Source organism: Physcomitrium patens, chromosome 7, assembly GCF_059467195.1.
Source record: "Physcomitrium patens ecotype Gransden chromosome 7, ASM5946719v1, whole genome shotgun sequence".
NCBI lineage: Eukaryota > Viridiplantae > Streptophyta > Bryopsida > Funariales > Funariaceae > Physcomitrium > Physcomitrium patens.
The window spans coordinates 80,196-144,460 of NC_143416.1; the positions used below are offsets into that span (position 1 = coordinate 80,196).

At 37.1% G+C, this 64,265-nt stretch overlaps 9 protein-coding genes across 26 annotated transcripts; 4 read left to right on the plus strand and 5 right to left on the minus strand.

The window, feature by feature from the left end:
• Positions 1-11,194: 11,194 nt before the first annotated feature.
• LOC112284633 (uncharacterized) lies at positions 11,195-20,591 on the minus strand. The gene is made up of 14 exons (XM_073535086.2): positions 20,586-20,591; positions 20,011-20,136; positions 19,226-19,781; positions 18,987-19,052; positions 18,619-18,713; positions 18,280-18,424; positions 17,954-18,067; positions 17,525-17,617; positions 17,197-17,371; positions 16,544-16,698; positions 16,193-16,392; positions 15,370-15,723; positions 14,229-14,980; positions 11,195-14,018 (listed from the first exon to the last, which is right to left on the minus strand). Exons 2-14 carry the CDS (start codon positions 20,016-20,018, stop codon positions 11,926-11,928), a joined length of 4,806 nt encoding a protein of 1,601 aa, XP_073391187.1. The 5' UTR covers positions 20,019-20,136; positions 20,586-20,591; the 3' UTR covers positions 11,195-11,925.
• LOC141045575 (uncharacterized) lies at positions 20,204-23,276 on the minus strand. 3 transcript variants are annotated; one of them, XM_090251604.1, is made up of 5 exons: positions 22,961-23,276; positions 21,977-22,050; positions 21,364-21,607; positions 21,104-21,251; positions 20,204-20,920 (listed from the first exon to the last, which is right to left on the minus strand). In XM_090251604.1, exons 1-5 carry the CDS (start codon positions 23,012-23,014, stop codon positions 20,457-20,459), a joined length of 984 nt encoding a protein of 327 aa, XP_090107730.1. In that variant the 5' UTR covers positions 23,015-23,276; the 3' UTR covers positions 20,204-20,456. The 3 variants fall into 3 exon arrangements, with proteins under 3 accessions (XP_090107730.1, XP_090107731.1, XP_073391188.1); XM_090251605.1 differs by lacking the exon at positions 22,961-23,276 and adding an exon at positions 22,615-22,951 and having other exon boundaries at positions 21,977-22,042; XM_073535087.2 differs by lacking the exon at positions 22,961-23,276 and adding an exon at positions 22,615-22,951.
• Positions 23,277-24,386: 1,110 nt separating this feature from the next.
• LOC112284734 (putative protein phosphatase 2C 45) lies at positions 24,387-27,382 on the plus strand. Of its 3 annotated transcripts, none has more exons than XM_024524868.3 (13): positions 24,387-24,575; positions 24,719-24,813; positions 24,991-25,080; positions 25,209-25,343; positions 25,442-25,488; positions 25,661-25,719; positions 25,834-25,933; positions 26,076-26,170; positions 26,277-26,339; positions 26,448-26,527; positions 26,643-26,728; positions 26,830-26,911; positions 27,017-27,382. In XM_024524868.3, exons 1-13 carry the CDS (start codon positions 24,513-24,515, stop codon positions 27,114-27,116), a joined length of 1,095 nt encoding a protein of 364 aa, XP_024380636.1. In that variant the 5' UTR covers positions 24,387-24,512; the 3' UTR covers positions 27,117-27,382. The 3 variants fall into 3 exon arrangements, with proteins under 3 accessions (XP_024380636.1, XP_024380639.1, XP_024380638.1); XM_024524871.3 differs by having other exon boundaries at positions 24,719-24,809; XM_024524870.3 differs by having other exon boundaries at positions 24,719-24,809; positions 25,008-25,080.
• Positions 27,383-27,429: 47 nt separating this feature from the next.
• LOC112284737 (uncharacterized) lies at positions 27,430-29,636 on the minus strand. 6 transcript variants are annotated; one of them, XM_024524874.3, is made up of 4 exons: positions 29,414-29,636; positions 28,932-29,091; positions 28,027-28,628; positions 27,430-27,799 (listed from the first exon to the last, which is right to left on the minus strand). In XM_024524874.3, the coding sequence occupies exon 3, from the start codon at positions 28,581-28,583 to the stop codon at positions 28,035-28,037; it is 549 nt and encodes a 182-aa protein (XP_024380642.1). In that variant the 5' UTR covers positions 28,584-28,628; positions 28,932-29,091; positions 29,414-29,636; the 3' UTR covers positions 27,430-27,799; positions 28,027-28,034. The 6 variants fall into 6 exon arrangements, with proteins under 6 accessions (XP_024380642.1, XP_024380645.1, XP_090107735.1 ...); XM_024524877.3 differs by having other exon boundaries at positions 28,050-28,628; positions 29,414-29,632; XM_090251609.1 differs by having other exon boundaries at positions 28,050-28,628; positions 28,947-29,091; positions 29,414-29,619.
• A 1,061-nt stretch (positions 29,637-30,697) lies between these two features.
• LOC112284736 (plant UBX domain-containing protein 1) lies at positions 30,698-33,524 on the minus strand. The gene is made up of 7 exons (XM_024524872.3): positions 33,031-33,524; positions 32,579-32,687; positions 32,338-32,409; positions 31,989-32,065; positions 31,657-31,786; positions 31,364-31,468; positions 30,698-31,138 (listed from the first exon to the last, which is right to left on the minus strand). Exons 1-7 carry the CDS (start codon positions 33,064-33,066, stop codon positions 30,942-30,944), a joined length of 726 nt encoding a protein of 241 aa, XP_024380640.1. The 5' UTR covers positions 33,067-33,524; the 3' UTR covers positions 30,698-30,941.
• A 16,272-nt stretch (positions 33,525-49,796) lies between these two features.
• On the plus strand, positions 49,797-53,200 carry LOC112284286 (lipoamide acyltransferase component of branched-chain alpha-keto acid dehydrogenase complex, mitochondrial). Of its 2 annotated transcripts, none has more exons than XM_024523973.3 (9): positions 49,797-50,025; positions 50,234-50,702; positions 50,832-50,975; positions 51,082-51,510; positions 51,607-51,743; positions 51,888-52,138; positions 52,274-52,362; positions 52,488-52,724; positions 52,844-53,200. In XM_024523973.3, exons 2-9 carry the CDS (start codon positions 50,442-50,444, stop codon positions 52,955-52,957), a joined length of 1,662 nt encoding a protein of 553 aa, XP_024379741.1. In that variant the 5' UTR covers positions 49,797-50,025; positions 50,234-50,441; the 3' UTR covers positions 52,958-53,200. The 2 variants fall into 2 exon arrangements, with proteins under 2 accessions (XP_024379741.1, XP_024379740.1); XM_024523972.3 differs by having other exon boundaries at positions 49,797-49,960.
• Positions 53,201-53,292: 92 nt separating this feature from the next.
• LOC112284287 (uncharacterized) lies at positions 53,293-56,009 on the minus strand. Of its 2 annotated transcripts, XM_024523975.3 has the most exons (9): positions 55,492-56,009; positions 55,206-55,310; positions 54,903-55,096; positions 54,664-54,795; positions 54,478-54,547; positions 54,140-54,338; positions 53,930-54,021; positions 53,659-53,799; positions 53,293-53,539 (listed from the first exon to the last, which is right to left on the minus strand). In XM_024523975.3, the coding sequence occupies exons 1-9, from the start codon at positions 55,987-55,989 to the stop codon at positions 53,378-53,380; spliced, it is 1,593 nt and encodes a 530-aa protein (XP_024379743.1). In that variant the 5' UTR covers positions 55,990-56,009; the 3' UTR covers positions 53,293-53,377. The 2 variants fall into 2 exon arrangements, with proteins under 2 accessions (XP_024379743.1, XP_090107736.1); XM_090251610.1 differs by lacking the exon at positions 54,664-54,795.
• A 1,893-nt stretch (positions 56,010-57,902) lies between these two features.
• LOC112284289 (3-methyl-2-oxobutanoate hydroxymethyltransferase 1, mitochondrial) lies at positions 57,903-61,434 on the plus strand. 6 transcript variants are annotated; one of them, XM_090251611.1, is made up of 8 exons: positions 57,903-58,047; positions 58,358-58,489; positions 59,102-59,321; positions 59,470-59,669; positions 59,813-60,019; positions 60,185-60,331; positions 60,497-60,550; positions 60,736-61,434. In XM_090251611.1, the coding sequence occupies exons 3-8, from the start codon at positions 59,111-59,113 to the stop codon at positions 60,994-60,996; spliced, it is 1,080 nt and encodes a 359-aa protein (XP_090107737.1). In that variant the 5' UTR covers positions 57,903-58,047; positions 58,358-58,489; positions 59,102-59,110; the 3' UTR covers positions 60,997-61,434. The 6 variants fall into 6 exon arrangements, with proteins under 6 accessions (XP_090107737.1, XP_024379745.2, XP_073391516.1 ...); XM_024523977.3 differs by having other exon boundaries at positions 58,033-58,047; positions 58,358-58,522; XM_073535415.1 differs by lacking the exons at positions 57,903-58,047; positions 58,358-58,489 and adding an exon at positions 58,084-58,300.
• Positions 61,347-63,667, plus strand: LOC112284290 (uncharacterized). Of its 2 annotated transcripts, XM_024523982.3 has the most exons (5): positions 61,347-61,481; positions 61,762-61,888; positions 61,989-62,195; positions 62,462-62,639; positions 63,029-63,667. In XM_024523982.3, exons 2-5 carry the CDS (start codon positions 61,844-61,846, stop codon positions 63,208-63,210), a joined length of 612 nt encoding a protein of 203 aa, XP_024379750.2. In that variant the 5' UTR covers positions 61,347-61,481; positions 61,762-61,843; the 3' UTR covers positions 63,211-63,667. The 2 variants fall into 2 exon arrangements, with proteins under 2 accessions (XP_024379750.2, XP_073391517.1); XM_073535416.2 differs by lacking the exon at positions 61,347-61,481 and having other exon boundaries at positions 61,557-61,888; positions 62,462-62,632; positions 63,029-63,208.
• Positions 63,668-64,265: the final 598 nt, after the last annotated feature.

Sequence of the window (64,265 nt, forward strand, 5' to 3'; positions counted from 1 at the left end):
TTAGTTATACTTTCACAAAAGTCAAGACTACGAGAAGTCCAATCTATTTTAGGATTATATTTTTCTAGACTTGATAAACCTAAAATAATTAAATTAGAAGGAGATCTAATGATATTAAATATTACAAAGCCGTTATGACCATTAGTTGCTATTTCTATAGGAAGGATTTCATGAATAACATCTCCTGAAGACAACGGACGAGCATCTATGACTTCTACATGAACAGGTTTAGTTTTCTTCACTAAAAATATGTTATGTCTTTTAGCAAATTCTTCATCTAAGAAACATGCTAAGGCTCTTAAATCTAGTAAGGCAGAGGCTTTGTGATGTTTAGGTCCTAGAATAATATTTATTGTAAAACATGGAGAAGGTTCTAAGGAGAGGATAGGTCCTTCACTAGGCATTGTACAAGGTTCCAGCCGCACGATTCCTATTGTAGTTGGACAAATTCATTTTTTGACATGCTATCTTCTTTAATTGCCGTACTCCTCATTTTATGGTTGCATCGTTTCTTTGGACAATGTTGAGTAGTGTACTTAGATTCTCCACAATATAAGCACAATCCTTCCTGACGACAACGAGTCTTTTCTTACTCAGTAAGAGGTTTGAAATGTACTGCAGCAAATTGCATATTCTCTACTTTCAAATGTATGTGTTGAAGAGATGTTGGTGTTGCCATTGAATTAAAGTAACATTAAGGTCCACTTGTACGGTTCTCTGATTGAAATTCAAAAAGACGATTGTTGCACTTCACAGCAAAGTCAATTGCTTAACTCAATGTTTGAGGATTCAGTAATTTGAGCATTAATTTTTTTACTTCATATTGTAATCCATAGAGAAATTGACTAATAATTGCAGCATCATCTCACTTGATATTAGTTGCAAGTTGTCAAAATTGTGAAGCATAGAATAATATTGATTAATTACTTTGTCGTAAAATACAGATGTTATTGGTTGCAACATGAATTACATCATATTCTCCATACATAGATCAAAACTCCACCAAAAAAGCCTCTAGATTATCCAATATTGGATCTCGTTGTTCAAGAAAAGATAGAAATCATGATAATACTGAACCTGAAAGAAGCGTACTAATGAATATAACTTGCGATCCTGTAGTTGGATAGCTTTGGGATTGAAGTTCAATCACAAATTGTACTTGATTGATAAATCCTCTTAGCTTTGATTTAGTGCCATCAAACTTCTCGAATAGGACAATTCTTAGTTCTCTTACATTGGAAGGAGGTTCCTCTATAAGAGAAGGGACATGATTTGGTGCAGATGTTGAAGCAGCTCCAATCATTTCTATATCTTCACTTCCTGTCAATCTTGTTGCTCCTTGTAGTGGTAAATTGAGTTGATGCGTCGTAAGCATTAACTCTCTCAATTGTTCTTGCATTTGTGCCATTGCACTCTTCATTTTTACAATTTCTGCTATGATAACACTAAGAAAAGAAAAGATGTCTAATATCGCTCAAGACAAATAGAAGAAACGACTTGAGAACAAAAAAAATACTAAGGACAATATCAGTTTAGAAGAGGGTAATCCACAACTTCTAATATGCTTATGTCTTATTAAGAGAAAGGGATAATCTACTCTTCATTAAGATTAGACAAAGCTCTAATATTGTAAGTGCACTCTTGTCAATCTGTCAAGGATAAACACATTATAAAAACAAATAATCAAGTGAGACTTCTCTCAAAGAAAGATGACAAAGTAGAAATAATCTTGATATATATATTAAGAAAGAAACTGGAATGGCTATTGCCAAAAGTCAAGAAAACTAAAGATCCTTGAAACTAGACTAAAAAAAAGAAAAGAATTGACAAGAATGAGGAAGGCTTTACTCTTGTCTCTATTTAACTAAGGACTACGTGGCAAAGTTCTATAAAACATCCAATATGTGTTGACTTTGTAGGACACATGCCTTGACTTACAAGGTAAGTTTTTCTACGTGTGGGCCACATAGTAAGCTTGGTTTTCAAGCTAATAACATAAGTGGTACATGGCCAACTTGTTGACCACGTTTCTAATCCAAAAAGTCAATTAAAGACACCTATAAAGTCAAAGCAGTGTCTATAAAGCTTCTAAGAAGCTTTCCTAGCAAATACTATAGAATTAACTTAGTTTTACCTACTTTTACTTACTTCTACCTATTTATACATGCAAATACTAGCTTACTTGGATATGTCCATGACAAAATATTCAAAGAATATGTAAGAGTAATTACTATATGGCATATGATATCCTTGAAGTTAGTGAGTTTCCAAAAGGATCTTAGGACCATGTATACAAAATTCTAAGAGTAGAAGTTGTCTTTTTGAGCAACAACTACTAGCTATAAGTATTGGATGTTGGATGTGAGACATATCTTACTTCATATTCTCTTTGTATGCAACCTTGCTGATGCTAAGTGTTGTGACTTCAAAGTACTTGTTTTTCAATAGGTTATGAACTCACTCACCTTTAGTTGTAAGTTTTGAAGTTCTTTGAAGTCTTTATTGGTGTTAATAGTAGATCTTATAGTGGTTGCTGATGTTAAGATTTGATATCTTCTAAACCTACTTTTGTATCTAGTTGTTGATATTGTTATTGCTCTTACTTATTATTAAATGCATTCATGGTCGTGGAGGTTGTTAGACACCTTAGATTGATATTTTAGGATACTTGTATTATGTTTCATTGCTGAGTTTCATCATTGATGCTCTAATTTTGTGCTTTTATGTACTAATTTCCTTAAGAAATCCACTTATTGTAATAAGAGGTGCATTGTTAGATTAGAAGTGTTTTGTGAAAGAAGAGAGGTGATTAAAGAAAGACAAAGCTTATACAAGAGGTTATGATAGAATATCAGACTTCTGAGAAGTCTTATAAGTGAAGTTGAGAGTGATTGAAGAGTTTAAACAAGAGTTTACTCACTAAAACGACATTCTGGGTTTCTAAGGTAATAACATCTTCATACTAATTTTGACAATTCATTCTTATCTTTTCTTGATTTTTTTTATACACCCCTTCTTTAGATATGGTTTCAAGTGAGGGTGAGGGTTTGAGAGTGATTGAAAAGTTTAAGGGTGATAATTTCTACCATTGGAAGAAGAAAATGGAGCTCTTGTTGGCTTCATTAGATCTTTGGGACATTTTTGATGAAAGTGAAGACCCTTCAAGTAATGATGTGAAGGTGAAGAAGTAGTACAAATGACATGAAAAGAAAGCTTTTGGCATGAATGCAAGAAATCTTGATGATGCTAATTTTTCACATATAATAGCTTGTATTGGACCACTGGAAGCATGGAAGATTCTTTGTAACATCTGTGAGAGTAGAAACCTCGCCAATATCCTATAGACAAGAAGGAAGTTCTTAACAATAAAGATCGAAAAAAGAGATGATCTCATGGCTCACATCAATATGATAAAAGCACTTGCAAATCAAATAGTAATTATTGACATAGTAGTTGATGATAGAGAAATTGTGTTGGCATTGCTCATGAGTCTTCTCAAATCCTACAACTACTTCATTATGGTATTGGAGTCTATCAACATGAAGGAACTTATTATTAAGTATGTCACATCAAGAGTTGCTCATGAAGTATGCAAGAGGAAAGAAAAAGAGCATCAAAGATTCAGCTCTATTCTCAAAACAAGGCAAAGACACCTATTCTCACCAATGTGATAGTTCGAAGAGCAACATGAAAAATTGCTATATTTGTGGAAAATCAGATCACTTTACTAAAAATTCCTATAAAGCCAAAAAAAGAAATAGAGAGAATGCAAATAATGCTTGTGATAACTTTGGTAAAGATGACTATACTTTCATGGCAAGTGAAGGAGTTTCTATGGTTGCGATGCCTAAGTAGATTATAGATTCAGATGCTACTAAGTGCATGACACCATACAAGTATTTATTTGACACTTATGACGAAATTTCAGCAACCAAAGTTTGGTTGAGAGACAATGGTATGATATAAGCCATTCGAATTGGCTCAATTATTGTTGAGATTGTTGTAAAGGACCAAATGAAGAGGATCAGATTGAAGTAAATCTTACATGTGCCAAAGATAAAGAAAAATCTCCTTTCGGTGAGCAAATTTGTATTATATCATTGTAAGGTTCATTTTGACATGAATGGATACTTTGTAAAGACATTGAATGGAGAACATATTGCCAAAGGCCTTAAAAATGGAAATCTCTACTTCATCAATCGTAAGTAGATGAATAGAATTGAAGTAGCTGCATTTATTGATTTTTCACAAGATCAAGACATGTTTGGAATCTGGCATCAACTACTTGGTCATTTAAATGTCAAATACATAAAAGAGCTTCAATCCATGTTAAGTGGCTTGAATCTTGGTCATTTCAGCCAAAATGCCATGATACTTGCTTCTGAAGGTTGTATCTAAGGCAAACAACAAAAGGCTTCATTTTCCAATGGAGTTGCAACACATGCAATCAAATTATTAGAGATTGTGCATTTTGATGTTTGTGGATCAATAAAGACACCTTCAATTGGAGGAGCAAGGTACTTTATCATATTCATTGATGATTTTTCAAGAAAAGTGTGGATATATATCATTAAAGCTAAGAATGAATGTTTCTCAAGATTTAAGAAATTTAAGGCTCTTGTAGAGAAATAATGAGAGTGCAAGATCAAAGTATTGTGCATGGACAATGGAGGTGAATACATGTTAAAGCATTTTGATGAATTCTTGAAGATTCAAGGTGTTGGTAGACAAATCTCTACTTTTTATACTCCACAAAAAAATAGAATTGCTAAAAGAACAAATCACACTATTATGGAAATAGCAAGGAGTATGCTTCATGCACAATATCTTGGATATGAATATTGGACTAAAGTTGTGGTTACTTTAATGTACATAAGAAATAGGTGCTCTACAAATGCACTCACATCAATGACTCTACAAGAAGCTTGAAGTAACAAAAAATCTTATGTTTCATACATGAGGATCTTTGAATACATTGCTTATATAAAGGTACAAGATTGCATGAGATCCAAACTTGATGCAAAGAGTACAAAATATATATTTTTTGGATATTGTAAAGTTACCAAGGCATATAATCTAATATGTTTAGAAACAAAGAAGATCATCAAAAGTTGTGATGTTGAGTTTTTGGAGCATAAAAGTGTTTTTGAGCACTTAGAGATGTGTCCAAGTGGAAGTAATAGTATGTTTGTAGACACATCATCAATTTCAGCAAAGAAAGAAGAAGAAGATGATGGTCACAATGAAGATGGTAAAAATACAAATCAAGATGAAGTACCAAAGAAGATAGACCATAGTGTGTCTTCAATTATTAGAACCAACAATGAATACAATGAAGATATTGATGATAATGATGATGATGAAGAGTATCAACCTTGAAGTGAAAAAAGACAAGCTTTAAGAAAGAAGAAGATTAGAAAAGATGATGAAGTGTAAGAAGATGAATCTTCTCCAAATGAAAGGAGAATCCTTTGAGAGAAAGAAAACCACATGGTGAATGGTAGAAGGACCACATTTTTCTTCAAGTAAGTTAAGAACATACCAATATTATTCTTCTTATTGATCCATTGATTTTGTGTGATGCAATGAAGTCCACAAATGCTATGAAGTAGAAAAATATTATGAAAGAACAATAAAAATCACTTATAGACAATGGAACATGGGAATTGACTCAACTTCCACCAAATCGATCTTTAATTGATTGTAAACAGGTGTTTAAAATAAATAGAGATGCAATGGGTAATATTATGAGATACAAGTCTAGATTGGTTTTCAAAGGCTATTTATAAGTTTTTGGTGTTGATTTTAATGAGACATTTACTCATGTGGCCAAATTCACCACCATTAGAACCATTATGGCAATAGGGGCAGCAATAGACTTGGAGATGCATCAAATAGATGTGAAGATGGTATTCTTGAATAGAAGCTTGAAAGAAGACATTTATATGGATCAACCTCAAGGATTTGTACAAGAAGGCAATCAACATCTTGTTTTTAAGCTGAAGAACTCTTTGTATGGACTCAAGCAATCTCCAAAGGTATGGTACTAATGCATTGATACATTCTTTGTGAATGAAGGATTTATAAGGAGTGAGGCTGATCATTCCTTGTATGTGATGCAATCAAATGAATTCATATTGATTGTCATCTTATATGTTGATGATTTGATCATCTTAACCAATATAATGAAGATGATAGATTGATTGAAGACAAAGTTAGAAAAAGAGTATGAGATGAGTGAATTGAGAGATCTTTACTATTATTTAGGAGTGGAGTTTGTAAGAGATCGTGCTAAAAAGACCATTACAATGAGCCAAAGCAAGTATATTGAAGAGGTGTTGAAACAATTCAATATGGAGGAGTGTAAGCCTATTAGAATATCTTTGGAGGCCAATTTGAAGTCGATGAGGCTCACTGAAGAAGAATTTGCTAAAGTTAAAGGAAAAATACAAGGTGTTCCATACAATGCAATAGTAGGCTCATTAATGTATGTAATAGTTGGCAAAAGGATGGATCTTGCATATGCAGTGAATGTTGTGAGGTAATACATATCAAAGGCTAGACCAATCTATTAGGCAACCATCAAAAGGATCATGAGGTACTTAAAAGGTACTTTGAACTTCAAATTGTGCCTTGGAGATGATAACATTACTTTACATGATTATTGTGATGTAGATTGAGCTAGAGATGCAAATGATAGAAGTTCAACAATGAGGTATGTATTCTTTGTTGGAGTGGGAGCGATATCATAAAATTATAAGAGAAAAATAATAATTGCAAAGTCAACAATGAAAGCAGTATACATAGCAGCAAGCTATGGTACAATGGACGCAATATGACTAAGATAACTTTTGAAGGACATTGGAGATGTGCAAATGGAAGCAACTTTAATGGAGTCTGACAATCAAGAATGTCTTGCATTTGCAAAGAATTCTAAGCATCATTCAAGGACCAAGCACATTGACATTCAATATCACTTCATAAGAGAGAAGTTTGAAATAAGAGTAATTGATATGAAGTATTGTGCAACGGAAGACATGCTTGCTGATTTGTTGACAACAACATTAATAAAGGATAGATACCACATATTGACAAAGGTATTAGGATTGAAAGTCTTTTGACCAATAGCAAAGTGGGAGTGTTGAAATAAAAGTGAAAATAGAATAAGTTACCTTATAGAGGAAATTATCTTAGATAAGTTATTAATGGTCAAAAAATTTACTCTTCGTATATAGAAAAGAAATCCTATAGATATATGTCGAGGTCAAGGATCAAGAGTCAAAGTTAAGAGGATAAAGTATTAATTAGGTAAGAATAATTAGTGCATGGTATAGGATACCTTCGAGGTCAGTGAATTGTCAAAAGGATCTTAAGACCATGTGTACAAAAATTAAAGAGTGGAAGTTGTCTTTTTAGGCAGCAACCACTAATAATAAGTATTGGGTAGTAGAAGTGAGACATATCTTACTCCATACTCTCTTTGTATTCAACCTTCTTGATGCTAAGTGTTGTCACTTCAAAGTACTTGTTCTTCAGTAAAAATAAGTAAAAATATATTAAATAGATAATATATATATATATATATATATATATATATAAACCTAAAAGAATATTTTTTAATTATAAATTATATATTTAGACTTTTATGGTTATGTCATGTAATATGAAAAATCTTTCTAAATATTTTTACTTTGAAGAACCTATATTAAAAGTAACTTACAACTTAATAGTTGAGCCACAAGACTTGCAGTTCTTAAAAAGCTTCCATACAATCTTTTTGGTAGCTACAATATATATATATATATATATATCTATATTATTAATTATAATTTTAGTATTTTTAATATTTTATCATAATTTAATCTTAATTCATAACAATCTAATTTATTTATAAATTATATATCTATTTTAGTTTCTTTTTAATCTTATGTGATTTTAATTTATTCTTATTTTTTGTTTTAGTATCACAAGAGTATATTATATTTTTAAGGTTCTATATAGATTAAATGATTTAACAATTCAATTTGTTTTTTAGAATATTTTTATTTAAGAAGTGAATAGTTAACCTCACTTCTTAAAAGATAATTTTGTATATTAAAAATTGAAATCTATCTACTTTTCAATATAATATATTTATTATTATTATTATTTTCATTATTATTTTTCTTTAAAGATAGTAGACTACTATCTTTTATATAAGTTTTTATTTGGTAACAAAAGTTGCAAATAATCTTCTTTTGATTCTAGTTGTGATTTTTAGTATTATCTAATTTAAATCTAAATTAATTTAGATAGAAATAAAATAAATTATAGATGCTGAATTTTTTAAAATTAAAAATAAATTTATAATTACTACATATTTCTATAATTATATTAATATTTTTTGTTCAAAAACTTTAAATATTAAAAATCTTAATTATAGAAGTACGTATAAAATACTTATAAAAGAGATTATCATTGAGGTTTAATTTATATATTAAGAAGTTATATTATTGAAAAAAACAAATATAAGAAGACTATATTTACAAGAAAAATTTCAAAATTTTAATATCACAAGTTAAAATGAACCAAGGATTGTTATGCTAAAGAGTTTTGATGGAACAACATCAAAGTCTTAATAATTTCTATAGTTAACAATATTATTCATAAAATTACATCTTCCTTCATATCTTAATGCTATTACTTAAGTAGAATTTATACATACATTTATATCTAAAAGTATTCTCTCTTGATTTTTACTTTTGATAAACAAGTGACTTACAATTTTTTTATAATTTAAACTTATATTTAAAAATAAATAAATAGAGAAGCAATGATTAAACTCTATTTTCTACAATAAGTATCAATAGCTTCCATTCAAAGTTAGTAATAAGGCATAACAATTTTGTTGTATAACCAATATTAATTGAATTTTTCATAAGTTTGATTATTAAATATTTAAATTATTTTTATCTATAAATAGATCATTCTAATTACAATAGTTAATGAAGATTTATTATATATTTCATAAATTTATTTTTGAGCTTTATACTATAATTAATAAATTAATAAGAAAATAATTATCATAGCTTCCTATTAAAATAAACAATAATTAAAAATTTAAAGTAAAAGAAGTTTTGGATTCAAGGTGGAGCCAATATAAATTTAAAAATCTTTTATATTGATGGAGGCTTATAAGAGCCTTGTAATTGAATTCAAACTTGTTTCTTTTTAATAACAAGATCCATTAAAACTAATGACCGACTATTGATAATAACACAATTAAAAACCAAGTACAAAATCACTTTAAGATTCAATTTGTAGAACTTTTTGAAACATAAAAAACCAATAACTAACATTATTATCTTAAAAGTTGTTGTTTTTAAAAATATTGAATAAATCTCTTAGATTTTTTTAACCTTTGAAATATTAGAATCAAAATAAATAACTTCTAGAGAGATTTTTTATTTTTATTTTTTATAGATAGAGAGATAAAATTTTCACAATGTTTTATTAAAAGGTAGCTATGAAGGTCTTAATAATCACAAAATAACTTGGAGGTCTTTTTTTCATTACATAAATTAATATAGATAATTAAAGAGACTTATCAACTATATTCGTATACAACATATATCAAAATTTATGGCTAATATTATTTCACATATCTTTGGCTTCATCAACCTTTAAAAAAACTTATTTTTTCTTTGTAGAACTTATTTCCTTAAAAATGAGAGTCATGTAATAGATGTCAATTGAACCTAGGTACCTAAAAATAAGATAATTTAATAAAAAAATATATTAGTTATGTAATATTTTATTTAATAAATTTCCAGAAAGTTTCTTGGATATGAATTAGATATTTAAATTTTTATAAATATATCATGTGTTGCTTAAAACCTATCTTAAAAGTTTTTTACTTTATAGAAATTGTATATATATGCAATGTTTTTACTTTATACTTATATATAACATGTTGTATATATATATATATATATATATATATATATATAATGTCATAGCTATTTTTATTTTTAATTTTTTTCTAATTCTGACTTTTATTTTATATTACTTTTGATGAATATTAATAAACATTGGATTTTTTTAACAAGTGTCTTCAATCGTTTCTAATACACAATGTTTTAGAAAATTAATGTTGTTTTATTTTCTCTATTAGATGTTTAGTTGGTTACTCTGCAATAGAATTTGGTTGCATTCTAAGATGTTTTAATGTAACAATAATAAATGTAATAAATAAATCAAAGTAATATCATAATCAATGTTGAAGATTCAACATTTTTTATTTTTATGGATAAAATAATTAATACTTTTTAAAATATATTATTATATATAATTTAGAAATATTAGTTATTTTTAGAAATACACATTGATAAAATAAAAGCATTATGTATTTTTATATTTTCTTCTTGTCAATAAAGAAGCTATTACATCTTTAAAGAATTTGTAGCTTTTCAACAAGCAACAAACCATTAGAAGATATTTTAAATTACTTTAAAAATATGATTATTTCATCTATTATAATCACATATAATTTATTTTATAAAAATATTTAATAATTATTATTTTGTACAATATGCTAATTTTTTCATGATTTTATTTGAAAATGGTTTTTATTTTAAAATTAGACTGACATACATATATATATATATATATATATGTTTACTAACCATCCTAAGATGCTAAAAAAATACACAACATAGCAGATGATTAATATTCCAATAGTGAAAAAATATATGGAATTACTTCTAAATAATTAATAATAACTACAATAAACAAATAAATACTCATATTTCAATAGTAAAAATGTACAAGTATGAAACCATTTAATGTAAAGACATGCAAAATACCATCTAAGATGGTGTTGTCAATGTATAACATAAAATAGATCTTAAGCTTGCATGTTTCTTATTTCTACCCATCATGTGAAGGTTCATTCTAAAACCTGAGTTCAGATGTAGAAATAATATATAAGTTGTAAAAATTCCCTGTCATGAGTCTCCTGACACAAAAATTATTCTAAAATGCTTTCTAAACAAATGAATAACAATTTTACATGAGTGGATTTTAAATGATTTTGCAATGATGTTAAAATAAAGTAATTTACACAAGTAAGTATCCATCTTAATAAATACATGGTATGTTTGGAACTTAATATATATATATATATATATATACATATTCATCCTTCAAAAATCCATTATTTGATAAAATTGTTGATTAAAATTTATTTTATCCTGTCTTGGATTGAAGAAAGTGATGCATTAGCATAAATCATTTAAGGCTACAATAGAATCCTTTTTCTTCCAGTTGTAATTGACTTTTCTAATCTGTTAAAGCACAAATGCTACATGATCTCGTGCTAAAACTTTTGACCAAGAAATAAAATTTAAAAAATTGGTCAGCCTATTGATATGATCTTTTGTATTATCATTATTATGAAGACTATTATTAATTTTCATAACATTGTTGTCCAAAAAGAAACCAGCTAAAGAAAATTAGATATTTATACTTCAAGTGGTAGGATATGTTTCAAATATACAAGCACTTAAACAACCAGAAATTTCGAAATCAGTTGCATATTTTATCTTCCAGTCTTTGAAATCACAAAAATTCAAAAACATGAAAAAAAAAAAAAAAAAAAAAAAAAAAAAGGAAGAAGAAGAAGAAGAAGAAAACAGAGATGATGTGAGAGAATGCAAAATAATGTTGATTTGGGCGTGTTACTGAGCAAAGAAAGAAAAGTGAGAGAGAAGAAAGAAAGCAAAGTGTTGATGGTCCAAGCGTGGAAGTGCACATCATACATTTGTGTTGTACATGATTCTCCTGCTGCTGTGACTCTTTTATGTGGTAGAAGCAGTGCTTGTAAGAAGCTGATGCTGGCATCAGTTGTTAATATTGCTGCTGCTGATGTTGCTGTTGATGTTGTTGTTATTGTGGAAGAGGAGGAGGGGGAGGAGGGGAGTTGGGTGTTCGAGGAGTTTGATGGCTGGTTCTTCGACTTGGAACAACACTCAACAGTTGGGTGTATGAAGGAATGTCAATGCTGGAGTATAAACTGACGCGTGAATAAGGAGAGGGAATCGAAGCTGGTGAAGAAGCTGTGTTGGACGGAGATCGATATCTTCCGGTGCTCCTTCTCGGGGCTGCTGCCGTCGCCTCAACACCGTTCGAGGCAGACTCCTCCGCTCTACTGCCATCACCGCGTTGTTGCGGATTGCTCGCTCCCGACGTAATGTGCTGGTGGGGTGCAGCTGACGACGGCATGGAAGCATACACATGAGGAGCGAATTCAGCTTGGTCTGTATAAGAAACGGAATGACTGGGATCACCCGTGTTTGAGGCCCATGGCGATCTCTTCATGGAGCCGAAGACGGGAGGAGGGCGCGCAGCGGGATCCCCCACCAACAGATCAACACAGTCGCCACCGTTCGAATTTTCTCGGACAGGAGATTCATGCTTTAACACCTGGACTGCCGACGAGGAGGCCATGCTGTTTGCAACGACAGTAGGGATGGGTGTGAGGTTAGCATGCTCGATTCCTGTTCTTAATTCCTGCCCCTGCACCTCATCGGGTCTCACCGCGGCATCTGCCCCAATTCCCATCTGAGAGTTTGGCCCTTGTGAAGGAGAGTCTGCTTGTGGTAGTGATCTCCCACCGTGTGTCGCATGATCTGCGTCGTAAGAACTGTGTGTGTAAGATCCGTTTACCGATACTGTACCGCTGCTTGATTTCCTGCCGAGCTCTTTCAGCGCATGGGTCGTGTAGTCTGCGAACGGAGATTCGTGGGGAGGAGCTCCCAACGTATCGGATTGCGCGGACAAAGAAACGTGGCCTGACGCACTCACGCGCCTGTACATGTGTTGATCTCTTTGAGCAGCTGCAATTGGTCTTGTTTGATCAAGTGGGTCTTTCATGTCTGAAAATATTTGATCGGTAAAGACGGGCTTATTTTCGTAAGAGAAATCTCGAGTTTTGGAGGCCGACAATGCATGTGCAAGTTGTTTTACATTTCCTTTCAGCGCAATTTCTGAATACCTTGCATTAGAAAAAGCATAAAAATCCAGTTCTTCTTCACCATTGCGACTTGAATTCCAACCTTTGTTTGTTGCAACGTCACCATTACATTCAGCACCATAATCATCTTCATATGTTGTCAAACCTATGCTTTGTTTCATATCATCCCCTAGGTCATAGTCATCTCCTTTCCGTTCGACATATCTGCCATGTCCTTGTTGCCTAGAAATGCTCATATCATTGTCAACTTGCAAACCACCACCAGTTGAATGAAGAAAATCATCCGTAATGTCGTTTCGAGAGGTCTGCACGTTGACTTCAATAGAAGGTCGCAATAGCTGCGGAGGTAACTTGTTACTGGTATGCGTCCCTGGCTTCGAAGTCGAATGTCCTAAATGATTTACATTGCTTTGGATAATACCGTGGTGATATTTTGTTGGTAATTCACGATCATTGGATGTTGTAGCATTGGCAGGATCTGATGGACGAGGCCGAGCCGGAGGAATTCTGTTGGTTTGCAAAATAGGAGGAACAACTTTCAATTTGGGAATGTTTTGATTGACATGAGACCGATGAAGATTTTCAGTATCAGGAGCATAAGGTAATGGAGAAGGCATCTTAAGCTCCGAGTCATTGTTCAGTTGCGATCTGTGATTGGAGTCATTCTGTTCCTCTTGATCATCTAAAAACATATCCAAATCATACATATCAATCTTTGTGGATGCAAGCCGTGTGAGTTTAGACATAGCTGGATTTGCCCTCAGGACTTTCTTCTTTGGTTTCTTAGAGGTAGTTTTTGATTGAGGTTTTTTCTTGAGGTCTTTCGGAGGTTTTATTTGAATAGGTATCACTTGTTGTCGTGTTGGTGCTAAAGACAATCGCTTTGCCAAACTTTTCCAAAAAGAAACCAATTTTTCTTCTTCAGCAATGCCTAGGGCTTCAACTATCTCACATGGTTTTGCGAACTGGTTTGGAGCAGATAGCTTCACATCTTTTTGCTCATTTTCTTCAATGTCAATAGCTTTATTGAATTAATGAAAAATATGAATGTGAAACTTTTATGTACTTCAATGATGTTCAACAATAAAAATATGGACACAACTTAATCTTTCTTTATTGAAATTGTTGTTTAAGTGTACACATGTATAAATTATGCATGTATATTCATATATTAGTTGTGTATGTATGCAGTGTAGAATGGATTTAGAGACTTTACTTTCAATGTTTCCACGTGCAAGTTCACTTGGATGGAAAGTGAGATTGGTATTTGTTGCCTTACTATTCTCATTATCAGCAGAGGAACTGTTTGTGCCATAGTTGAATTCATTATCTGTTGCACCACCATTGTCTCTGTTATCTTCCCAATATGGTGAGCTGGTCAAAGCATTCAATGTAGGCAAAGAAATCTCATCGCTTAGTATGGTAACCACTTGCTCTTCTTTGGGAAGATCATTCATGCTGGTAGAATGGCTTGGAGTGAAGGTCTCAATGCTTTTAGTGAGGTCATCTTCTTCAGCAGTTTGTTCATTTGGGAGCAGCTCCCCCATGGGATCCACGGCAGACATTTGGTGGAGAGCCCCCACATTGGTGGTGTTGTCAATGAAGCTGTGCTCCATTTCTTGGACTATGCGGAAATCGGGAGGAGAGTTCCAATTTGCAAAGACTTGGAATGTGGTGTCTGGTAAGCATGCAGCAAGTGGGCCCAGCAGGAGGAACAACCACGAGCTTGGGGAGTGAAGAAGGAAGAGGACCTGGCCTTTGACGTTGGTCCAATCCACACTCAGTTGCTCGGAGATGGAGTTGAAGTACATGGTGGCCACAAAGATGGCCAGGGACAGGAACAAGCTGCTGAGGTGGTGCAACGTGTAGTGCGGGATGCTGATGGCCAACTTCACTGTGACAATCACCAATGCTGTTGTGTAGATTGATAATCCAAGAGACCCTATCCCACCTGTCTCACCCATCTCACTGTAGCCCCAAATTTCCCCACCACCACCCCTGCTTCATTACAGGGTTTCCACACAATTGAAAGTCATGGCTTCACCACCTTCTCCCCACTCTCTCTGCTTATTTCTTTTACTTGTTTCTGGGATTCTTCAACAATCCCATGTTGCTACAATTAAACAATTAAATGAAGATGGTATGAAGTTGTGTGACATTTGTGTTTATGGGTACTTGATAAACTTGTTTTGTTTGTTTTTGGTTTTGTTTTGTTTTGTTTTTTCACACAATGAAAATGGAGCACATTGTGCAGGGAGCGATTTGTAGCAATGGATGCAGTTGAGAATGTCAACACAAAGGGAGAGGAAGGAGAGAGAGAGAGAGAGAGAGGGTAGACAGGCAGGATTGACTGTTACCTTGTGGATAAGGCGGCCATGTATGGAAAAGCAAAAGCAACAAGGGAGTGCCACATTCCAGTGAGAATCCAACTGCTTGTGTGGAGAATGAAGCTGCCCATTTTCTCAGATTGCGTCTCCACATACAGTTGTGGATTATTCTCCAGCATAGGAGCACTCACATCCACATCAAGGATGGCACATAATAATATGGGATAGAATGTCCACACATAATTATATGAGTCTGCAAAGAAGTTTGTGTACAAATTCTGTGCAGAAAATGCTGACACAAAAGCAAACATGAAATGAGTCATTGATAAAACTATGTTTTTGTATATTGAGTACATCACCAAGTTTCTGCTTCTTTTGTATGACCTGCATTTCATAAGCAAGTGACTTTGGATTTCAAATACTTATATGTATTTGAATATAAAAATAGTACTATATAATGCAGATCCCATCAGCATATATATATATATATATATACACACACATATTCATTTAATTAATTATTCCTAAATGCATTTAGAAACTGCATGTTTTAAGTCCCAGAGTCACTTGTAAGAAATTCACCTAAGTTGGTAATTGCAATGCAATATTTCTATTTCTGAAATATCCTAACAACATCCACAATAGAAGGCAAGATCCAAAATCTATTAACTACATGAAACAACTTAAAAAGTCCTGGAAATTTGAATTCCAAAACTCCACATATGGACAAGTATTAATAACACAAGTGTATTTGCAATATGTTCAATATTATATATATATATATATATATATATATATATTATTAATTCTATTGTTATAATAATGATTAGAAAAGAGAATGCAGACAACTTGCCATCGGCCATGAACAAGGAGAAGCCGGCGGAGGAAGCAGAATTGGGCAATGGCATAATCACTTGCTACTTCTGCAGCATTTCCTTCACGTCCACTGATACCAACGCCAATGTGGGCAGCTTTGATCATGCCCACATCATTGGCACCATCTCCTATGGCCAATGTCACTGCTCCCCCTCCCTCCTTCACCATTTTTGTCACCTGCCCTCAAATCGCACACAACACAGCAGCCAAATGCACACATGCCAAAAGCATTAAAATAGAAGCCCTCTTGTTTTTGGACTCCCCAGGAGAGGAATAATCTTCACACATCCCACACAAGGAATTCTTCCAAAACATGCAAATCTCTAACCTGAGCCTTTTGAAGAGGAGATACTCGGCAGCAAACAACTGTTTGACAATATTGGCACAACTCCAAAAACACATGTCGATTGGATTCTTCCAATGCCACACCCACTGATGCACCTTCGATGACTGTGGCCATGTTTGATGACTCTGATCCTGCTTCTTTTTTTGCCAATTCATAAGCTATTAAAGAAATTTCTATTTTCTTACTTGTTTTGTTTTGTTTTTTTTTTTCATGGTAGAAATTTTCTAGAAAGTATTATTAATTTTATGTTATAAATTTCTTTTAAAAATAAAAGAAATAAAATAGAACAACATTTTTGAGTTGCATATGCCTTGACTTTTTACCTGTTCACTTCCTGATTACATAGTGAGGTGCATGTTCTAGCATGCATTGTGGTAATTTGTTGTGTATTGTAGCAAGTACAACCTAACTTAGTATTGGCAACTTATACAGGTAACTATACAAGTAACTATACAAGTAACTATATGAAGAGTTTTTACTTGGTAATAAACTGCCACCAGAAACCTATACTGGAATCTGCATTGTGAAAATTTGCTGTATAATATTGCAAAACATATGTATAGGTTCAGACAATGAGGATGAAGAAGAAGAAGAATAGAGAAAGAAAGGGGTTTGGTGTGGGTGGGATGGTGTACTTGATTTCAGTGATGTTTTGTAGTGGATTTGAGCTTCTTCAACCATAGTTCGAAGTAATTGAGGCACAGAAAGAGATGCAGACTCAGATAATAGAAACAAATGCATCGATTCCAATAATAAATTACATGACAATCCAATTGAAACAGCTGTCTCTAACTTATCACCTGTCAACACCTGGAAAAAGTGAAGAAAAGAAACACCAAAAAAATGTAGTCATGGGTCAGAATGATTTAATCAATGAAAATCATTAAAAACTTTACAATACTTGAGATTTAAAATGTGTGCATGGGTATTGACATTAACATATGAAGTAAGGATTGGTCGTACCCAAAGTTTGATCCCAGCAGCACCCAACAAAGTGATAGTCTCTGAAACACCCTCTTGCAGCTTGTCCTCCACTGCTGATACCCCCAAAAGAATCTTCACCCACCCCACCCATTCATTGCCACAGTGTTATTATTATCACAATACTAACCATATGTTCATTTTATCAATCTTTCCCAGAAATGTTTTAGTTTTCTTTATTTTAATTTGTGTGTAGCTAACAATGTGCATGTTTGGCTTTGAAAGAAATAGAGGTGTTTATATCATCACCATGATTGTTACTATCAGATTCAACTAACAGAGTGTTATTGATCCATTGATTGAGTGGTTTAGATTTTGAATTAATCATGGGGTATGTTGTACACAGCATAAAAAGAAAATGAATGAATAAACAAAAAAATATGAATGAAAATTGGATGGCCTAGTGAGCACCATGTCTTTCTCTATGCTTTCTGCAACAGCATTCAGTTTTTCATCACGGTCATCCAGAGCCAAGCTGGCTTGACGAAAATGAACTGCCCAATTTCGAAATTCTTCATGGCTAAGCTGTTTTTTGGGGTTAAAAAAATCAAAAAATCAAAAAATCTACAGATTCACTGGAAACTTCCAACTTCTGTTCACTATACTTCAATACATTACAATCCTTCAAATAAAACTACTTATAATAATAAAAAAAAAAAAGTTAACAGCGTTGTTTAATATATATTTTTGAGGAGAAACTGATAGATGGATGAAGGGTGGTGAGGAGGATGGTAAACCTCGCGTTCTGCCATGCAAAGGGTGCGGAGGCCGCTGCGAGCAAACTCTTCAATGTGGGTTTGGCTTGCTTTGGCCACAGCATGCTGTGAAGTAGCCAATCTCTTGAACACCACCACATCTGCCCCCTTGCAATACAACTTGATCCTGCCACCCCAACTCACATGCCATGCTCCCCTGGCTTACTCTCTCTCTCTCTCTCTCTCTCTCTCATACACAAATAATCAACCACCAAACCATAATCTCAAAAAAATGCAAACAATCAAACAAACAAAAACAACCACAACTGACCACAAAATGTACTAACAATATGTATGCTGCTGATGTTAGTAAAATTCTACCTTCCTTTCTGCTGTTGGCAAATGATACTCATTCTTTTCCGCTCTGGTGAAAATTCCAGTACAGCCAATATTTTAAAATGTTCTAAACCTTGACCCTGCAAAACCATCCATTCCAAAGTAATGATTTTTTATTTTTTATTTTTTAAAATTTTTATGGAAATGATTGGGTTTTGACAATTTTATGTAAATGCAAAAGAAGGAAAGAAAAGAAAGAAAAATTCAATCTATCCAGAAAAACATGACTTGAATAATGAACACATGAAAAACCACATGTTAGACTTGAAACATCTATTTCCCAACAGGGTTCAAAGAGGTTGGAACATGATGGTGTAGGATGGTGGACCAGAAGCAAAGACTTGCTATACAACCTCCATGAAAACAACAATCTCTTCAGGTGACCGCTTCTTCAAATGAAAACCACATTCTGATGCCCCCTGAATATAAGATAACAAACATTCAGAGATGATGATTAACACCCCCCCCCCCCCCCAACAAACAATAAGTGCATATATTTACACACAACACACACATATACACAAAGAAGCAAGAAAGAGGTATTGGTTGACACAAGCAACTAGGGTTTTAGGGTTTAGGGTATGAAGGTTACTTGGACAAGAGCAACTTCATCAGGTGAAGAGGACTTATAACTAAGTTCTTCACCTTCATCTGCAAACAGGTAATTGGGGATGACAGTGTGGCAGAGGGCCACATGTGTAAAGAATGCGCGGCACAGTTGTGTGTGTGGGTTGTTGGATGGGGAGCTGTTTAGGATGTCGGCCAGAAGAGGATCGTGCCCCACAGTATGCACTGAATGAGGTGAGTCCAGGCACTCCTTCACAGGCGATGGCTTTGCTGTGCCCCCTGGGAGGAAGGCTGGGGTCATGGACAACTCGGCCGATGACTTCCCATATGACACCCCTCCAATGGAACACTTCACAAAGGCCATCAGGTTCTGGGTCAGAGTGCCAGTTTTGTCAGACATTATGTACTTCACTTGGCCGAGCTCCTCCGTCAAGCCAGAAGCTCGAGCATGAGCTGGTGTGTTGGTGCCACAATAGAACATTTCAATGTCCCAATTCACATACATACATTGCACCATCTTCACTATTTCAAGTGTTACATACATGGAAATTGGCACAAGGTCATTCATCAACAACACAAACCTGCAAAAACAGAAAAAATAAAAAAACAAAAGCAAAAACAAAAACGCATTTTAAAATATTTTTACACTCATTTTTAATTGTAGGAGACTTACAATTAATAATTAAACTGCATACTTTTATCTCTCTTAGTTATATTTATTCATTTCTGAAAAAAATTAAGTTGTTTTTTTAATGGTATGTGGCCTTTGTTTTAAGGAATAGGAAGAAGAAAATGAAAGAAGAATGTTACCTAAGCATTTGAATAAAGACCAAAGGCAATCCAGCTTTTGGCTCTGGCCATAGACTGTGAGCTGGAATGTAAAAAGGCCATTTGTCTGTGTGTTGTACTATCCATATGGTTGCAGCTATGGCCAAACTTAAGGACAAAATACAAAGGATGATCAGCATAATTCCCACAGAATAATTACTATGTTTTTCCAAAGTTGAAACCTATATGAGGTCCAAAAACACAACAAAAAACAGAAAAAAAAACATGTATACATATCTATCATCAATCAAGTATGTCAACTTTCCCCTTTCATGATTTCTTAAGTTTTTAATTGTGTGACAGAGGAGATGTGTTTCTACTTCCATGTTTTTTGAAGCAAGGTTAATGAAAATCATACATAGGAAAAGATTTTTTTTTATCATGCCAAAGTGAAAACAGCAAACAAAAATTGCAGATGTAGGTGCAAACTAGTACATAGAAGTGGCAACAGCAAAACTAGTCAACAAGGGGAGGTGTGTGTGTAATGTTTGTAAACATGAGAGAAAGAATGAGAGTAAGAACAAGAGTGCAAGAGAGAGAGAGAGAGAAGTAAGCACTTTGTGGGAGCCAGGGATCATGTTGCGCATGAGTTTGGTGTCAGAGCCAGTGAAGACAACGGCCCCAAGGATCCACTCAGTGTGGCGGAGGGTGGTGCCGCGGAGGAGGATATGGGTGCCCTCCATGTCCTGCTTGCCTTCTCCTTGCAAGTTGATGGAGCCGTGGAAGTGCAACATTTGCATGTTGGGCTTGTCACATTTGAGAACCATGCCTGCCAAGATGGAGAGGGACACCCACCCTCCTTGGAACACCATCCTCCCCATCTTGTAGAATGACCTCCTAATCTTCAGGCTCGACTCCCCATCCAGGTTTGCTGTCTCCACATATGCCAATCCTACATTTTTATTTACATGCACTCCCTTCATTAACCCTGAAAGGAGTGGAAAAAAAAAAAAAAAAAAAAACAGAAAAAACGGAATGCACTCTTCACAGATTGACACAAGCACAAATGATACCATCTTTGCAATATGGATGCCACTGCTTGACTCATCAGGGGAGTGTTGAGTGGATCCTCTACCTTGTGGGTCAGATGAAGATATGAACACCAAATCAGCAGGGAACTCCTCCCCTGCATTCACCTTCAAAATGTCGCCAACCACAACATCCTTCCACTTTATGCAAACTATCTTGTCATCTGTCAAAACCTCAACTTCTTGTTTGTTTGTCTGCAATACGCAACCAATTTAATAAATCTGCAAATGATGGAGGTGAGGAATTGCACGAGGAGATGTTCAGCCATGAGACAGCACTAGGAAGAAGACAAAAATGACTGGGAACCTTTTGATCAGAGGTTCTGCGTCTCTGCTCGTCATATGCTTCCTTAAGTCCATTCAAAACCAATACAAAGAGAAGGGGAATGAGGGTTGTCCCCCAGTTGCTTGTAGTCAACTCAGATGTACACTGAAGTGCTGATATCACCAAAAAGTAAAGGTTTGCAGGGCGATGGAATTGTTGCATTAGGTTTCTTGGAATAAAGTTGTAGAAATTGTATTTTGTTGTGATGATTTCATTTGAGCAGAACCTGCATTTACCCTCTTAGTGGCATCCTTCAAAACTCACTTAAACACACCAATTAAAACATTGTAAAAAAGAAAACAAAATGCTTTCAAACATGTTTCAGCTTGTGTAGGTTAAGCAATCTTGTTTATCCTCACAAGACATGAGATTTGCATGGCCTTTTCCATAGGTAATTCATTAAACATATTTCTGCTCAATATTAGATTTAAACTGATTCATTACTTTTTGAAAGGAGAGCTTCCTCATCTTGTTGGTGGATGCTACAACCATCATCAATTATTGGAATCTTACTCAAATTTTCTTCACAATTTTATTAAACAAAGACATACTGTTCTATAATGATTGAGTAAATAAATGAATTGCAAACAATTACTGTTTGGTCTGAATAGCTGAAGCTCGAGCTGATTCTGTGACATGCACTCTGATCACACGCTGCATTCTGTGGGTCTAATACCAAAACAACAGTAAGAATAAGAGAAGGAGAAGGAGAAGGAGAAGTGGAGAAGGAGAAATAAGAATACTCAATTAACAATAATGACAGCAATAACAGCCAAACCATTTAAGTAATACCCAGCCATGTATTGACCTTCTCCACCCACCCATTGATTTTGTGCATAAACAGAGTGATCAGGAAGATAGATGTGTGTGCGTGTGTATATATATATATATATATATATGGTATTGCTATTTCTACCACAGTTTTTGTTACTATCACCCCAATTCTGTAAAAATTTCAGTCACATTTTAGTCACATTTCACCACAACCATTTCATCATGATTTAATATACACACATACATATTATTTTTTTTGTATTAATTTGTGCAGACATGTTTTTTCAATTTCTCATCCTTGTCAATTCATACTTGTCTGAAGGAGAGTGAAAATGGGTTGCGATTTGCAACAAGCTCAATAGGGAATGGGAGAGGGGTACACAAAAAATAAATGAAGGCAGGAATGAGGAAATGGAGAGGAAGATAGATAGACAGGAAGGAAGGAATTATGTATAAAACCTTGTATGAGGGCTGCAACCCCATTGCCCTTTGCTTCAATTCAATTTAATTAAAATCAAAGATGATGTAGAAGGATGAGGAAGATTCTTGCTTGAATTGATTTACATACAAGCATCTAATTGCAGGCACAACATATCATTACTAAAGCAAAGCAGAGAAGAAAGAAAGAAGAGGGTAAGAAGCAGAAATATGAGTGTGATTGTGCATTCTTCTCCAAAACTCTTCTTAGACAGACACCAACAACAAAGAAGAAGCGTTATCTCATGTGATTTCTTTAGGAGAAATATAATAAAAGAAAAGAAAGAGATAGGAAGAAAGAAAGTAGAGATAGAAAGAAGTGGCTTACATACAGTCCGGACATCACGGGTGCGATTTTATAACTCTTCTCTTCATCTTTCATGATACATTCTTCTTCTTCTTCTTCTTCTTCTTCGTCTTATTATTATTCTTTAAATGAAAATAATTTTCCTACGACATAAAAACAGGCATGAAACTGATCCTATGAGTATGGTAATTGATGTAGATTTAGAGAAATAATATGCAGAATTTACTTATTAAATTTTAGTTAAACATCCAAGATAATTTTGGATCATGATTTTGAATTATTTTACCAAGAATCTTAGTACGATGTTTTTAATAGACCTATCTTGTAATAGAATACTAGTAGCAATAAAAATATTTTATTATTAATTAAAAATATTTTTAATATCTTCAATTTTAAATTTAAAAATAATTTAATTAATTAAAAATAAATATTAATTTTTGAGTATTCTTTTATAAAAATTTCAAAAGATTGAAATGAAAATAAAATGAAGGTTTTAAATTTTACACTAAAAGAAAAATTTCAAAGGATAATTCTTATTATTACGTATATTATTTATTTTCTGTTAATTATTAATTTAACTTAATATTCTACTATTACACTAATAACATAATGATTTTCTTATTATTATTTAGATAGAAAAATAAATGTTTTTAATCTAGTTGTTTCAGAATCAGATTGTAATATTTATAGTTTTATTTTACATGTGTAAAATTATTATAAAATTTAATTTTTTTTTACAGTATTTTTATGTTGAAATAGTATTAAAATAGATCAAATAGATGTTCAAATTAAGTAGCTAAATAATTATTTTTTTTCTAATAACATGGTCAAGAAAATAAATTCAAATCCGTTAGACATGGGATTTCTTTGAATTCAAATCCTTTTTACAAGACTATAAATACAAAGCATTTATAAATAATAATAAAAGAAGAAGAAGAAAAAAAAAAAAACAAGCTAATTTTCGACCTCACATGGTTAGTACAAAGAAACTTTTTAAATATTGACAAAACTACTCACAAAAAAAAGACACAGAAAAGAAGATTACAAAAGCAAAATTTTTGTGGAGTATAATTTGTGATATTTGTTGCATCTACAAACATCTATTCCAAGCCTTCATATGAGGGGAGTGAGCAATACCACCCACCTCAAGCAACACAACACACACACGGAATGAAGAGAAAGTGGGTGGGCAAGGATGGATGAATGAAATGACGGATGAATGGATGTGGTGTAGGTTCTGACCCTCGCATAACGCCGTCACTAAGCACTGTAAAGATTTCATTTTCTCTTTTTTCTTTTTCTCAGGCACAGAATGCGAACCAGCCAAAGTGGGCATGCAACGCTGGGAGGAGGGGAGCGGAGGGAATGCCAGCCCCACCTTATCTCACTGCTCACAGCTTTCTCTCTTTCTCCCTTTCTCTCTCTCTCTCTCTTTGTCTCTCAATTCTGTTTGCAGTGCCCTGTTAGCTGAATTGGTTTCTTCCAGCTCCGCTTCTCCCTCTCCCTCTCCCTCTCTCTCTCTGCGTGTGTGTCTCTGTGTGTGTGTGTGTCCGTGTTGCTGCAATTCGGGGCCATGGACCTGGCGCTCACTAGTCCGCTCAACGTCTCCTCTGCTTGCCGGGCCACTGTGCCGTCTGTAAGTTCCATGCCGATCGTTTTGCACACTCCCTCCCTCCCTCTCTCTCCTACATTGCTATTTCTTTCTTCTGCTGTTAGATTACCGCGGCTGTTGTCCCCCTCTTGTAGACTGACTTGATTTGTTGCGATTTGCTTCCACAGGTAATGGACACTGTGCGGAGATTTCCTTCCACCGTGTTCCTCACCGGCTCCCCGCGCTCCCTTGAATCTTCCCGTCGTCTTCGTTGGTCAGGCAAGTGAGCTCCGAGTACATGTGGATTTGAGTCGTATCGAGTTGAATTGAGGCGGGCTTGAGCGTTGTGCTCTTATCTTGGATGAATCCTTCTTGCCAATCTTGAGTCACCATCTCGAGATGATTACAATTGGTTGGTAATGAAGAGCGCTGGTACATGGAATAAGGAATGGGAATGCAGGGGGTGGGAATGTGCAGAGAAAAGTGCGGATTTAGTGATGCGAAAGTCGAGTCTCTGCTCACCGTGCTGTGCGCTCGTCCTGAAAGAACGGTGAGTTTTATCCGATCATGTTTCTTAGGCCCTCACATGACAAACTCAGCTATGCCATGTCAGGTTAGTTTCTTTGAAAAGAATCCCTAATCCTTGAAATAAAGCTCATGTGGTGGAATGGATGGAAGATATGCCGGAGCCGGAATTCAGGGGACAGGCAGGGTGCAAATGGAGGACTCTTTTACTATCGAAGTGGATTCTACTGGGAAGGACCCCGCTTTTTTTGGAGTTTACGATGGCCATGGTGGAAACGCTGTCTCAGAGTGAGTAAGCCTCATAGTATTTTGTATTTGATGATTCATATTGATCAGTCGAGTTGACGAGAATCTTACTTTCACGTATTCCTGGTCGGTTGTTTCAGGATGCTGCAAAAAAGTGTGTGGCCAATATATAAGAGAAAACTCTCAGGTCAGTTTGAATTCAGTGACATTGTTTTTATTTTCTTCTTCTCTGCCACAAGTTGATTCTCAGTTTTAAAATGGTTTTTAAATTTTAAATTTTGTTGAATTAAATATTATTATTTTCCCCAGTATTTATAGGTGGCACTGAGTTATATTATTTTTTGCCGATGTGTGCGCAGGCCCTGATGTAGTGCGCGCCACACGAGAAACGTACTTGGAGCTTGATCAGCTCGCTTTGGTGCATAAATTACCAACTATTCTCTCAATTGCATTCTCAGGTCAATTTCTTGTCGGAGGCAGTTGTTCTTATGTTTAAATTGAGAAACGAGTTTTAAGCATCGCGAATGAACAGGCAGCGCCCAAGGGCCTGTTTGGAGCACTGCGCGAGCGGGGATTGGGAGGATCGAAGTGTGGCGCAACGGCAGCAACGGCCGTTCTTTTTTCTAAACCAGGTCAGATAATCTTTGAGTCGAATGGTTAATTGAATGTTTTCTTTCTGACTTTCCTATACACTGTCCATGGCTAGAACCTGGATTCTTGGTGTTTCAATGGAAGCATTGGAGGGCGTGAAGCTGATTGTGGTGCATGAATTAGATGGCAGTAAAGAGCTGGTGACTGCCAATGTGGGGGATGCGAGAGTGATTCTGGTTCGTGGTGGTCAGGCGATTCAGTTGACTGTTGATCACAAGGTGAGCCGTGCAATCTTTTCCTCAGTAGAAGTCGTTTCACCGTGGATGTAGCAGTGGTAAATAGTCCAGAGTCCGCTAGACGCTTATGTGATTACTCCTCTTGCAGCCAGACGTGAAGGAGGAGAGAGAGCGGATCGAGGCGAAGAACCCAACTCCAAAGAAACCCCTTGTAAGCTCATGTCTCAGATTATACAACCATCTCTTTGGGATCGTGACTGCCTTTCTTTGAATCGTGGTTTTCTATTTACTGAGTTTTACATTTTCATTTGCATGGCAGGTTGTGAACGTGGGAGGAACGTGGCGGGTTGGTGGCCTACTAGCTCTATCCCGCGCATTTGGAGATGCCTACCTTAAAGAGTAGGTATCTCTCGCATTTGTACTCTTTATATCAACTAGGCCTGTTAAGTTTCCGTGGATTCTATATACCCAGATCACTAATGTATGCATCGTGTGGCGTTGCTTGTTCTAATAGTTGGTCAGATAACCAAATTAATGGAGCAAGGGGAGGGTATGGGCTCACAGCCGAACCGAACATTTCCGTGGAAACATTAACTCCAGGTAGAGTATTTTGAGCTCCCAACTCATCATAGTCACTTGAAGCCTTTACATGATCCGGATTAATGGAACTTTAATGATTTTTTCTGTGTGTGTGTGGGCAGAGGACCAAATGATTATTCTGGGAACTGATGGGCTTTGGGAGCTGGGCAATCAGGAAGTGGTGGACATTTGTCTTGCTGCAGGGTAACTTTGCTTAACCAAGCTCCATGCATTAATTTCGTAAGAAGTGTAATATTTAGACTCTTGTGGTTTCTGATAAAACGCGTGTTCAATTGTTGCTGTACCTAGGGAGAGCACTTCTCCGGAGGAAATTTTGAAGGAGTTGTTCAAAGTGGCTGTGGAAAGAGGGGTCACAGACGACTTAGCTGGCATTATTATTCGGCTGTAATTGCAGTCGTGCCTAATGGCTATTTTCACACACAATGTGGGTACAGAATATTGGCCGATCGTCTGAGAAATAACCAGAATTTAGTTCATTTAGAATCATCCGCGAAGGGGGAGACTCCCGTGAAGGTACGTCGCAGTTAAAATGGGAATGTTCCCAGCTCAACTTTGGGCGAAGAAGGAATGTCTATTATCCGATCAACGGCCCACTGCAGTACCGTTGTTGACACCTTGATGATGATTAACAGAGTTTGGCACTTGGCAAACGTATTTCCTGCCTGATTATGTATGTGAATTTATGGAGTATGGGATATGTCTGCTAGGAATTTAGAAGCACCGGTTAGGTTTGGCACTAACTGATTCAATTTATCACGTCAAATGTGATACAACAATATTGGAATAGCAGCTTATAAAATTGTGAAAGAACTGAATATCTCTACGTTTTATTATCTCACGCTATTTGATTACGTCAAAAATGAAAACCAAAACTGATGCAAGAGATTCCGTGAAGAACAACGTTCCACAACTCTTGGTTTGGGCAATAAGCTTGCCAGACTAATCTGGACATGAATTCTTTGCCTTTTTCAGAAGACAAGACAGCTCTTGATGCCATGCCAATCATTTCGCAGCCGCGAAAAATGAATCTCAACCACAACGGCAGCTGCAACACGGGTGTCACACCAACCTCTATGCAAAAGCACACATTGAATTAGAGCACAGATGGCACGACATACATCCATTCCTACCCCTGGCAGTGTGAGTTTCATGAAGAAGTCTCCAATTTGGAAGAATATTTGCTTTGTCGTCACCCGGACTACCATCAAATGCACTCGTAAATGAATAGTTGGGTTTTAAGTTTATGAACATCCTGTACAAGTTAGTTACGAAGCATTCAGTCAGGCACATGCGCTCACAAGAGAGTTCAATTGGCTGCCACCTCCTGAATGCTGGAAAGGGCAGGACGCCATGGCATGGGTGCCTTCTTGAACCTGGTCTCTCTGCTCGCCCTCCTTCGCTTTGTCGACGTTTCATGGCTCCCATTCTTGATCCGCCCCTCCTTGATCGACCCCGACATGATCTTGGAGAACTGCTCTGTCGAGATGACGAATTTCATGCTCCCCGTCCGCTGCACCGCTCTGCGAGGGGGTTCAATTTGCAGTAATGACGAAGTGTCCGAGCAATTCTCCGACCTCTCATCGCTCTGATCGTCGGCTCCGCCGTGGCCGTGGCCAGGTTTGGGGAGTAGGAAGTACACTTCTCCGGGCTCCAGCAGGGTGTGCATTGGCAGAATCTTGCCATGTTGCATCATCACCAGCAAGCTGGAGTGGCATACGAAGTGGTTGGGATAGTCCAAGATGAGATCTACCACACGCACTCTAGAATACAACGACAGCACGTTGCCATCCGCCTGCAGCACCGTCACGGCGTCCCTGTAGCCCCTCCCCCCGCACACCATCACCGCGTTCCCCATATCCCAGCTCCTAAATCGACCTTTTTAACTGGCTTGGCTCGTCGTCTATATCCAATCATCCATTCACAACAGGCACAACGTCATCATGTCGCCTTGACACTATCTAATACACACCTTCTACATGAAAACAAATGACAACAAATGCTGAGAGAAAGTAACGAAACTCGAAAATCTACAGTGGTATACCCTATTTTTATCAAATTCGCATTTCAATAGCCACGTAATTCCATGACTTCATCCAGCACCTTCGTCATATCCAGTGCAGTCATGTATTACTCTGAGCCATCTATCTTGTAATAAATTCGCAGACTCACTAATAGTCTGGAGAAGGCTTTCGAAGATACTAACCTCAAGCTCAATTACCTTGAACTCTATCCGCCTTCGTATGCATACAACCTCTCAACCAGACTTGGAAAAGAGGATTCTGTAGCAATGTCTTCCTTTGACAAACCAAGCAACAAATTACATTGCAAAAGCTGATTTCACTAACTTCGATGACAATTCGAGTCTGCAAATCCCATCAGGAAAAATCAAGGATGTTTTAGGACATTTCTTGGATTTAAGGCCTACAACCTACAGACCTGGCGATTTGAAATCCATCTGTACAAACCGGATGCTGAAAGCCAATTGAAATCTTTAGACACACTGTTACTCGCCACGGACAGCAACCTCGAGTGACGAAGAGAGCGACCGACAGGATTTTTTTCTCGCACAGTATTGGACTATCGGTGAAGATGTACAGCACCAAAGAACCTCTCAGACACAATTAATGAACATGATCACCCACGTTTCAATGTGAATAGCGACAGTCTACCAAAGGGTACACTCACCTTCAGGAGCATGCTGCCAGCAGAGCGATTGCGCATTAGCCCATGGCCTTGCGGTGCGGATTGCCACTTGGGTAAAGTTGCTTGGAGCGCATCGATTTCGTACAGAGTTGCTATCGAAGTGCAGCTCAAGCATGCAGATGGGGCGCAGGGGATGGATCGGTGTTGCAATCACTGCAGCAGAATGGCGCTGAGGCTCTCGTCTCCACTCCTCTCCTCTCATGACCATACCAGCTTCATCTGCGGTGGATCTAAGAGTTTTAGAAATTGCGAACGCAATCCATGGAATGGTACAATTGCACTGTGACAGTGGGGTAGTGGGTGGCCAAGTCAGAGTGTCAGATGTTCATCCATATTCCATGGCTTTATCGTGTGACCCCACTTTCTTGTGTCTTCATTATTGGCGGCTCTATGGATGTGTACCCCCCCCCTTCTTGGTCATTTTGGTTCCCCAGATCCTGGAAGGCAATTCAACCGACATAACCATTGTATCAATGTAATCAGCAATGATGCGTATCGTCAACTGGTCATTGAGCCAGCGCTTAGGAATTTCTTGTCGATGATATCAATTCACTCCAAAACCCATGTGTTACATAACTGAGGGAAAAGTGACCGGAGAATCACACACATATGCAAGTAGCATTCCTAGCATCGCAAGGACCTTTAATTGAACAATAATATGCGTTGCGAGGTACCACTACTTGGGCAAAGCAAGGGTCATTTTGATAGGGCAGCTTTTCACTGGCTTGCTCAGTGCAAGTCCTCTTCTTTACACAGCTGGAATCCATCAGGGTGAACTGATATTGAATTTGTCAAACTTAATGCCACAAATTATTGATGAATTTGCAGCATTCCATGGTATCCACCTGAAATGAATGCTTCAACTAGATAGTAGACACTTTAGATACAGTTCCTCGTGTATTTACAGCGACTGTGCCTAAGCAATCAAAACAGCCAATTGATTCACACTACAAAATCCGTGACTCCAACAATATCAAGACAACGTGATGATGATGAATCCAGTAAAAAAATATTTGTGGAATACAACACAACTTCCAAGTTATAACTATTGTCAGTGTCGCAGCTCGAACCTTCTCTGACTACATGCTAGCAGCCTGCAATGACCTGTGGCATTATGCATGAGCATGTCAAGGGTACTCATCCAGAAATAGTACTGCCACCAAAAAAATTACATTCATTAAAACGATTCACCAACTATTCAATCGACACATGAAATTTCAACATTCTGCCAGGACCATACAATTTCTACGAGGGCTACAAAAGATGTGCTCATAAATGGAAACCAACCATGTTAGAAGAAAACGCAATTTCTGAGTCCGTAAATTTGGACTAAAATTCGGTAACTGTCGTAGCTTATAATCTCTATAAATCGAAAATGGGATTTTGCGCTAATGCAACAGTTGTTGAACTACAAAACAAATACGAGACCCAGCAATGCGAAGTAGGTAACCGTCTGCAGACGTGAATATAGGTGCAGAAAAAGTGAATCTGTAGGTTTCCTTATAGATGACTACATCTTCAACCACTTGGGTTTCGACTTAGCGCTTGCGGCGCGTTTGGCAGGTGCTTCTGGTGTTGGAGAGACATCATTGGGATTTTGAAGAGTTTGTAGACCATTATCACTCGGAGCCTCTTGCAATTTGTGCAGGTCACGTAACTCTTGAACTTCTGGTCGAAGGTACGGTCCCTCCAGAGGTATCTCAGCAGCTGCTTCAAAGGATCAGTTTGTCCATCAACATCAAATACATTGTAGACTGATTCACGTAACATTGCATTTCATGATGGCACATTTATGATGCGGGGTTTCGTCACAATACCGTGCAAATCTTAACAATGCACATGCGATTTTTTCTATGTAACCACTGCTCCTAAATTGGATATATTTCAGTCTGGTAGGAGTAGCATTAACTCAAGGAATGGGGAACTCGTTACCTTGAGAAGGAGAATACGAAAAATATACGTTTGCTCCTGGGGTGAAACTGGCATCAATCATATTCTGTTGTAGCACTTTAAGAGGTCGCTTTGGTGGCGTTGTGTCTGCTCAAACAACAGGTTTTGCAATTCAGCTGCCGCAAGGCAAAATGACCAGTCCATCTCATTTTACTCACATCAGAAAAACTGCATCACGTTAACGCATACATAATACTTTAAATTTCATGGCATATTTTCAGAAACCGAATGATATTTGCAATTCAACAAGAAAGGTAGAAGTTTCAGGTGCATACACAGATAAAATGACAAATCTGGTCGAGTAATTGTTTTTCGAACTAGCTCCATGATATCTGCAATTGTCTCCGTTGATTTGAATACAGCCTCCACCACAAAACCATCTGGAAAGTGTACACGAATAGTGGCCTACAAACACAAATCCGTTTATCCAGTTAAGTGTACATTGTCCAAGTTTATTAAAACTCAATCATCTGGTATCTTTATAATTCTGTTTATCTTTATCATCAGAATCTAAATGTTCGCGTACAGGGCTTGTGTATGGTTGAAATCAGACAAGGGTTCTCGAAACTTAAAACAGGAAATTGCACAGAGAGGAGAGGAATTCAACCTTACTTCTCTGAGCCCTCCTTGCTGCCTGCGCTGCCTGTTCCCTATCTCGTATTTTCTTAGTCTTCAAGTGTATCTCTGAAGATGAGGAAGAAATTGTGCATTAATAAAACGTGACAAAAAAAAGTTCCAATCCTTTAATTCTTACTTTATTTACGATCTTTAATTTATGTTTATATTTTTGGTTAAGTTAGAGGGAGGGGAGCCTAGAGAAGTCTAAATAACTTCATCTTGATTAATTATTGAAGAAAAACATAAAATTTGAAAGGGATTGAGTCGCAATGTAAGGGGTAGCTATCACATTACATGTTCATGCTTTAAGGGCTGAGAAGGGTTCGTAGAGCACTAACCTTCCTTCTTATTGGCCTGCAAAGCGGCATAGTCTGCTGCTGTAAACTCGTAAAAATCGTCAGGCAAATCATCTGCAGATAATTAGAAATTTCCCTGTCAATATCGTTTTGACCAGATGTGAGGTGAGCTCGACATGCTCCGTTTCAAGTTCAAAAATTGACAACTAGTATTACGACCCCATCCATGCTCCCCAAGGCATAAAAATAAAAAAATAAAGAAAAGTGTGCAGTCCGATGCCACCTTCAGGGCGACGAGAGTTGCCAGTAGGTTCTGCATCTCGGATGGCTGCAGGAGAAACGTAGACCTTCACCTCCCTCCCCAACACTTTGGCGACCGAATCGATCATCTCCTGAATTTGATTTTTTACGCCAGCGAATATCGATTTTCATGAGAATCGCTCATGAGATTCAAAAATAAGTGTACACAGTGGGCAAAACTTAACATAAAAAGGATCAGTAATCATGAGAGCCACATCACAGGTGACGAGCAACCACAAATTTGGAGAGGATATGTAACAAATGAGGTGAAATACCATTGTCGACAAGGAAAACGAAGACAATGGAGAAGTAAGGAGCAAAAGCAGAGGAAATTGGTAAAGTCTGGATGCGGAATGCAAAATGAAGAATATGATGGAACAGGTGAATCGGATTTAGTATCAGAAACGAAAGAAACACAAGGATGAGACCTATTACCCCAGTATGAGAGGTGTCCAACCTCGACTCCTCCATGGTAGGATTGGGATGGTAATTGATTGATGATGGTAGTGATATGGGTCGCTGCCCTTTAATATGAAAACAAGAAATAAAACAAAGATACCTTGCAAGAACTAAAATGGAGGAGGAGGAGGAGGAGGAGGAAGAGGAGGAAGTAGCAACAGTAACCCAATTTAAAAATCACGTGAAGAGCGGTTGCATTACACGGGTGAACGTGAACCAAACGAACAAAACCCAAATCGAATTCGAACAAGGTGCTTAGATTAGATTAGATTCAGAGGATGATGCCACCACAACCTTGAGGGGGAAACCCTAAAACCCCAGGAACAGCAAAGTGGAGGGAGGAAGGTGGAGGGATGATGATGATGATGATGATGAGTACTGAGTTACAGGAAGAATGAATTGCACTCTTCTACTACAACAATTCTACAACAACAATAACAATACTACAATAACAATACTACTCGATTCTCCTCCTCTCTCTCGCTCTCTTCCAGACTCATTGCTCCTCAAAACCCCTCCCCCCCCCCCCCCCCCCCCCCCTCCCTATCATACCCGGAAAGTAAAATGTATATCTGGTGTCCTATTATGCGGTTCTCAATCCTGTTCCTTCTCTTCCGAGTTTCTTCGTCACCATGCAGTGTTTTTTCTGTTGTTATCCTTGCATTGGAGGGCCTTCGCTTCTAGAGTACAATGTTAAAGCAAGTTATCCACATATAATCACAAGCAATACATTAATGAATCATACTGCAACCATTATAACTAAAAAAATTATAAGCTTTTTTAAATTAATACCACACAAGAACTAAATATAATAACTACAATAATTATTACTTGTACAAAAATAAATAAATTACATACATTAATACATTAAAGAAAATTTTAAAACGCACACATATACATTTGTGTTTCTTTGATAATACAAATTAAAGAATTAATAAATGCAACTACATGAAGACATGAAAAAACGTTTGCCTGCTATAAAAATTCAAATACAAAAATATAAAAAGTGAAAAATCATATATATATATATATATATATATATATATATTCATCTCTTTATATAGCAAACGTTTTTCATTTTTGAAATTTATTTTTCCATCAAAAACTATGTATCTTGTTATTACAAAACACCAAATGCAATATCATGTCATTTCATAGTCCCAAGAAATTATGTATATTATAATTATGAAAACAATATTAAAGAAATCCATAAATCTAAGTAATGTGATTTGGTATTAATGTTGTTATTTGGTCATTGCTATTAATGTTGTTGTTTTGGGCATGTTGTAACAAAAACAGTTATTACTTTTTAATAAATAATAAATTACTTCCACCAATATTAACCAAAGTGTCTTTTAGCACTTTTCAATGCATTTAATATCCTACTAATAAGGATGCGTTCACTAGTGCTCACAGATTGTAACAAGATGGTTACTATATATATATATATATATATATATATTTCGAGTTTGAAAAGAGAAAAAATACTAAATTATAAATGAAGATAATATGTGTAAAAATGGAAAGAAAACAAAAGACAAAACAACATCAAATGTGTATTTTTTTTCTTGGAGGTGTAAGTTAGTTAAAAGTTGTATGATTAAATGGTAATATCAATTGCAATGTTAATGGACATAAATGAAGACATTTCAAAGTGGTTGAAGGATTAGTAATTTATTAATTTTATATTATTTTTCTATAGTATAATTGTGAGAAACAAATTAGGGGCATTAGTATTTTAAACTCTAAGTTCTAATTACCAAACATACTTGTTTGTAGTACTTTAATTCCAAAGATGAATTTAAGTAATATTTTTTTATATTTTTTTAAAAAAATTTATTTATTTAATTATATGGATGTTAAAACAAATCACTATTAGTGTTTTTATACATGTGTTATTTAAAAATAAGCTTCTAACTCTAATAGTGATTTTTTAAAAAAATTAAAAATAATCCTCTTTGTTTTTGTATTATTTATTTTACAAAAGATCCATGTTTTTTATAATTTATGAAATCCATAATAATATTAAATTAAATATATAATAGAAGAAAAAAGCATGTAAAAGTATAATTATAAGGCTACATTTAATTTACCTTTTATTTTTACATGCTTAGATTTAGAGTAGAATATATTTTGTAATAAATATATATATATATATATATATATATATATAAAAATTATAACCTTTCAAATAAAAAAATCAAAATTATTGTTTAAAATTCAATTCATCTTCTTGAAAAAAATCTCTCATAATGTTATTATAAAAATATTTATATTAGATGAATATTTTTTTATATTTTATTATTTTAAAAATAAAGTTTTCAATAAAATTTTATATAAGGCATAAAAGTTAAGTTTATATTGATAGTTCTTGAAGATATGTATTATATTGATTCTTAGTAAAATGTGTGTCATTATTTTCTTGATATTATGTCTATATGAGAGTTCTCTTTTAATAAGTATTTACCAATATGGTATTATAGCTATAAGGTTAAGCCAAAGATTTGTAGTATGTTTGTATTTTGAAGCATTTTTGAAATAAAGTGCTTTGTTCCATTCATTTACAAGACTAGACATTAATTTTTCAAACTTGATCATTGCAGAGATACTTCTTACATTACTTATTACACCTTTTGTATGTTGCAATATAGAAACTCAGATCTTAGTAATATCAAAAGATGCCATTCTATAAGAAGATGTCAAATTGATTAGATCCAAAAATTTCTACTTATAGAAATATATTTTGATTCATGCTACCATATAAGAAAATTTATGGTTCTTACTTAAAGACATTTTTATTAGTTTTTTTAAAGAAAAAATGTGAGAAGATCTTAAGATAGACGACAAGAGAAAGAAATTGTTGTACATTATGACCATGTCAATTAAAGCAGGTGTCTTAAAAAATTTGACAATATTTCAGGATCTAAAGTTATTATAGAACACTTTGAAGGCTACGTTCAAGATCTCTTTTGATATTCAAAAGTTTGAATTTTAGAATAGATTATTTCAAATTAGAATGAGTGAAGGCAATTCTTTTGAACAATACTTTGCTGAATTGCATGGTATTAGTGCAAAATTGGCAACTATAGGAATTACTGTATTTGATGATGATCTTCTAGAAATTGTCATGAAAATAATACATGATAGTTACAACCATTTCATGCAACATTATATTATAGGAAGAAAATTTCTTGGTCTTATTCAACTTCAAAAAAATCTTATGCATAAAGAAAGTGGATGACAAATTAAATTATCAAAAGATGCTTCTATTCTAGAAGCATTATATTTTTGTGTGAGTCAATATAAAAATTAGTCTTAGCAATAATATACTAGAATATCACAAACAATTCTTTGATCCAAATTTACTTCAATGTAAAAAAATGGATAATACAATTATCATAGACCTTCATATCATTGGATTTAAATGTTCTAAGAGTAAATTTTTGATATTTACAAACTAAAAGAAAATAGAAGAATGATGCTATAATAGAACAAGTTGACTTAGGTTCATATCATTGAAAATAAACAACAACCATACGAGCATGAGGAAGACCTAATAAATCAAAATATAGATTTAAATTTAGTAGAAGATGGAAGCACATTCAAAGCTACACATGCAGCATTGGTCACCAAAAGTGACAATTTTGGCTAGTATTTAGATACTGGAGCTTGTAGACATGTTTTAAGATAAAAAAAAATATATTTTGATAGTGTAGAATAAGTTGATAAAAGATACATTTGAATAACAAGTTGTCAAATATAATCTATTTCAACTAGCTAGTAATACAATAAAGAAGGTACCAAATTTTTTTTTTTGAAAGTTGAATAAGAGTAAAATTTCAACTAGCTAGTGGTACAATAAAGAAGGTACCTAAAAATTTACACATCCTTGGAATCTGCAAGAATTTTCTCTTTGTAGGATTATTTATAGATTTAGGCTATATTGCTTACTTTGATGGTATGAGATATATCTTGATAAATAAAAAAATTTATAAGATAATGATAAAAAGAATTAAAAATTCTATAAATAAATTATATTAATTAACAACTAAAGGTACCTCAGTAGAAGTCAATACAACAACTTCATCTTCAAATAATTTTACAAAATCTAGTACTAATGTATAGCCTATATTAACAATTAAATCTTATATATCTTATTCATTAGACTAGCTACATAGATTCTATACATTCTGCTAGTAAATAAATTGTGTAGATCATATCAACTTGGCAAATGAATCAAATAATAATATCTAGATAAGAATTCCTTTAGACCTACTAGAATCCTTGAATTATTACATACTAACATTGTGAAACCAATGCCACTGCCTTCTTTTGGTAAATTTCAATATTTCATGGTTCTATTTGATATTTATAATATGATGGTATAGATGCAATACCTTTAAAAAAAATTAAAAGAAATTGAGCAATTTATAAACTTTGAAAAACTAATCAAAAATCAAATTAGCACAAAGAGGAGTGTACTTTGGTTTCTTTAAGGTAGAATTTTTTTCTCAAAAAACATAATTTACTTTTGCAATTTACTTGATATTTATCAAGAACTTGCAAATATAAAATCTCTCTCTTAAAATAATATAGTTAAATATATAAACAAAATGCTATCTGAAAAGATACATTCTATTTCTATCTAAGTATGACCTCAAATTTTTTCTAAAATAAAGCTATGAATATGGTTGTCTTTTTTATGAATTATTCATCTACCACCACAAATTTAAATCTAAAAATACCGTACTACGGATTTATAGGTAAAAAACCTTCATTCACTCATATTAGAATATTTGGTTTGTAAATTTATATATTATAAAAAAACTCATTTTGCTAACAAACTTTCTATATAATTACATGAAGAGGTGCTTGTTGGATTTGATGAATAAACAAAGGATCATAGATGTTAGGTTTCTAATTGTAATAGGTTAGTGATTTTTAGAGATGATAAATTTGATAAAACTAGAGTGATGAAATGAAATCTTAATACTAGCATAAATCCAACTTCAAATCATATTCCTTCTACAATTCCAATATTGACATCTTCCATTCTTGATTCTTCATCAACTTTATCTACACCTCTATATAATATTGATATGTCAGTTAATAGATTGCCATTAAATACCAAAGATATACTCCCACTCAAAACAACTCAGTCAACTTTACTTATATCTATTGCAGAATAGACGTGTTCTTTTGAACAAAATATGCCACTACAAAGTAGTAATAAAATTCATACTCTTTGTCTCTATATAAATGACAATCTTTAATATATTTGAAGAAAAACTATATTGGATACATGAATCATAATCATGATCTCAATTATATTATATTTGATTGTATTTATTGTTTAACAAGAAAAAAACTTGTTATTATTGATAATTTATCCTCTAATACTAAAGCTATGAAATCTTTGGCTTGACAAGTTGCAATTTAATTCAAAAAAGATAGAATTATTAAAAATTAAATATAAAATCTAATGGATTCTTTATAGATTTCCATAGAATCAGAACCTATTGGATTTTCAAGAAAAAGTTGGAATCAAATGGAAAACTTATGAAATTAAAAATAAGGCTTTTTGCTTGCACATTCTAGCACAAAGAAGGAATCGACTACTCCAAATTTTTTGCTTTAGTTACAAATTGAAAACTAATTCAAACTATATTTGAAATAACAACTTCAACTCAATGGAGATTATACCATTTCAATGTAAAGATCGAATTTTTCAATAACAAAATTTTAAAATCAATATATATATAGTCTAGCTAGAGGTTTTTATTTATTTCAAATTTGCTTAAAAAGTTTATTTGGTACAAAAATCACTCTACAATCCAAAGTAGACTTTTAAAGTTTAATTTTTTAAAATTGATATTTTTTTTTAGAGCCATGGTATAAATCATACTAAAGTAAACTATAGTTTATATTATCAATATGATAATGAGAAGATTATAATTTTTATATTCTATATGGATGATTTATTTTTTATGGATAATAACATAATTTGAATTTACTAGTTGAAGGTATAATTAATAGATAAGTTTGATATGTCTAATTTAGATAAATTTTAGTTCTATCTTGGTATAGAAATCTTATTAATATACTAGGGCCTATTCTTAAGATGAGTGGCTGAATTGACTTACAAGCATAAGGCTTCTAAGTCAATTCATGCACTCACTATGGTAAGTCCATCTTCAAGCTACAAAACATATGCTAAGATACATAAAAAGAACTCTAGATTTTAGAATTCATTATCTCAAAAATAAGAATACAAAGATACATGGATTAATAGATGCTAATTGAAAAGAAGAAGAAAAAAAAAAACTCCAACAACAAAAAATCCTTGACAACATATGTTTTCAAATTAACAAGAAGACTCATTAGTTAGACTTCAAAAAAAATAGTGACAATTACAATATTATCTATAAATGCAAAAAAAAAAAAAAAAAAAAAAAAATAGTTATAGAAAATATCAAGGAGATCATATGGTTAAAAACATTGCTACAAAGAAATGAAGCACAAAAATTGAACTAATTTTGATTTATTGCAATAGTCAAAATACAACTAAATCAACTAAAAATCCAAATATCATGTTAGATCTAAACATATCAAAGTGTAGCATTACTTGATTTGTGAATATAATCATAGATGTGATATACCATTCTATATGTCTATATAAGAATAAATTATAGATATCATGACTACATCTTTCAATTGAGGAAAATTTATCAATTTATAATATTCTTGTCCTTAACAAATTGACAAGAGTGCACTTACAATATCAAAGCTTTGTCTAATCTTGATTAAGAGTGGATTACTCCTTTTTCTTGATAAGACATAAGCATATTAGAAGTTGCGGATTACCCTCTTCTAAACTGATATTGTTCTTAGTATTTTCTTTGTTCTCAAGTCCTCTCTTCTATTTATCTTGAGTGATATTAGACATCTTCTCTTTTCTAAGTATTATCATGGCAGAACTTGCAAAAATGAAGAGTGCAATGGCACAAATACAAGAACAATTGAGAGAGTTAATGCTTACGATGCATCAAGTCAATTTACTACCACTGGGAACAACAAGATTGGCAAGAAGTGAAGATATAGAAATGATTGGAGCTGCTTCAACATCTACACTAAATCATGTTCCTTCTCTTATGGAGGAACGTCCTTCCAATGTAAGAGAACCAAGAATTCTCCTACCCGAGAAGTTTGATGGCACCAGATCAAAGTTTAGAGGATTTATCAATCAAGTACAATTTGTGATTGAACTTCAATCCCAAAGCTATCCAAGTCCAGGATCACAAGTTAGATTCATTAGTATACTTCTTTTAAGTTCAGCATTATCATGATTTTCATCTTTTTTTGAACAACGAGATCCAATATTGGATAATCTAGAGGCTTTTTTGATGGAGTTTTGATCCATGTATGGAGAACATGATGCAATTCATGTTGCAACCAATAAGATCCGTATTTTGCAATGAGATAATCAATCAATAACGTTGTATGCTTCACAATTTTGACAACTTATAACTGATATCAAGTGAGATGATGCTGCTCTTATTAGCTAGTTTCTCCACATATTATAATATGAGGTAAAAAAATTAATGCTCAACTTACCTGATCCTCAAACATTGAGTCAAGCAATTGACTTTGTTGTGAAGTGCGACAATTGTCTTTTTGAATTTCGATTTGAGAACCGTACAAGTAGACCTCACCGTTATTATAATTTAATGGCAACACCAATATCTGTTCAACACATACATTTAGAAGTAGATGATATGCTAATTGATGCGGTATGTTTCAAACCTCTTACTGAGGAAGAAAAGACTCGTCGTCGTCAAAAAGGATTGTACTTATATTTTAGAGAACCTAAGCATACTGCTCAACATTGTCCAAAGAAGCGACGTAACCATAAAATGAAGAGTACGGCGATCAAAGAAGATAGCATGTCAGAAAATAAATTTGACCAACTACAATAGGAACTGTGCGGCTGGAATCTTCTACGACCCCTTGTAAAGGTCCTATCTTCTCCTTAGAACCCTCTCCATGTTTTACGATAAATGTTATTCTAGGACCTAAACATTAGAAGGCCATTGTTTTACTAGATTCAGGAGCCTTAGCATGTTTCTTAGATGAAGAATTTGCTAAAAGACATAGCATATTTTTAGTAAAGAAAACTAAACCTCTTCATGTAGAAGTCATAGATGCTCGTCCGTTCTCTCCAGGAGATGTTACTCTTAAAATCCTTCCTATAGAAATAGTAACTAATGGTCATAGTAGCTTTGTAATATTTTATATCATTAGATCTCCCCCTAATCCAATCATTTTAGGTTTATCATGGCTAAAATAATATAATCCTAAAATAAATTGGACTTCTCGTAGTCTTGACTTTTTTGAAAGTATAACTAAGATCGTAATTAATCATAAGTCTCATATAATTAAACCTATATTTATAGGTGCAAGAGCTTTCTTGCATGCTACAAAAGAAAGATCACCTTGTGTCATTTATGCCACATCTATTTCTATTAGTAGAAAGACTTTAATTGACATTCCAAGCCAATATCAAGATTTTCAAGATGTATCTGAGAAGAAGAATGCAAATACTCTTCCAGAACATCGTTCCTATGACTGCTCAATTGACCTTCAAGAAGGAGTACAACCGCCATTTGGACCAATCTACAATTTATCTCAAAATGAGTTGGCTGAACTTAAGGAGTATATTGAAGAAAATCTAGCCAAGAACTTCATATGCCATTCCAAATCTCTAGAAAGAGCTCGAATATTATTTGTGAAGAAAAAAGACGGATCATTGCAGATGTGTGTTGATCATTGAGGACTCAAAAAAAATACTATAAAAAATAGGTACCCGCTACCTTTGATATCTGGACTCTTTGATCAATCGAATCAAGCTAAGATCTATACAAGAATAGATCTACAAGGAACATTCAAACTGATACGCATCAAAGAAGGAGATAAATAGAAGACTGCGTTTCGAACAAAGTATGGACATTTTGAATACAATGTCATGCCTTTTCGACTTACAAATGTACCATCAACATTCCAACATCTAATGAATGATATCTTTTGGGAGTTTTTAGATGATTTTATTATTTGTTACCTAGACCACATCTTAATCTATCCTATGAATATAGAAGAACATGAACTTCATGTTTGTCATGTATTAAAAAAACTAAGAGATGTGAGACTCTATGCCAAGATAAAAAAGTGTATATTTTACACTACTCAAGTTGACTTTTTAGGATACATTATTTCAAATGATGGACTTATGATGGATCCTAAGAAAGTTCAAACTATTATCGATTGGAAGATCCCAAAAATGGTAAGAGATGTCCAATGCTTTTTGGAATTTGCTAGCTACTATCAAATCTTCATGAAAGACTTCTCTCAAATTGCAGCTCTACTTACATATTTGACTTGTAAAGACAAACTTCAGTAGAATCAAGAAGCTGAAGTAGCATTTGAAGCTTTGAAGATAGCCTTTGTTTTTACACCAATATAGTATCGTGTTGATTTTTTTAAGCCATTTTTTATAGAAACAGATACTTCAGACTTTGCTTTGGATGCCATATTGTCTCAAAAGGGATAAAATGATAAACTTCATTTAATAACTTTTCATTCTAGAAATTTTTCAGTGGCTGAGATCAACTACGAGATCTTCAACAAAGAACTTCTTGCAATTGTGGATTTGTTTTAAGAATGGCGCCATTACCTAGAAGGTCCTTCTAGCCTAGTCATAGTGTATATAAATCACAAGAACCTTAAATATTTTATGTCAACATGTGTTTTGAATTGTCACCAAGCTCATTTGAATATGTCTTTGTCAAGATTCGAATTCAAGATCACTTATCGACTAGGAAAACAACAAGGTTTATCAGATGCACTCTCTAAATGATCTTACTTTGTATCAAAGGAAGGAGATGCTGCTTTTGATCAACAATGGACAATTCTCTTGAAGCTAGAGCATCTTCATCTTTTAAGCAATGAAATCAACATTAACTGTTGATTCAACTTTTATTAAATAAGTTCAATCAAGTATGTCTTTTGATCCTCTTATTCGTGATATTAAGAAAAATCCTTCAAAGTCTCATAATACTTCTAAGTTTGAATTTAAGAACAATCTACTATATTTTGACAGACACCTATATATTCCAGAAGGTGAAGCTCAATTATGTGTTCTTCAAGTTCGTCATGATTTTTCAGCAACATGACATTTTGAATACAATAAAACTTTGGAACTAATATCCAGGGACTTTTGGTGGCCCAAAATGTGAAAGGCAATCAAAATTTTTGTACAATCTTGTGATGTTTGCTCGAGATCAAAAACTCCTCACTATCGACCTTATAGACTTCTTTAGCCATTATCCATTCCAAAATAACCGTGGTCTTTTGTTTCTATGGATTTTATCATGGATCATCCAATCTCAGGTTCTTATGACTCTATATTCGTGATAGTAGATCGTTTTACCAAGATGGCATATTTTGTACCATGTACAAAATCTATTACAGGAAAAAAAATAGCTAAGCTCTTTCTTGACAATATTTATCGCTATCATGGATTATCCAAAGATATTATATCCGATAAGGGATGTCAATTTGTATCAAGATTTTAGTAAATTCTTTTCAAGATTCTAAAAGTGGATATAAAACTATCTTCGACATTCCATCCTCAAACTGATGGACAAGCAGAGGGTATTAATCATGTTTTAGAGTAGTATTTAAGACATATTATTAACTATCAACAAGACGATTGGACAATTCTTTTGCCATTGGGAGAGTTTGCTTACAATAATATGCTACATTCTTCTACAAAATAAACACCTTTTTTTTGTCAATTATGGTTATCATCTACCACTTCATACTTTTAACTTTTCAAAAGTTGATAATCTTCTTGTAAAATATTTGACAATTCATTTGTCAGAGCTACATGCGATGATGAAGGCACAATTAAAAGAAGCTCAAGAACAACAAAAGGTCAATGCGGATGTCTATCAAAAGGAACAACCACCATTCCACATGGGTGATAAGATATGGTTACTTCATCGCAATATCAAGACCACTCGTCTTTGTGACAAGTTGGACTATCAAAGGCTTGGACTCTTTTCTATTTCTGCACAAATCAATCCAGTTGTATATCATTTACACCTACCAGAGTCAATGAAAATCCATCAAGTATTCCACGTGTCTCTTCTTAAACTATATAAGACAATGGACATACCATAAAGAAGACAAGCTCCACCTCCTCCTATAGAAGTGGACAATAATGAAGAGTTCAAAGTGGAAGAAGTCTTAGATATAAGGCGGCGCCAAAATAAATTGGAATATCTTATCCATTGGCGTGGATATGATATTAGTGAATGCACATGGAAGCCAATAAAGAATCTTATAAATGCAACAAAGGCAGTAGAGGCTTTTCATTGACAACATCGATCAAAATCAAGATAAAAACCTTCATTATAAAAGAAACAAGATCTAAGCAAGATAACATTCTACCTTCAATCCTTATTTATAGCTTCTTTGTAGTTGTGACGCATATGAGATGGAGAACCAATAACTAGCGGATTCGACTCAAGAGCCTTTGTTTGCTGACTTGCCGGATAAGACATTATAATTGTCACAACCTTCAAGATGATGCAATCGAGATAAAGAACTTGAAGAATAACATGTTTTTCTGCAAATAGATGGCGAGATACAATGTGTTTGATATCACGACCTTGGAAGGGACTCCCGATGTTTGGTGATTTTATTACAGATAGAAACAATTCTTGACGGTGTTCCAAATGTTTTATTCGAAGGAAGTTATGAAGGCCTCAACAACGATCAAATAACTAGGTGGTCTTCTTGCCTTGGTATGGAATACTACCAATGGTCAAGAGGCCCTATCAATCATCTTCGAAGATAACAAAGATCAGAGTATATTGTGAATACAATTCGTCGCATCATAGATTTTCTCAACATACAAAGACCGCTCTTCATGGAATTTGTCCCTAGAAGGGGGGAGTAATATCATGGACATACGCATGTAAGCCAGTAATTATATGTATAAATAGGTAGAAGTAAGTAAAAGTAGATAAAAGTAAGTTAATTCTATAATATTTGCTATAATAGCTTCCTAGAAGCTTCATAGATGCTGCTTTGACTTTATAGGTGTCTTTAATTGATTTTTTGGATTAGAAACATGGTCAACAAGTTGGCCATGTGCCACACATGTTGTCAGCTTGAAGACCAAGGTAACTATGTGGCCCATATGTAGAAAGACTTGCCTTGTAAGTCAAGGCATGTGTCTCACAAAGTCAACACATATTAGAGGTCCTATAGAATGTCACCACGTAGCCTCTATTTAGATAGTATATATAGAAACAAGAATGAAGTCTTCTTCACTCTTATCAACTCCTTTTTTGCTTCCAGTCTAGTTTCAAGGGTCTCTAATTTTCTTGGCTTTTGGCAATAGCCATTCCAGTTTCTTTCTTAATATACATATCAAGTTATTTCTATTTTTCCATCTTTCTTTGAGAGAAGTCTCACTTGTTTATTTATTTTTATAATGTTCTTCTCTTTGACAAAAATATACAATATGACTAAGGTTTGATTTTATGTCAAATCTCATCTTTCTTGTATAATGCTATGAGAAATTCAAAACATATCATATTTTTGTCCATAGTCCTAAAGTCCAAATATGAAAAACTTCACAAGATTTTTATTTAGTTGAAAGAATAGATAAGCAATCTTATTTGTCAATCTCTTAGTTAGACTTGCGCAACTTTGACCACTCAAAAAAATTGCTACTATATAACTAGGATAATCAGTTCTTATAATATCAAAAGTTTGTTACTCTAACATTGAAGCTATAAACATTGACCACCACTTATTTAATTATTTTAATTACTACAATAATGAAATGAATAATGATTGTTTAACTTTGAATATAACACGTACTTTATAATTACATCTAGCATAAAGAATATTAAAGTAGTCACAACTTTGGTATAATAAGTAGAACTCACAACAAGAAGAGAGAATTCTTTGAATTGTCTATTGATGGATTGAATAAAATAATTTCCTACAAACATGGCAACACAATCACATAATTGTTGCAAGAAAATGAAGTAGGCATAAAACATCAAAAGACATGACTCCTATTGCAAAAATCACATAGCAAAGAAGAAGTTTTCAAATCTCATCTTTGCAAGAACAAACAAAAAACTACATTTTTTGAAAACATTAAATATACTATAGAAATTTGCAACACGATCTTGTGGTGATTTCAACTTTCAAAGTTCAAACAATGAGAAGATCAAATTGCCATAATCTAGAGATGATAATAGGCAAATAGAAGAGGAATAATTGAGCTTGTGTATTTTAAAATATATTATTTTGACAAATTAGCAAGGTGAAAGGACGTGCTAGTGTAAGACCACATTCATGTAATTACTTAGTTACCATTGTCAATAGTTAATAATAGTAATTCAAAGATAAGCATCTAACTATGAAACACTGTCACAAATGATAGTTCCTAAGAATATATATTATATTGATTCTAAGTAAAATGTGTGATTATTTTCTTGCTATCATGTCTATATGAGAGTTTCTTTTGATGAGTATTTACCAACACATTTATGAGATAGGTTAATGCATCAATGCAGTTTTTGTGGCAATAAACCATCTCCTCACATTTGTTCTACATGTGCTTTGTGAATCATGCAAAAGTCCAGGAATGTGTGGCTTTTATAAAGTGTAGTTAATTTACTGATTTGAAGGAAGTGTTGGGTTTGACACAACTAGCATGCTATTGATTGGAAGTTGACCGATGTCTAGCATTCATGTGCAGGAAAGGCATGGCAAGAAAGGGCATACAAACGTATGAAAAGTGAGATGTTTCAAGCAAGAGCACGAGAAGCAGAAGAAAAATAAGAATTCAACATGGGCGAGCAGGGTGCTGCATGTGCTTTCTAGGATTGGCAGCGCAACAGCGAAAGGGGGCAATGGAGGAAGGACAGGGACTGGCACCTCCAATTTTTCAAACCCACCAGAAGCCACGTGACTAGCTCAGCAGCAGCAGCTAGAGGCTGATTGATGCAGGAAGGAAGGAAGGGCTTTATGGGTGCCATAGTTGACCATGAGCACCACCCCCACGGGTACACGGGGAGGATAGGGGAGTGGCCGTCAATCAGGAAGGGGGGAAGAGGGCGAGAGAGAGCGAGAGTGAGAGAGTGAGTTGGGTCCTGCCCTTTCTCCCCTTTATCTCCGGAAGGGGGAGACTAGCACGCTGCCTCCGCCACGCCCTGCGCTCTGACTCCGCGGAGGACTCGTCGCAGACTAGCTCATCGCCGCCCATCCTGCGAGGAACACCAGCAGGATCTCGCCCCACTCCCTCATGCTCATGCTGACGTTGGAATCGCACTGCTGCCTCGTTCCCCGAGAGGCGAGGCAACCCCAGTCCCTCCGTACCCCTATCCACCTGTTGGCTCTACTTTACATATGGCCATGTTGCAGAAGCTGGATGCACCAAACCAATACTGACAAACGCTGTTCTATTCTACTGAATTCATCTTCTGCACTACGCCTGTGCGCCTTCGCTTCCATCTTCTGCACTCCACGACACACAACACCACTGTTTCCAACAATTAATTTTTCCTGTTGCTCTTCCTCCTCCTCCCCTTCATTAGTGCTGTATGTTTCGAGAGCTCCTTTCAGTCCTGTCAACTTATCACTCTGAAAAGGGTGGTTCTGAGCCTTCTATTCAGTATGGTACTATGCTGGTGCTAGATGGGATCATAGAGTCATCTAGTTATCGCGATTCAGTTTGACCACGAAGAAATTCCATTCTGAGCGTTTGAGTCATATTCCGTCCACGAAGCATCTGCTCTGAAGAGTTTGGGAGGTGACTTAGCTTGTAGCGTGGCGCTTTGGTAGCCCTGACTCGCGTTGTGTGTAGATGAAGGGATGCACGCGATCACTGAGGGTAGTTTAGAGAGGTCGATTCAAGAACGGGATTGTGCAGATGGGAAACGCGGCGATGGTGTGCGCTGGGCGGGGCGATCGGGATGCCGTGACGGTTCTGCGGGCGGATGGCAAGGTGTTATCATTTTACTCTAGGGTGGCCGTGGTGGACCTTATCTTGGACCATCCCAACCACTTCGTCTGCCGCTTGTTGATGCCGAAGCAGCAGGCCAAGATTCTGCCAATGCATACTGTGCTAGAGCCCAGGGAAGTGTACTTACTGCTCCCGATCCCTTGTAACAGCCACGGGGGAGGCGACAGTGAGGTGGAGGAGAGGGCGGAGGATTACTCCGATTCATCGTCGTTGCTGCATAGAGAGCCGCCTCGTCAGGCGGTTCAGGGCACAGTGAGCATGAAGTTTGTGATCTCAACAGAGCAGTTCACCAAGATCATGTCAGGGTCCATCAAGGAGGGGCGGCTGAAGAAGAGCAAGGGACAGGGCACGGCGAAAAAGCGGAATAGGTCAAGGAGTAAGGAGGCCAGCATGAAGGGGCCGCACACGCATTGGCGACCAGCCCTGTCCAGCATCCAGGAAGTGGCGGCGAACTGAATCCGGTCCCTGAAGGTGCAAATGCGCGCAAGCGTCAGCCACCAAAAGCGGAAACCGAAGCAAGAGAAGTGTCCTGGTGGAGCAGGGAAAGCAGAGCGAGTGCGAGCGAGAGAGAGAGGAATGCGTCCCCTATCCCCGCGTCCCCCACCCGGTGGGTGTGACCGTGCCATGTGCATGACCTGCACTACTGCTGCTGTTGCTGCCGTGAGAGGCCATCCATCCATCCATAAATTCATCCATCGCGGTTGCACCTCTCTCTCTCTCTCTCGCTGGAGCTGGTCCAGTAGTGGTTTTTGAGTCAGGATGAATCGATCTCTTCCTTCCTTCCAACATACATACAGACTGCTTCCCATACACAACAATACTACTCTTCCTCCTCCTCCTCTTGCTCTTTGGTACATGTGTATATACATCTATGCATACATCTTTTCTGTGATGCAAAATAAATAAAAATTTAAAAAAAAAAACAATTCACTGTTTATCGCAATGTGTTCTTCCTTTTTTGACATATTTTTAGAACTTTAAATTCTTGTAGAAAAACAGGTTTAAGTTATTACTTATTTCTTATTAGATACCACAAGGTTCTTGGAGCTGTGATCTCTATACCGATAGTAGATTATTTCAAATCTAGTATGAAAATCAAAAGAATAATAATATTTTTACTATAATATACATCTAGACATTTAGATGAATTAACACAAATATAGAAAAATATATATTAATTTATAAAATAAGATATAGGAAATTTTGATATGTACAAGCGACAAAGAATGACAACCTCTCTATTTTTAAGTTTGCAGTGCACAAAAAGTTATTCTCTAATTTAGATCGTTATGCTGTAACCATAGAAATATCATAGATAGGAAGATCATTTAGATTTTCCACCTAACCTTAGCCTCATGAATAGAGTTCTTACAAACATGCCGTTATTTGTTCTTCTTTACATGTTCCTCTTTTCAAAACACTGAGAATTGATGGGGGGTCATGACATGAGTTGGAGTGGGTGCGGGGACTTTTCCTCGGGATAGAAAGACGGGAGTGCGCTGAGGTGGCGCTGACAAGGCGAATGCAGGGGGAGAGGAGCTGCAGACGTGGCAGTGCGGTGGAGGATAACTCCTTTTGCGCATCATCAAGTCTGCGTCGTCGTCCTCGTCGCCGTCGTCGTCACGGGACGATGCTGCCAACTAAGGTGCGCAGATATTCAGCGCCACGGCATTTCATTGCCTTCCATTCCCTTCCCTTCGCAGCACTAGTCCCCCTTTTCCGTCGCCATCGCTTCGCTTCGCTCTCATCGCATCGTTTCCTTTGAGGAACTCTCTCGTTCTGCAGCCTCGTTCGGAGGTACTCCATGACCCCCCTGCATTTCCACATGGCCTTCAATCTATCCTCTTGCACAACGGATCCTCGTGAGATCCCTTTTCTCTTTCTCTCTTGTACTTCCTCGCTCAATTCCCTTCAGCTAGCCAGGCCATCAGCTGCGTTGTCTTCTGGTTTTTATATTGTTGTTATTATAGTTGTTCTTTTTAATTCACCATTCACGCTTATTCTTCAAGCCAGTTGGTTCAGAGTCACTCTGTATTGACGCGTTTGCGGGTGCTTCTGTGAAATCCGCAGGTTAGGAATTTATTTCCCCAAAGTAGCGTTGTGCGATCGAGGGTGATCGGCTCATTCATTTTCTGCTATGTCGATGTACGCTGCGTCTTGCGGAGCGTTCTTGCGCAATTGAGCAAATTAACAAATTTGGCATCATAAAAAGGTTGCAATTCACATGCAAATTCAGTTGCTGATTGTTCTGTCTAGCTAGTAGCCAGTAGGTTTCACCATGAGAGCATCAACCGCCCGGGCCCTTACCTCAAGGATCGCAAGAGGTTGCCAAGGACGAGGAAGAGGAGGAGCACGATCTGGGTTTCGGGTATTGGCTAGCAAGGATGAAGAGTTTTCACCACAACTGCAGTCCACAAAGTTGCAGATGTACCATTCTTTTACGAGACAATTTTCTTCTGCTCAGCCAATCTGTGGACACAGGGAAGCCCTGGCCATGGCGAACCAGAACTCCGACTTCCCCACCCGGACCTTACCTTCGGTAAATCCGTTAAACCTTTTCCAATAATTCTTGCTGCCCTGAATGTTTCTGTCGGTTGTAGGTTATTCCGGATATGATGTATCTCCAGTCTGAAGTTAAGCACTGATTCAAGATATTATGTGATTCTAGATTTTACAAAAGTTTAGGGGTTTCAACTCTAGCGAGGTGAGGATGCCGGATGTGGAAGCTAATGGAGGGATAGTGGAGATACCGTTGGCACAAACCGGGGAAGGGATTGCAGATTGCGAGCTGATTCGGTGGTTTGTAAAGGAGGTAACCAAGCAACTGGACCCTCAAATCACATGCATAGTACTCTCTCTAGATCGATCGTTCTTGTCATGGTGTTCGTGATTGCTTATGGTTTCGATGACTTGGGCAGGGTGACATGGTGGATGAGTTCGCTCCTGTCTGCGAGGTGCAAAGTGACAAGGCCTCCGTCGTGATCACGAGCCGTTACAAGGGTAAAGTATCCCAGATTCTCTTCTCTCCCGGGGATATAGTCAAGGTCGGCGAAACATTGATGGAATTGATGCTGGAAGGATCAGCCGCGGAAGTGGGGCTGAGCAAAGGAGAGCCGAACCTCAGTACAGAGATTCAATCAATTGCGGAGTCGAAAGCGAAATCCGTGAAGAGTGAGGACGGGCGGGATCACTCATCGGTGCTTGCTGTCCCAGCAGTGCGAGCCTTGGCCAAGGAGCACGGTGTGGATCTAGCCAGCATCGTAGGAACAGGGAAAGATGGGCGCATTATGAAGCACGACGTCTTGAATTACGTCGCATCGAGAGAAAATGTACACGATGATATCCAGGTACATATTTATTAGATCAACCTGTTTCAGTCCATGAAGCTCTACAACCACATTTTCGTTCTGAAAGTGCTCAGCCCAATGATCCTTGTGTTGCAGTCTTTGAACGAAACACCCCTTCACGTCAAGCAGGCGCCAGAAACGTCTGAGCCGAGTGTGAGCAGAGAGTACACGCCTGTGCCAGCAGAGCCCAGTCGTAGCGTTTTCGATGGAGCAGATACTTGCATTCCTATCAGGTATGTATGTGGATATTTACATGTTTTCTAGTGGAGTCCAAAAGTTTTTAAAAATAGTTCTCACCGCAAGCATGAACTCCGTTGACAGTTGAATTTAGCGTTCTTGTGTGTTAACCTCGACCGATGGCGTAACATTGGTGGCAGAGGTCATCGACGAGCCATGGCGAAGGCCATGACTGCAGCTGCAGCTGTACCACACTTCTACTACGTGGAAGAGATAGGCGTGAGTAAGCTGACAGAGATGAAGCGCGCGTTAAGTGAAGGAGTGCCTCTTGAAGCTGGCGTGAAGCTTACGCATCTCCCTTTTCTTATCAAATCCTTGTCCATGGCGCTCAAGAAATATCCCCTCATGAATAGTGTTGTAGACGAAGCAGTGACTGAGATCAATGTTCGAGGTGCTACAGATACTTAAAGATTCTCATTACTAAGTTTCGTTTGGTAGTATCGTAGCTTAAATTTCTTTTGTTTGAATCTTTGCCTGAACATGGATCAAGCATTCTCTGATACTGTTGGGGGTGTCTTTTTTGCAGCTTCTCACAATATCGGTGTTGCGATGGCTACCAGCTTTGGTCTTGTCGTACCCAACATCAAAAATGTACAGCGCCTCTCGGTCCTTGAGGTTGGTACTCTTGATTTGAAACTAGTCTTATTTACCGTTTCATATTTTTGCAGGAATCGTCTTAATCTTGCTATCTTCACTGATGGAACTCCACATCTTAATAAAATGAACTGCTGATTGTACAGATTGCAGCAGAGCTATCTCGCCTGATTCACCTTGCTAATACGAATTCTTTAAGCACTGAGGACATCACTGGTGGCACAATTACTGTCTCTAATTTTGGAGCAATAGGAGGCAAGTTCGGAATGCCTATTCTCAATGTTCCCGAAGTCGCCATCGTTGCCATCGGTCGCATGCACCAGATTGTTCGACCAAATGAGACGGGTTTTGACGGCAACGAAGACTCAGAACGTGTCATCAATGTGAGTACCGTTCCAGGCTCAACATAGTTGTTTATTTACGTAGAGAACTCGTTATCTTAGATAAATTGATTGCTCAATCACCTTGGGTGCTGAAGTGGTTGATGATTCTATCAATATAGGTCACATGGGGAGCGGATCACAGGGTGGTCGATGGAGCAACTGTGGCGCATTTTTGCAACGAATGGAAGTTGCTAATTGAGCAACCTGAGCGGCTGGTCTTGACTCTTCAGTGAACAATTTGAAGATCGAAATAGACATTCTTTCCTCTGCTACCTGTTAACTGTTCACTGTAGATGTACATTTTTTACTAATTGCTACAATAGTACTTGCTTGACCTGTACATACTAGCGGAGAGCAATGTGGCTTCTAGCCCAACTCATGCAGTTTAGCGGATCTACTTCGTTAAAATGCGCCCCAAGGCGTAAATTCTGTACAGGAACCTGACAACCTTATTATTCAAACAAAATTTGACCAGACGTCTACAAGTTGACTCAAATCTCTGGAAATGATCCTGCAGCAGAAATGAGTCATTTAGAGCATTTGTTGGCGTGATCGGAAATAACCGGCATACAAAAGTAAGAATTTTATTTGAAAAGATTTCGAGGATGCTTTCAGTTTCTGTTCAATCTTCAAACAGGGCTTGCGATTTAAGATTACAATGCAGGTGTGGGGTAAGGGTTCGAGGATCTTTCTTCGATCAGCCGTGCCAATTCACACACCGAGAAACCATACAGGCTACTTGAGTTGTACCGTAGAATGACTCGAAAATTGCTGCACACTAGGTACGCGTTCCCTTTTGGTCCATTTGGCATCAACTGCAACAACCACTCCACGAAAAGCTGGTGAGTTTCAAGAGTGGAGTGATACATGAAATTCAATTTTGAGGGATTCAGAAAAAGTTGAAAACCAAGGACTTTTCGGGTGCAGAATGTACCAAGCTCGCCATTTCATCTGGAGGAAGAGGCGGCGCTTTTCCAGGGTTCAAATGGACCCCATGCTTGTGTTCCCAATCCAAAACACTCTTCACGACTCCTAAGCCTACAAGGCTTTCGTCCAGCTTCCTTGGCACTTGAACCTGCAAACCACCCTCTTTCGTTAACATTTAGCTGGATTTTTCTCGTGCCTAAATGCAGTCGACTACTCGTCAAAGTTGAAGATCAATTGAAATGAAAATTTTGCTCCCGAGAGAGGAACAGGGTCGTTACCTTCTGGAAGATGGGGCCACCTTCTTTCCATCCATGTTCCTTGAAGTAGTTGGCGATTGACGCAAAGACGTCTGCTTTAGACTCCCAGATATCTGGACACAAATAATCGTTTCAAAACAAGGTAGTTCTCTCAACCAAAGTCATGACGACATATGAGGATAAGATGAGGCGAGAACAGTCGAAAAGACTTCGAAGTTAAAAAAGTTGTACCCTTGTGACCGTCACCGTCGTAGTCAAGGGCATAATCACGAAAGCTGGTGGGCATGAATTGGCACTGGCCCATTGCGCCTGCCCATGATCCTCGCAACCTCGTCTTCCCTTCAGGCCCTCTTCCTCGATCTGCTGTACCTTTCTGGAGCATTAACAGAGCCTCTATCAACTCCCCTCTGAAATAATTACTTCGACTTGCCTGCAATGTCGCAGTCCCAAATCATTGTCAGCCCCGCTCACATCGATTTTTCTACCAACTCCTAGCTTAAGTTTTACGACATAGTAGACTACACAACAATTTTTTTAAATCCAGGTTGAAAGTTTGCGTGAGTAATTACAGGCTTCTCTGTGAAGCTCATCGTTGCCAGAGACTGAATGATGTCCCAGTTTCCCATGTACGATCCATAGCTGCAAACAACACGAAACTGAAACCAATTATGACCAAGGTTGGAAATCGTTCTCGTTCAAACGAAGCTACTTTTGAGAGAGAAAATTATAATTTGTGGAATTGATCGAAAACTTACTTCGTTTCAATGCCCCATATGGCCACCAAAAACTGAGTAGGGACACCAAATTTTTGAGAAACCTCAGTTAGTAACTCTACATTTTCTTTCATAAGCTCTGCGCCAATTTTTACCCTCTTTTCATCCACCATTCTGCGATTCACAGTAAAAAAAAACCCGTATCTACAGTCATGATGTGCCCTTGAAACAGAAATGAAGACATGGTAATTGTTGAGTGATAAGATGGGGTGCGATTAGACCTCTTGAGGTAGTCGTCAAGTGTAAGCTTCACCTCCGGCATGGACTCCGTATGCACCAACGACTCTTTGGACAATTCTATGTTTTCCAGGGCCCAGTCCAGCACTTCTTCGCTCACTCCTTGACTCTGCGCGTCGGATCTCACATCCTTCACCCATTCCTTGAACTTTTGCATTGCTTCGTCGATAGCTTTTTCCTGATGTAGCACAATGCCATTGCAGTACCAATAAGAACCGGATCAATCACACCAGGGCTCTATATTATCTAAATCGTGCATTCATTGCTGTTGTTTGCGAAAAACCTACCTGAAGCTTCGTGAGTCCATCATTCGCTGTTAGTGCTGTCGATGCAAAACAAAGACTCCTCGACAACTTTTCTCTGCTTGAAATGCGAGGTTCCGCTTCATTGAACTACAAATCACCCACGAATCTTATTGTCTACTAGTCTGATGCAAGCAAGAACGATCCCATCCCTCACAGTTTATGAAAATAGAAACATGGGACCAATTCCCATAAGAAGCATTCAAGTAAATATTCGAGTAAACAGTCAAATGCAGGAATATTATGCAAGAAGCGTAGGATGTTGGATAACCTTATTGGAGATGGAAACCACTGGCTTGCCATTCAAAACATACACTTGACCTGAATCGGCAGGCTCTGCGACCAAACCTGTGCGGCGATTCCTGGACGCCGCAGCCACAGCGGCCATTGTGAATGCCAACACACCAATAATCACTGATTTCGACAGAAATAACATAATCATCTTCCGGCCACTTGACATTGCTCCATCTGTACACTCATCCTCAAGAGCAAATTCTGGCCCTTGCAACTCCGTCGTCGAGTTCGAATCCTTTTCCGGAAAACTGAAGCATCTGTGACTATGTAGATGAACACTTTCGATCGTCTGCTCTGCCACAGATCTCCATCCCAAGCCCCCAAATGCTGGCAGCGCAATCCCGCCACGCCTAAACCTCCCCAAACTCGGAAACTGGTATGGGTATAGTATTTTCAACGCACTGGGTTCCTTCAACTCTGCTACACTACCATGGTAGGGGGACAAGAGAGCACTCGAGAGACTAAACAACGCCATGGCTTACTCCGACAGGCAGGGCAACAGCAATGGAGATGTCATTCACTTCCACATTCAAATTCATGTCACAAACTCAGGAACCCTAGAAGTGAGGGCTTTACTGACGTTGCACAGGGAATCTGGAACCTCATGGCGCCAAGTGGATGGGCAGGCTCAAGCAGGACCCTTCACCGCTGTAACTACCGAATACCGCATGCATTCGTCAGTTGCGTGAATTAATTGAAAAGAATCGTGGTGGATGCCATATTTGGGGTGATTCGATCTAGGGAACCTGAACTCCGTGAAGTGACCATTTGGTGCAATTGATGTATTTTCTGTGGAAAATCGCAACAAGACAACTTGATGACCCGAGACTGCTCGTAATCAATTGTGTTTTCCAAATTCCATATCGTCAATCGTGGTGTGGCCGGCAAGTCATCCAGGTGCCAAGCACCCTGCCAAACACACTTTATGGAACTCAAATTGGGAATATCGGTATCCAATACTCAGCCAGGCCCACACACAAGCTTCTGTAAGAGCATTTTGTGGTTTCTGTAACAGCATTTTCTTTGCCAAGAGAGAGAGCACATGCAGTAATGAATCTGTGCAGCACTCGTCGAACTCATGCATCGGTGGCGAAGAATTGAAATTTTTACACATTCGAAGATGCTTAATACATTTTTAAATGACCTACCCTCGAATGCCCAATAGAATACTAGGAAGCTGAGATTTTAGGTGAGGATCTCGAATCTTCTTCGGAGTGGGCTGAGTGTGTGCACTAGAGCAGAGAAGGACGTCAGGAAGCTTTTCGTCTGGGTACGAGAGCAAGCATGTGGAACGAAGTGATGGGATCAAGAAGATTGTCAGGAAGGTATTGTGAAGTTTCTAAGTAGAGTTGGTATGCAACTGTATTATCGATAATAAAAATTTGATTAAAAATTGAGTTAGCATCGGGTATGTACTTGCTTTGTTGAGCAAGAACCGGAGCTGTGCCCAATGAGAGTTGTTTGAACCTATTAACCCTACTTTATGCCCTGTTAATACCCTGGTTGATATCTGATTCTAGATACCCTGTGAGTGTATCATTTACAGATATCCAGCTTGCGAGTGGGTGAGAGGTTCTCATCGATGTTGAGGGAGCATTACTCCAGCTTCATCGCCATGCGGTGTGCTGGCTTGTGGATGCCTTCGTTTGCGTCCTCACGACTTGCCCAGATGCAAATGGAAAGGCATTCTCTTCGCTCGTTTAAAATCTCATACCAGCACTGCACCCCTCTCAAAAAGTCACTACATGAGCAAGATCAGAACACTTCAAAAACAATACAGTAATGTTTTTTTCAAATCGAATGTACCTTCGTCCTCAACTTGGAAAGTAACTGAAGGTAGAGTTGTGGAATGAGCCCATGAAACAATGAATGGGTTGTGTGGTAATGTTAAGAAGGAACAAGCCGGCCCACCTTGAGCAATCCGCCGCTTAGGCAAGCTTCCTCCGGGATCGGCCTTGCACAGGGTGACAGTCTCTCAACCAAGACATGATCATATTGCCAGCTTCCAGTTGATAATGGCAAAAAAAGTACTTGTCTCTCAATCCAAGAAATTTCTTCAGATGGATTACCCTTCTAGAATGAGCACAGTCCAAGAATGAATTGCACAAGGCATGATCGATCGTATGCAGGATCACAAGACAATCCATCGTGTGAAAGATTTGAGAATCATGGCAAATGGCTAATGCATCCAAGTTCAGATTCAGATCATGGTTGCAATTTTTGTACAAGAAGTTCATGATACCAGAAATTATTTTTCATACATGTAAACAATTCTATTTGTTTTGGAACTGGATGGGAATTGCACCTCACCATGTTTGAAATGTACTTCCGCATGGTGCAGTGCAATGTCTGGGGAATCGAGTTGCTGAAAAAGATGATCGTGCTGTTTAATGTTACTGGGTATCTTGACAAATTCATCAGGAGGTTCGATCACGAGGTATTCAAAGTCTACAGAGTTGCTTGGCCTTGGCACATTTGTACGGCGCGACTCCTTCGCTGAAACTTGCAGCTACTCACATCGTCATCAATTTCAGTTAACTATTTCCTTCACTCCCGTCACCGAGAACTTCCTAATTTGGTAGAGTTTTCTGTACTTGCATTTTGAGGTCAAAGTACACATGGTGCGAGATGATGCAAGACTTGGAATAAAGATCAAGTCTGGAAAGGAAACTTTATTAGGTCAATGATCATTCCCGTGAAGACAATATCGACAGATGGAGACGAAAAATAATACCCGGCCAACATCCTGTAAAGCATCGTTATTTACAGACGAGCCACAGAAGCAGGTCGTTGGTTTCTATTTTCGGTTGATAATCAGTCCTAATCGCCTGCTGGTGCTGCAGAAACTTTTAAATCAATATCCCAATCTGCTAGTTTCGGCACGAGTTCGTCGGTGTGGAGACTCCGGGCCCCTCAATTTTGACCTTCACTCGCAATCCTGCCATTTTCCATGCTGTCGATTGATCACGTCATCTGTAGGGTTCAACTATCCCTGCAATCACATCTGGGTACTTGAATGGTAGTTCGGATATCGCATTTGCCATTGGATTTGTTGGAATCCTTCGACTTTCACAGTCAAACAGAACTCGAGGCCAAAAGATTCGCACATTAAGTCTCTTTCGGTCTGGTAGGTTTTGAATCAAGTAGTGGGAATTGAGGGCGTGGGGGAGAGGAGTTTTGTGGGCTCGGTCGGAATCTCATGTATCGATTGTAAAAGCAGATAGTGTCTCGTGGTTGATTTGATTGCGGAAGTGGAGTTCAGTAGCCCTTGTTGTAGGATATGGTTTGATTCGAGGAACAATCTAGTTGTAAGAATCGCGCCAGGCGCGAATTCCTTGAGAGCATTTCTTTGGCGTGTGTTTTTTTTGGTTGTTGTTCAGGAACTCTAAGTAAACCATTCTCTTCTTTTTTCTGGATTTCCCTCCGACTGTAGAATGGTTACGTTTGTGTACTGTTTCAGGATTTAGGGTGTAGGGTTTAAGATTCAAGGTGAAGATTTTATCGTCGTTAGAAGATTATTGGGGAAGCTTACCAGGACGCCATTTATCAATGCCATCGCCTGCTCTGAACACGTTGATAAACTGCAGGAAGCAACAATGTGGAGGAATTCGAGGAATTTGAGGGACATTTACAGCAAGTTGTCGAGATGCGTGGAAAGGCGGTCCATGAGCAACCTGCCTGAGAGCACGGTATATGGAGGCCCCAAGTCCAAGTCGCCGTGGAAAAGGGTGACGTTGCGGCACCTTGAAGCCAAGTATCAAACGAATCAGCCCATCACGATGGTAACTGCGTATGATTATCCCTCCGGTGAGTGATGCTTAACGACCTATTTTAACAGCTGGTTTGAAACTACTATTTCGGATTGCATCTTGTAATGGAAGAGCCTCTCGCACCATGTTCATCATCAGACCGCCATTGTTTTGTGCGCAATAATGTTCATTGCGAGATGTTGCAGGGGCGCATGTGGATCGAGCAGGCATAGACATATGTCTGGTAGGGGACTCAGTGGGTATGGTTGTGCATGGGCATGACACAACGCTGCCAGTCACAATGGAGGACATGCTGCTGCATTGCAAGGCGGTAGCAAGGGGCGCAGATCGACCTCTTCTGGTTGGAGATTTGCCATTTGGGAGCTATGAGCAGAGCACACAGCAGGTATGCAATTAGAAAAAATCTGCGAAATCAGTTTCATTTCGTCTCTCTTCAGTTGGAGCCAAATCTTCTTTGATTTCTAGGAAGAGAGTTTTGTATTTGGTGCTCAATAAATGAAAATGACGGAGCGATCAAGGGTTGGACAGGCAGTAGCAAGTGCGACACGGATGCTCAAGGAGGGTGGAATGGATGCAGTAAAGATGGAGGGAGGTGGAGGATCTCGCGTTCAAGCAGCGAAAGCAATCTCTGAGGCAGGCATTGCGGTCATGGGTCATGTGGGCCTCACTCCACAGGCCATAAGTGTCTTGGGCGGTTTTCGTCCTCAAGGCCGCAATGTTGATAGTGCGCTTCAGGTACTTTAGCAATCTCTGTTTATTTCCCCTCAATTTTTCATAGATACGCTATTGTGTAGTCCAAAACCTCGTGTCTTCACAATATATGCTTCCCGTGGAGATAGTTCTCTGCTCGTGTAATTTTTCTACAGACTATCAGGGATTTGATGTGTTGGTGAAACACAGGTTTTGGACCATGCTTTGGCTTTGCAATCCGCTGGCTGCTTTTCGATCGTGCTCGAGTGCGTTCCATCTCCTATTGCGGCAGCTGTTACATCCGCACTTAAAATTCCCACCATTGGGATTGGTGCTGGCCCTTTCTGTAGTGGCCAGGTAGTACGTCTCTCATAACCTTTCTCTTTTCCTTCACCCATGCTTGTCGACACTTGCCAATCAAGCCTGTTTTGGCAGCATTTGGGGCTTTCTTTGTGGTTGATTTTAATTTCTAAGTTTTTGTTTGTTTGTTTGTTTGTTTGTTTGTTTTAATGTGTTTTACAGGTCTTGGTGTACCATGATCTTCTCGGTATGATGCAACACCCCCATTTCGTGCAGGTACTAATCTATTCTTACCTCTTGGCAAACCCCAACAACTTTGGTGTGTAGTGTTGAGAGAAGCAGTCTATCATCAGCTTTAACTTCAAAGCTAGAACGTATAATCGACTCCTCGTTTGTTGCTTCGAATTGGATCATGGTTGTGGAAGTGTTCATGGCTGATGTATTCCTGGCGATTGGGATAGGTCACACCGAAATTCTCGAAGCAGTACGCAAGTCTAGGGAACGTGATCAATGATGCCCTTTCGCAGTTTCGGGACGAGGTGATATCGAAGGCTTTTCCGTCACCTGTGCACACGCCCTACCGAATTGGCGAGGAACAACAGCAAGCATTTGCGGAGGCACTCGAGAAACGAGGGCTTCATGGGGCAGCAGAAGCAGTATCAGCTGCCGCCGTTAAGGATGCGACTGCTGGGGAACCGACTATCAAAACTCCCTTAGATTGATTGCTGACTCGGTGTGTGGGTGCAGTGCAATGTTTTGTTTTCAGGATTAGCCACTTTTGGGCAGTCTCTCCTCCCACAAGGTTTTCATTACTCGCGTTACTTCAATCACAATTTTGTGCAAATCCCATCCAGGCACTGCCTAGGTGAATGCGATAAACAAGTCTCCTGCTAATAAGGCCATTCATGAAAAGACGCACCTGGGTTGGCCTTGTAACTGCACTAGCTTTTTTGCACACAAGCCCTGGTTCATAGAGAAAACTAGAAGCATGTTTGTGAAAGAAGAGGTCTTGGCAGTATGAATTGATAGTTAGCCTCCCCAGATATGATAAGGGTTTGAATCAATAATGTCTTGAAGGATTAACAGTGTTATAGTTGCCACTGTTGACTTCATTACTGTTAATTCATGATTAGCTTTCAATGGAGACCAATTCAAAATCATCAGTATTTGTTAATACATAAGCGCTGGATGGCCTTCACTTCTGAAAGTAATTTTTTGATTTAACTTCCATATTTGACTATGCGAGTTGAATGCGAATGCGAACGGATAATTATTTGTGGATGAAGAAGAAGCAAAATTGATTGAAAGACTAACCTCAATTTGAAGATTCATGTGATTGTAACATCATGTGATAATACTCGAGTAGCTGCAATATCCAAAATTGCAAGATTTCATCGTTATTGATATCACTTACAACACACGTGTAGTGCTGTAACTACCCCAAAACCCAACAAGCACTAAACTCCTCTAAACTTCCATTTATCCAGGAATAAATATAAAGCTCTGTGAGCTTTCAAGAGTGAAGTGGAACGACTGTATTCACAACAGCATCCGTCAAATCTCAGTCGTATGGTAGTGCAAGCTGCTTTCATGCGAACAAGCTGCAGTGTAGTGGTCAGTTTTTTTCAAGCCATGTCCTAACTATGCTTACAGCGGCAGAGCGCCACGAAATAACGTCTCACTGGATGTCTGTAATGATTGTCTTCTCTTCCAGACTATCTCACGCCTCTTGATCCTGAACTTGAGGGAAAGAACAAAAAAAACAAAAAACAGCAAGCATGCTCCTAGGCTGTGCATTTTCATATCGTTAGAATCGTCTTCCAACATGGCGGAGACACTGAAGCCACTCGAGACGCCAGCATCGTTGGCAGACATAAAGAATGAGTTAACATCTGTGCCCGACACGCTGCTTGCCGACACGGTACCAATACTCAATATTCGTCCACACTGAGTGTTCTCTGAATGTTTGCAAGACTGGGTTACAAGATAACACTCATTCATCAACATTTTGCAGGACATGTGATGCAAAACATGTCCTGCTGTCGACAATTACGAGTCCATTCAAACACATTCAAAACTTTAGGGTTTCGGCAGGAGCCAACTACCCTTTAGAGTGGACGTTCTGATGAATTTAACCTGAAATTGAAATGAATTCCAATGCGCCAATAATAGTGTGCTATGCTCCAGGTGGAAGTCCATTCCGAGTTGCCCTATGCTCCTAATGCTCGCTTCCAGCCAGAAAAAGTGAGACAAATCATCGAGAGAATACTGAAAGAGAAGCTTGGACCATTGCCAGCCTACGATTTTGAGACGGCACCTGCTATGGCGCGGGAAATTGCAGACCACGTCAAGAATGAGGTTCGAGGTTGCTCCTCACCCCTTGCCTTCCAATCTGCAAACTCTACTCTCCATCGTCCGAATTCTAGACGCTTGAACATTCCATTTGTGCAATCCCCAGCATACAATCAACCACCGAGACTGTATGAAATATGTAAAGTTCACACCCTTGCCCAGCATATCCAACACTCATAGTATCGAACAACAAGTGCGAGGTTGGACACAAACAACCTGAAGATACAACCTACTATTGGGTACACGAACACCATGGGTGCACACAAATTGCAACCCAGAAGACACTGATAAACTGCAAACTCAAGCATCATAATGTTAGTAGAATTTCAATGGTTTGAAACAATTCCTGGCCCTTGCTTACCTGGCAGAGGCTAATCAGGTGATGATGATGATGATGTGCAGATTTGGGCTATCAAAGATACAGGATCGTAGTGCAATCAGTTGTTGGAGAATCCAAGGACCAAGGCTTTCAATTCGCAAGCAGGTGTCTGTGGGATCCTAAAACTGATGATCATTCTTTCGGATCCTTTCTGAATGGAAAAGTATTCGGCGTAGTTGGGGTTTGGGCACTGTATTTAACATGAAGGAACATCAGGCTCAAGGAATAACTCTGGCTTTCTTTCTCATCAAATTCCTCAAACATAAGCTCTGTATATTATCTTCTGGAGTAAAGGTTGTAGCTTTGGCGACGATTTCCCATGCACCATATCCAAATTGAGGAGATAGAGAAAATCTCGTGATTTCTTTTGGAACATAATGTGATGCATTTCTATACAATTACTCTTACACCGAATCTAGTGGATGAGTATCAGTGTATAAATTATCATTCACATGGGGTTGAATTTGAGTGAAGGATTTTGTTCCTTGCGTGTTGCTCTCTCACTACACCTAGCTTCAATGTAGGAAGCAAATAGCATGCCAAGTAAAATCCTTCTTTAAATGGATAATTCTATATTTTATATAATGGACATGAGACAAAGACTTTCTTAAATGTTGTAAAGATGGTTCCAAATAACTCAAAAGTCATAGGTTTAAACCCAATTAATGGTGTCAATGTTTCTAAGATTTTATGCCAACAAAAATTTCTATACTGAATCATTTTTTTCAACAATGGTTTTTTCTATCTTTCACTTAGGTCAAATAATTTGATTATGATTATTATTATTATCATTATTTTCCAAATTCTCTAAAATTAATCTTTTATCATTAATAATCTCATTATCTCCTAATAAATTATATTATTAAGATCATACTTGAAAATTGCTAGTTTCATATCATGAATTAGCTAAGATCTTATTATCGACCATTTTCATTAGTTAAAGTTGCAAAATAGACTTGTTTTTTCCTCTTTTTGAGTTTGTACAACACTTCTAATATCTCAATCATAATAATTCTTTAAGTTTTAGATTATGAAAAATTTATTTACTGCTAATTTTATTTTCTATCTGTAAGTCTATTTATTTATTATAATACATTTATGTTAAATTAGTGAAATTTATGTAAATTATTTTTTTAACCTTGTTTAGTTCTACTCCCACCTGGTGAATCTCCGCAGGTGGGAGTTGAATTAAATTGAATTTTTCTGTACTTTGTAATTTGCATTAGAGTCGAAGAATTATTTTATTTGAATATAAGTTTT

Excerpts from the sequence above, each read along its gene's own strand:
- LOC112284633 (XM_073535086.2), bottom strand. Across the intron at positions 17,618-17,953 it reads AAAGCATAGAGAAAGACATG|ATTCTTTTGGGGGTATCAGC; the intron begins GTGCTCACTAGG and ends GGGTGGGTGAAG. Across the intron at positions 17,372-17,524 it reads CTGCTGGGATCAAACTTTGG|GTGTTGACAGGTGATAAGTT; the intron begins GTACGACCAATC and ends CACTTTTTCCAG.
- LOC141045575 (XM_090251604.1), bottom strand. The coding sequence starts at position 23,014 with ATGAAAGATGAAGAGAAGAGTTATAAAATCGCACCCGTGATGTCCGGA. Across the intron at positions 21,608-21,976 it reads TCAGCTATTCAGACCAAACA|GTTCTGCTCAAATGAAATCA; the intron begins GTAATTGTTTGC and ends GGGTAAATGCAG. Across the intron at positions 21,252-21,363 it reads GCAGAACCTCTGATCAAAAG|ACAAACAAACAAGAAGTTGA; the intron begins GTTCCCAGTCAT and ends TGCGTATTGCAG.
- LOC112284286 (XM_024523973.3), top strand. The coding sequence starts at position 50,442 with ATGAGAGCATCAACCGCCCGGGCCCTTACCTCAAGGATCGCAAGAGGT. Across the intron at positions 51,511-51,606 it reads ATGTACACGATGATATCCAG|TCTTTGAACGAAACACCCCT; the intron begins GTACATATTTAT and ends CTTGTGTTGCAG. Across the intron at positions 52,725-52,843 it reads ACTCAGAACGTGTCATCAAT|GTCACATGGGGAGCGGATCA; the intron begins GTGAGTACCGTT and ends CTATCAATATAG.
- LOC112284736 (XM_024524872.3), bottom strand. The coding sequence starts at position 33,066 with ATGGAGGAGTCGAGGTTGGACACCTCTCATACTGGG. Across the intron at positions 31,787-31,988 it reads GGAGGGCTCAGAGAAGTAAG|GCCACTATTCGTGTACACTT; the intron begins GTTGAATTCCTC and ends TTGTGTTTGTAG. Across the intron at positions 31,469-31,656 it reads AGATTTGTCATTTTATCTGT|ACACAACGCCACCAAAGCGA; the intron begins GTATGCACCTGA and ends TTGTTTGAGCAG.
- LOC112284290 (XM_024523982.3), top strand. The coding sequence starts at position 61,844 with ATGGTAGTGCAAGCTGCTTTCATGCGAACAAGCTGCAGTGTAGTG. Across the intron at positions 61,889-61,988 it reads GAACAAGCTGCAGTGTAGTG|ACTATCTCACGCCTCTTGAT; the intron begins GTCAGTTTTTTT and ends CTTCTCTTCCAG. Across the intron at positions 62,196-62,461 it reads ACACGCTGCTTGCCGACACG|GTGGAAGTCCATTCCGAGTT; the intron begins GTACCAATACTC and ends GCTATGCTCCAG.
- LOC112284289 (XM_073535415.1), top strand. The coding sequence starts at position 58,229 with ATGGAGACGAAAAATAATACCCGGCCAACATCCTGTAAAGCATCGTTA. Across the intron at positions 59,322-59,469 it reads TGCGTATGATTATCCCTCCG|GGGCGCATGTGGATCGAGCA; the intron begins GTGAGTGATGCT and ends GAGATGTTGCAG. Across the intron at positions 60,020-60,184 it reads ATGTTGATAGTGCGCTTCAG|GTTTTGGACCATGCTTTGGC; the intron begins GTACTTTAGCAA and ends GGTGAAACACAG.
- LOC112284734 (XM_024524868.3), top strand. The coding sequence starts at position 24,513 with ATGGACCTGGCGCTCACTAGTCCGCTCAACGTCTCCTCTGCTTGCCGG. Across the intron at positions 25,489-25,660 it reads ATATAAGAGAAAACTCTCAG|GCCCTGATGTAGTGCGCGCC; the intron begins GTCAGTTTGAAT and ends ATGTGTGCGCAG. Across the intron at positions 25,934-26,075 it reads CGTTCTTTTTTCTAAACCAG|ATGGCAGTAAAGAGCTGGTG; the intron begins GTCAGATAATCT and ends TGCATGAATTAG.
- LOC112284737 (XM_024524874.3), bottom strand. The coding sequence starts at position 28,583 with ATGGGGAACGCGGTGATGGTGTGCGGGGGGAGGGGCTACAGGGACGCC.
- LOC112284287 (XM_024523975.3), bottom strand. The coding sequence starts at position 55,989 with ATGGCGTTGTTTAGTCTCTCGAGTGCTCTCTTGTCCCCCTACCATGGT. Across the intron at positions 54,339-54,477 it reads TGAGCTTCACAGAGAAGCCT|GCAAGTCGAAGTAATTATTT; the intron begins GTAATTACTCAC and ends GCGACATTGCAG. Across the intron at positions 53,540-53,658 it reads CAGATGAAATGGCGAGCTTG|TTGATGCCAAATGGACCAAA; the intron begins GTACATTCTGCA and ends TGGTTGTTGCAG.